The sequence below is a fragment of the Corvus cornix genome, chromosome 5, assembly GCF_000738735.6.
Source record: "Corvus cornix cornix isolate S_Up_H32 chromosome 5, ASM73873v5, whole genome shotgun sequence".
NCBI lineage: Eukaryota > Metazoa > Chordata > Aves > Passeriformes > Corvidae > Corvus > Corvus cornix.
Window position 1 is genome coordinate 44535692 of NC_046335.1, and position 72089 is coordinate 44607780.

Here is a 72089-nt window from a genome sequence, read left to right on the forward strand (position 1 = left end):
TGAATAGTGTGCTGAATGCACATTACATAGACAATGCAAAAATAATGAAACTGCAGGAGAGATCTGCTGCTCTAACAAGTCACTACATTCTTCAGACAACAGTGAGCAGAAATAAAAACGTTCACAGCTGCCCTTTCTTCCTATCTAGGTCTAAGCCACAAGAGAAACTTACAAAGTATAAAAAGGAATATTCTCTTGTTCTCTTATCTTTTAAGGAGATAAATAGTGGTATTCATTAACGTAGCATGAATCATTTTCCTTAGTACAGGTACCGAACAAACAGAAATGTCTGTAATTTTCCAGCTAGTTATTTTCTCATAATGACACAAATGTTTAACTTGACAGGTAGGGCCATTATTATGGAGAAAGGGAAGAACAGTATGGTTATTGTATCTGAATAATTAGGTACCATGATACCTATGTGTTAAAACAAAATTGACGTAAAAGTGAAGGAGCGCAAACTGAGTTCAAGCAAACAATGATGTTTTTTCACTGATACAGATGAAAGATGCAGATTTTGTAAAGTAAACATGCAAAGTAGCCTGTCAAGTTTCCAGTAAATGATTTTCACCGCAGTTTAATCAACACGTGATTTCACCCAAATCCTAAGTTTCTATATTTCTTGGAACATGTTTCTACACATCTCTAGCAGGCTACTGTTAACATCTTCCTACTTCACTCAAGCATGACTACAGACAAAGAAATCCCAAGAGGTTGCAAGTTTAAAACTTATTCTTAACTAAGAACATGCTGAAAGACACTTTCACCTTATAAGATTTTTTCCTGTTTAATCAATTATGGATGTAACTGCTACACTGGCTTAGAGGAATCTGCTGTCTATGCCTTCAACATTTTAGGGACAAACAGAATAGAACATCATTGCATATGAGTCAGCAGTGTGCCCTGGCAGCCAAAAGGGCCAACTGTATTTTGAGGTGCAGAACACAGCATCAAGCAGGAAGATAAATTAAAGAAATTTTATTTCATAAGGAGTCGATTGCAGGGGAAAAAAAAAAAGAAAACAACCTAAAAGTCAAATATTCTGACATTGCAATTAGGGATTAAAGCATGACACACAGTTCAAGATTTGCCAACAAAGTCCCAAATAGCTACCCTTTATTTTTTTCCTAATCATGCTTCCTGCAATGGGAAATGATACAAAGATAGTAAGTATCCTAAAGGCACACATTTCCAGCACATATTAGTATACTCCTTCATTTTTATGGTTTTTTAAATTACTCAAGAAAGTAGATGTCTTCATTGCATTTCTTGCTTTGGTATGTAAAGAATAGGCCGACAGAAGACATTTGAAAGAATAAAACACAAAAAGCTAAATTTTTCAACTGTGAAAATTTTACTTTGAGACAAATTTGCTTCAAAAGTAAGCATTACAAATGATTCACTTTCTGGCCATTTTACCCATTATCCCTATCCCAAATCATCAAGAAGATACTAAATGTTAAATTTGAATCTGTATGGGCAGGTATTTGTTGTCTCACTTCTGCTTAAGTGGTAGTTGTTGCCAAAGGGTACATTTCCTCTGAATTAAGGAGATCTGACTGCTATCACTTGTCTGAATTCCACACATTTCCTTCACAGGCTGATGACTGACAAATCATATCCACCTCAAATTACAATGCTGGCAAGCAGGCAGGTGTAAAGAAATTGGAATTCAAGCCTGTATTAGCCTTGCCCAGTTCCAAAGCTACAAAAGTTTATTTAACCTGGAGAAGCTGCCTTGCCTGCTGGGACAGCACAAGGGACGCGAGCACCCGCAAGGGTGAGACGGGACACACATGCCATACTTACGTGCAACAGCGCCTTGCAGTGGCTCCGGGAGCGCAGGGAAAGCAGCGGCTCGAAGCACGAAGGGAACGCGCTCCACGCGGAACGGGAGCAGCGCAGAGCAGCCACGCAGCCCTCACCCCCGGGAGCGCGGCCGAGGGCTGCCGGGGAACACACAGCACCACGGCAGCGACGCGTGCACAAGTGAAAAGCAGGAAATCACACCGTGAATCGCCCTGCAGAATCTCTTGGGCAGCGCAGATTCAGCAAATAATGAGAGCTTCTTGCACATTAAGGACAACCCAGAAATTGGTCTTTTCACAGTAATATGAGGTTGACAAACAGCTTTGGAAAAACTGAAAGTTAACCATTTCAAATTGCAAATTAATCCTCAGGACCCAATCTTTAATATGGTTTATCAGGAAGAAACTCTTGGAAATAGAGAACAGCTATGTCCACTCCTGCACAGTAAACTAGATCTTCTAATCAAAATCTCTCCCTACAGTCAGATTAATACTTCATGAAATTTATGATATCAGAAGAAGGAAAAGAAGCAAACTCATTTAGCAAAAATTCTCAACTCAGTGTTAAGTAAAGGTTGTCTTGCAATTAGCTGTTTTACTTGTTGAGCTGCAGCCATAATTAATTCCTACAAATCATTAGGAAAAAGCACTTGCACAAACCAGAATAAGACAAACTCCCATAATTCTACTGACAATTTATATTCTCATAAGGTCCTGTAAACACAGTTATTTCCTAACATTTACATGCAATATGTGGTTCCATATTTATAGGTAAGAAAGATACCAATCTAATTCTGTTAATTTAAACTTCAGGCCACTGCACTTGAGCCTCACAGTTACATTTCAATATACACTGATGATGAAACACTTTCTACTTACATCTACATTCCATCCATGCAAAGAACACCATTAATCAGCAAAATTTGACCATTTATATTGGGACCTCTATGAGAACACTGCTTGCACAATTAACTTGTGTTTTTTTCAATACTTAAAGGAGGCTTCTAAGAAAGATTGGAACAAACTTTTTAGCAGGGCCTGTTGCAGTAGGAGAAGAGGTGATGGTTTTAAACTGAAAGTGGGTAGATTCAAACTAGATATAAGGAAGAAGATTTTTACAATGAGGGTGGTGAAAAACAGGAATAGGTTCCCCAGAGAGGCAGAAGATCACCCATCCCTGGAAACATTCAAGGTCAGGGTGGATGGGGCTCAGAAGATGTCCCTGCTCACTGCAGGAGGAGCTTGACAAAATGACCTTTAAAGGTCCCTTCCAACCCAAATTATTCTATTATTCCCTTTTATATTTCATAAAGTTTTATTGAGTTTATTTTACAGATGAGATTGACTTTCCTATGCAAACACGGGCCATTGGTACTGTGTGTTTAAAGAATTGTGGTATGTTAACTTTACAGTCTTTTAGCTTTACAGTATAAAACTTGGTTATTACAGAAGACTAAAAGCATGAGTGCTTCACATTAATTCATAAATTAAATATTTTTAACTGTCCATCTCCAGCTATTTACTCCTCTTTACGGAAAAACAACCCTAAGTATATAATAGTTATCTATGTAGTCAAAACAGGAAGCAATCTTCACCAAGTTTAATTTAAGGCCAGTCGTATTGGATTCTCTATATTGGCTTTCAAGGTCTCCAGAAACTTTGAAGCCAGTTCATCATCCACCACTCGACCATCGCTTGAAAGAGTCACTGTCATGAGTTGATGCTGTTCAAGTTTCTCATTCCCTTCTTCATCTTCCACAATCTTGAGCTCTGGTCTTGCTCGGCCCACAGCGAGGATGCAGGCCTGAGGAGGGTTTATGACTGCTGTGAAATCACTGATGCCAAACATGCCCAGATTGGAGATACTGAATAGAACAGAAAAGAGTTTCAGTAACATCAGAAATTACGTATTCCCTACAAGAAATTATCTATATTCAACGACTACTATGACTTAAATCCCCTCCAAGGCAAAACCCATTAAGTTAAAAATAGATATGAACTGTTTTTAGTTGAGTACATTCACACTCTCAAGGGTTTGGAATTTTTGCAATTAAAAATAACGCACCTTTTTAGAAGTCCCATTTCTTTACAGCAATATATTCTTGCACTGCACACACTGAAGCCAGAAAGTAGGCAAGTAAAGCAATATCTTTAAATATATTTTGCCTGTCCCTGTTCCGAGTCAAATGTCTTTTAGACTGAACTTCACAACTGCAAGTTACAATGGCTGCTGGTATCCAGTAAGTGATAAAATTTGGGCATCCAAGTATCACTCAGGCACATGAAAGCCTCATTGTGCCTTTCTCCCTCAAACACTTCCGTCCGTGTCACCACCTGTGAAGTGGTGTATTAGGAAAGGCTTGGACTCTTTTGTGACAAGTTGTCTACGGAGAAAGCTGGCCTACCATCTCCTCCTTTCTGGTTATAGTTACGGCAAAGAGTAGAAAAATGATTAAACAGCACAGAATCATGGAAGAGCTTGGGTTGGAAGGGACTTTTAAAGGTCATCTAGTCCAGCTTCCACTGCAACAAGCTTCTTCAACTAGATCAGGCCATTCAGAGCCCTGTCCAACCTGACTTTGAATGTTTCTGGGATGGGGCATCCACCACCTCTCTGGGAAACCTATTGATGGACATTTGTACCAAGTTGTGTCCCTCACGGGGCCCTATTGGGACAGTGCTGTTTCATGTCTTCAGCAGTGACACTGACAAAGGGTTCAAGTATACCCTCAACAAATCTGCACCAAGCTGAGTGGTGCTGCTGACAAACCTGAGGGATGGGATGCCATCCAGAGGGACCCAGACAGGCTCAAGAATTGGGCTCCTGAGATTCAACAAGGCCAATTGGAAGGTGCTGCACCAGGGCCAGAGCAACCCCCAATATCAACACAGGCTGGGGGATGAACCAATCAAGAGCAGCCCTTCTGAGATGGACTTGGGGGTGCTGGTGGATGAAAAGCAGGTCCTGAGGCAGCAGTGCACACTTGCAGCTCAGGAAGCAAACCATATCCTGGGCTGCATCAAAAGTGGTGTGGCCAGCAGGTCAAGGGCAGTAATTCTGCCCCTCTACTCTGCTACTCTGAGACTCCACCTGGAGTGCTGCATCCAGTGCTGGCATCAGAGAATCACAGAACCATTAAGGGTGGAAAAGACTTCTAAGATCAATTCCAACCATCAGACAGCACTACCACCATGTTCACCACTACACCATGTCCTTAAGTGTCACATCCACCTGCTTTTTGAACACTTCCAGGGATGGTGACTCAACCACTTCCCTGGACAGCCTGTTCCAATGCTTGTCAATCCATTTCATGTTTTTTTTCCTAATATCCAATCTAAACTTCCCCTGGTGCAATTTGAGGCCATTTCCTTTCCTCCTCTTATTATCTAGGAGAATAAACCAACCCACATCTCGCTATAACTACACTCCTTTCAGGCAGAAAGAGAACAGTGATAAGGTCCCCCTGAGCCTCCTTTTCTCCAGACTAAACAATCCCAGTTTCCTCAGCTATTCCTCACAAGACTTGTGCTCCAGACCCTTCTCCAGCATCATTGCCCTTCTCTGGACACGCTCCAGCACCTCAATGCCTTTCTTGTGGGGATTGGCCAAAACTGAACACTGGAGTCAAGGTGTGGTATCCCCAGTGCCAAGTACAGATGAAATGAACTTGGTTCATTTCACCTGGTTCACCAAGGTAATTGTTTCCCCCTGATACAAAACAGTCTAGTTTTGGCCCTCAGAATCATCACATGGAGTTTCATCCTAAACAGAGCAAGATTTTAAAAGCAATGCATTAAAAGACAGTGGAATAGCTGAGGATAAAACAGTTCTGAACCCATGCTGTATTTACCTGAAAGATCCTCCCTGGTACTCTTCTGGTAACAGTTTTCCATCTCTAGCCTTCTTTGCTAGAGCCTGAAGAAAATGAAAGAAGAAAACAGGCAGAGAAAAGAAAGAAATTAGTGTGTTGTAATAGACTAATTCTTTTTTTTTTTTCAGTAAGACATTTTAAGTACCATACAGACATTAAGTCAGCAAAAGTCACCTGCTTTTGAATTTAGGGAAGCACTTCAGCAACACTTTTGTTGTATCTGCAGTGATTTGGCAGAGAGACTAGGGCACAAAACTTCATTTTCCTACCAATATTGGCTGTTCAATAAAAGCTGTTCTCTCACCTTACAAATATTGTTCCAGGTTTTACAATGGAACCACCATTCTCCCTGGTGTTTTTAGATTGTCTAGCAAAATAGTGGTAAGTTCACAGTTTTCCTGTTTAAAGAAATATTTGTTTAAAGAAACTGACATGTACCATTTCAGAACTTTCTACCAGATAGAATGTATTTCTTCCAGCTAAACATTCAACTACCTTTTGAAGGGTGCCTTTAAGGCCACTCCTTCTGTGATCTCCATTTCATTTGTGAGACTTTTCTTTAAAATTCAACAGAAGAAATGTTCAAATACAGCCCAAGAAGTTCATGCTATGTTCCAAGATAAGATCACAGAGTTGTACAAAACTTTAACATTTATAATAAGCATGTCAAAGTTACAAGGATACACTGAGCTTTAATTTAGGCTTTTATTCATCTCTGAGTAATTGGTGAACCAGAAGACAATAGCCATGGGAACAGCATTCACACAACAGGGTCAATATAAGCGTGATGCATTTGTGCAATTGCATTATTTGAATGAAAATATGGTGCCTGGATGCACATGACCTGGAAAGAAGTTAAAATTATCCTACAGCAGAAGGGGATATATCAGCAATTACACAAAGAAAGCGCCTGCCAAACTACAGGAAGACTGATAGAGGAGCAGCTGCAGTTACAGTGTGTATGTGCATGTCAGGTATGTATTTATTTCAGTAATTCAGTGAGGAAGCTGAAAAGCAAAATGATGTTGGTGTGGACACCTGCAATCTACGTAACCCAGTGTCTTTTAGAGGGAGCAGTGTGACCTGTGTCACACACATTCCGTTGGAAAGGCAAGGGGAATGCTCACTATCATCACCCCACCGAATGTAACACAAGCCTGCATTTCCATCACGGGAACTGCAGGACATTGATTTGTGGTAGCAGAGGTTTGCAATACTGCACAGTATTGGGGACGATAATGAAAGTCCAACATTAAACAATGCTTTTATTCTTGGCATTCTATCACTAACCCCAGAACCATCTCAGCTGGCCTTCCTCCTCAACTAGTGAGAGGAATTGTTTTCACAACACATCCAGCATAAAGTAAGCAATATGGACTGGAAAAACCTTGAAAACACCCATTTATGAATGTTTTGTGGCATGACCCATCTTTCTCTGCTACAACTTTGTTGGCTGTTCCCCTCTGTTAGCACAGACCATTATGATTTCTGTAGTTTTTTGCAAAAGGCAAGGATTTACAAAGTGTAGTGGTGTCTAGTTTGGGGACAGTTTTATGCCCTAGGAGCTGCTTCCATTGCATTCTTCAGATGCTGCAGGCTTTTGATTAGCACTTGTTAAATGACAAAAAAAAGGCCTGTGTTGGGACATTTCACCATTCCTTGTACTTTTACCTGCCAAAAACCACTCCTTTATCTGGCAACAACTGCCACATATCACTCTGACTGGCACCTGGTCTATGCAAAATACTGCTCATTAGTCTGAGGAGTTTAATGTTACATCCTTAATTGAACTGCATATTGAAAAAAATGCAGACAGAAATATGTTTGATAATATAACTGCAAAGAGAGTAAAAAAAGCGGACACAAGAAATTTTCTGGGAAAGGGAAAAAACACCAAAAAACCAAAATCTCAAAGCCCAAGACTGGAAATACTAAAGATATAGCATTAAGTAGCTTTCTCTTGAGGATTAAAGAAATACTATTATATTGAATTGCAAAAGTCTGTACAGGTTTATTTTTCAAGCAGTCTAGCCACTATTCAACTAAATAACATGATATTATTGTTAACTAAAAATGAAGAGAGTTGCAAAATTAATACGAATTTTGAAGTATAAGTAATGCTGAAACTGCTTTAGATCCACTGCCTTTGTTATTAGTGATGTGTATCTGGGTCACGCTACATTTTCTGCTACAGAAAGCGATACAGCTGCTGTATTCCTCAGCCTGCTGCACTTTTCAGACCTACCTTTGCAGAGGCAGCAATTTCCTTTATTCCCTTGGCAGCAACATCTTTTATAATTGGCGTAATGAGCCCTCGGTCCGTTGCCACGGCAATGGAGATGTCAATGGACTGCAGCCGCCTGCAGGCTTCCCCATCCCACGTTACATTCACATCTGGCATTTGCTGAAACACAGACAGACAATAAAAAAAGACAGCTGTTAGAAGAATAACAGTGCAATGAGTTATTAAGAAAAAGGAAATGCCTTTAAGACACATAGCTACATACAGGCATTCACCAAGTTAATTAGGTTGTACTGATTTTATTTATATTTACTTTGTCAAAAACCATGAATGTATGCACCAGAAACTGAAAATGCCAGGAGAGACAGAAGTTTTTTTGGTGTTGCTAGGAAAAGAAAACCAAACTAATTACTACAAATTCCTTCACTGATACCACCTTATGATGGCCCAGCATGTAAAGCTTCAAAGCAGTGCAATTTCTCCCACAAAATAAATCACAGGATGTTGAATTTAAAAGCGTGGAAATGGACATCCTACTACACCCATGTGTTGTTTTCCACTGGTGTCTCAAGCATGACTCTCAACAAATAAAAGATGCTGCAGGTACACTCACTGTTATTCAGAAGTTCTCCTAAATGCATCAGATTTTTTTTTTTTTTGGATAGACTAAGTTAAAATTGAGATGTTTACTGTCATTTCATTTAGTTTTTTGAGTTTATTGAAATGAAGAAGGTATTCCAGAAAAAAGTATGGGAGGGACACACTATCAAAAGTGACTCTAATATCTATCTAAAGTAACTGCACTCCTAGGAAGAAGTGGTGTGACAGTACTCTCAGTTCCTATTCTTCAACACCAGAATGTATAGTGTAAAAAAAGAAAAAGAAAAAGAAGAAAAGAGAGAGAAGAAGAAAAAGGTATGTAGTATCCTACTTTGCAAGCTAAATAAAGTTCTAGAAGTCCGACAGTTTACACAGCAGTAAGATGCCCTCAAGTGGGTGCTGTGCAACTACAACTCTTTATATAAGGTTGTTCAAAAGAGATGGTAGGGAAAGAATTTGTCACTTCAACAATTAAAGATTCATTTTTAAAGGACAGCTGCTATAGGAGCTGTTGTTACAAAGCCCAACCACTTGAGAATAATCCTGGAAGTTTTCGTTCCTTCCTCCATCCTTCTCCCTCCTTGTTCCAGAAAGAAAGAATTGCTCTACTGGGCTATTATCTAGTGAGCCCACTAGCCATTCACAAAATTCTGGCTGTCAAATGGCCAAGACCAAGCTGAAACACAGAACCCATAGCTGGACTTGTGATATCCTAAGTGAAGGAGAAATTTAGCATGTTTAAGAACTGATACAAGCAGTTTCTTGAGGTGTGTGCCAAACAATTATAAACTTCCAAACCAGCTGCAGTCAGCTCACTAAAGCTAAAAGAACACATTTTCATTGTTCAGAAATAAAATAGTAATGAAACACTCTTTGAAGAGTGCCCAGAAAAGAGTCAGTGAAACTGCATTGAATTTAAACTTGAGGATGTATTCACACCACCCAATTTCAGGGGTGGAAGGTGCAAGTGGAAGTGGGTTTTATTTTTTTAAAGCAGTTGCTCATGTCTTTTCTGAAATGCTGACAGAATGCTGAGATGTGAGCTTGATCATGAACTTGTTTCCTGATATACTGAGTTAAATCTGTTGTTTTGATTTTTTTTAATGTATTATTTTAAAAGTCAAACAAATGCCAGCATAGATTTCTAACAAAGCAATAGGATAGAGAATTTTATTGATTACTTCCATATCAACACAACATTATTATCATTTCAAAAACTAACAACCCCTCAGAAGACAGAACACAAAACCTCTTGCTCTCTGTCTCCTGTTCCTTTCACCGGCTCTCTGGTGCAGAGATCTGTTATCCAACACTCACAGCAGTTCATGGTAAATTTTGGGGGTCACCATTTCCTCACAAAAGTTTCTTTAGGCCACCAGAAGAAGCTTCTTGTTATGTACATGTCTAACATGTACTAACATGTACATGTACTAACTAAAAACTAATGTTTTTAGTATTAACTTGCAGAGTTTTTTCCAGTCTAAATAAGGCCTCACATTTCTCTCAGGCACTTCCTTATGAAACTGTCTAGAATCCTGTCTATTTTCTGTCCAAATTGCAATTATACATTAAACTATACCTCTTAAAATTATACATTAATATTTAGTACATGTTCAGCTAGAAATCATTTAAATGTTTTCCAGTCCAGTGTTCTCTCAATTCCATACATCCATAGGAATAGCAATAGTCCGGTACCTTAAACATAACTTCCTCTCTCAACTTTTAAATAGTTAAAATTATCCTCACAAATGAGAAAAACAGCTCTCACATCCTTTCCAACGTTTTTATATTACTGTGAGGTAATCCAGGCAACAAGAATTCCTAGCAATGAGCAAAGACTGGTTGCCAGAAGAATTTTTACTTCAATGCAGGTATCACTGAATGTGCCATCAGAATACATCTGAGGTAATAACAAGGTTGGTATAAAGATAAATGTTTGTTTATAACTAAGAGAAATAAGATGCAACTAATATTAGATGAATGATCTTGACAATTACTTTAGTCTGCTGACAAAGTAACTACTGCGATTTGCAGATGTTAACTGCAGTAGGTGGATCTTCACTAAGAAGTTCTCATTTTTACAGTTCACAGCATAGACAGTGAAGAGAATTTTACCTGGAAACCTAAAATACCTGGCAATAAGCAATACAGAATTACCAGCTTTACTATGATCACATTCGTGTCTCCACATAGGCTCACAAAATACTTTTCTTGTCTCCTTGGCAGTTTACTATTAAAATATATTTTTAAAGTCAATTATTTGCTTACCTTCAGAGTAACTGCTGTTGCCTTGATAATAAAATCATTTACAGATACTTTAATGTCATCTGCAAAAAGAAACAGAAAAATTTAAAAAAAGGACAACAGTCATTGTTCATATGATTTATCAGCATTTGTGTGATGACAAGATTCCAGTGATTCAGCAGATTTACTCCTTTGAAGCATTGCCAGAAAGTCACTCATCTTCAAACTCCAATAATAAAAGCAAGAAAACTACTTTTTTCCCCCTTGGGACAAAAGGCATATCCATCAAGAAAAATGTCATGCAGAGACACTCAGGAGAGTTTCAGGAGACTGAAACTGATAACTAAAATCAGGAGTGGCAGCAGAAGCAGGGGCAATAGATACAATGCAGATTATGCCATAAGATTACCCTGAAATGCATGATATTTACATAGTGTTAAACTTACAATTTTTGCAATTAAAAAAAAAAAACTACATTACCCTTCCACCACGATCACTGCTGTTAGCAAAACTGATCAAGCAGCAAAACTGCTCAATTTTCAAATCCGGTTTACGGCATATAACACACATATCTTTACAAATACTTTTGCAAGGGAAAATTATTTATAGAAAATTGTATCAAGTGAAACATTCTTAAGTCATCACAAATTTAGAGGAGCAAACCAAGTATCCACTTACCACATAACTGGCCTGCAACATTTGCCATGATTAGTAATCTATGTATAAGAAGAGAGACAGCATTCCAACAGAACATTATGGAATTTGCAATTACTATGCTGCACTGACAGAATTTCACATCAGAAAAACCTGTATCTTGGTCATCAAATATACACTGGTTTCTATTGACATACTACATTCCTAACCCTTGGCAAAAATGTCACTGTCCAGTAGTAGAGCAGGAATACAGTTAAATAATCCATGTCTGATATTTTGCCCTGTGTCACTGAAGTTTATAGTAGTAGAAAACACCATAATTTCCATCAGAGAAAACATAAACATCTACCAGGACAATCTCTGCAATTCAATTTCATGCAAAGACATATGGCATTTCCACCTCTACATTTAAAGGAAATATTCATTAAGAATCAACAACAGCAGGAGAGGTGTGAAAAATTTCAAGTGAGTATTCCTAAGATCCTTTTTTGGTTCATTCCTTATGAACTGCTGCTGTTTAAAGAAAATATCAGTATCATAAAATGTCTTTGACATTAACTTGTGAATAAAATACCATTAGGAAAAAAAAACAGGTAGAAAAATGACCTGGATACTGTTGCATTAAAAATTAGTCACTCAAAACTCCAGTGGAAGGAGAAGCAGTTCCTGTATCTTCATCTTGAAAATCTGAATATACCGGTCAAATTTCATTTTAGACCACACAAACAGATAAACAAGCACGGGCTAGTCACTAGAACAGAACAGTTGGCCTCAGTTTCTCAGTCGGTACAGCAACAAAAATGTAAATTAACACTATCCTGCTACGTTATTCTGAATGCAGAGCTCACATGGCTTTGGAAAGCTACCATTTGAACCTACATGCTTTCAAACCATGACAGCAATTGTGAAGCTTTAGATCAAAACTTGAAGTGTCTTAGACCTACAGTTACTCATTTTTCATTCTTGTGATAATGAGGTGATGAGAAACATCTCAAAGCTGAACTATTGAGAACAAACTACGCAAATGGTACCAGAAAAAAGGACTAATAGAACAACACTAAGAAGAATCCAAGTGAAATTGTTTATGCCCTTTTCTCTTGTGCAGACAGCTATATTCTCCCATGAATGTCTTCAGTCTTTAGAACTAATCTTTGGTCTTTAAAAAAACAGAGTGTAGTAGGAGAAAAACCAGCCTGCTGTTTCTTCCCTTTATAAAATAACAGGCCCTCAGATTTTTTACCCAAGTCACAGACTTAGTACTGGTCTATGAGGTGCATGCCTGCGTGTCTCCATCACCAAACAGAGTGTCACTACTTGCTTATGCAGCCTGAACATTGTGGAAAATTAGTTGGCAAAGTAATGCCTCTGTCTTCCTGTATCCTGACAAGCTGTCCAATTCAATAATTGCCAGGAACTACAGCTTGAGTCCAACATACAGAATACTGAAAAAAAATTATTTGACTGCATAGTGGTCTGCCTATACAAAATCGATACCTCCTGGGGAAGTTTATGTAAACAAGACAAATTATGTATTACTATAACCACATTAGTATTACCACACCTTCAAGTAAATCGCACTACTAACCTTTGGCCAATTCTTTCCTCAATTTCAAAACAGCATCAATGGCACAGTCAGCAGCAGCATATGCATGAGGTATGGTAGTTTTAGACTCCGTTAATCTCTTGGCAATAACTCTTCGGATGTTGCTAGCTGGGATTTCTGTGAATGTGCCCTGAAAGAAATCAGATGCTGCATATTAAATATCAGGAGAGCAAACAAACCTCCCCTTTGCTGAAACAGTACTCCAGCATTTATGCATTATCATCAGTGACTCCTGCCCACTTCAGCTATCCCCTAGGTATCCAAAAGTGATACATTCCAACTACTGAAATTAATATGACTAAGACCATTGAGTGTTCTAGTCTATTCCTGTAAACTGGGATCAACACAACAGGTTTTACAGAATAATTCCATTTTGCAGTATAGAATTAACCCTGTTTAAAAAAAAAAAATCCAAATATTGAGGCATTAATTTTCAGCCAGAGTCTATAAGCATTATTCCATCTTCCTGATTTGGCATATTGCTCAGATCATGCTTTGTTCCATTTAAATTGTAACAGAGCATTTCCTCAGTAAGCTACTGCTTTTTCAGTTCCCTGAGTAGTTCATTAAGACAGGTTTTACTGCATCTTTTCTGTTATTCTTCTCCCTCCTTCCACATATATCGAATAATGTTTCACTGGCCAACTTTCTCCTAGAAGGAGGTCAACTTGCCAGAAATCTCTCAAAATATTAGTGACTACAGAAAGCAAGCAAAATAAATGGTTCTGTAAAACATTATTTTGCATACCTAATCTTTAGCACATATCCCTTGAACATACAAGGATTCACATACTCAATAGTACTCAATACACAGTAAATTGCAATATGTATGTTCTGGTGCAATTGTAGAAACATTTTATTCTGTAATGGATCTGGGTCTGAGCTTGTGTGTTCTTTAGTTCTTTGTACAGTGCAAAAAAAAAAAAAAAAAAGACAGCATTTTCTGAATATTATGAATTGTAGCTACATTGCAAACTTCAGCCTAAAAAGATACATCAAATTTAGATCTAGAGCCAGAAAATGTTTTTCACGAAAGCTTTTCAACTTCTACTAATGTACATTTCAGCAAGGGCATTTATTCTTTAAAAAAATAATTTCTGGTATTCTAACACTTCAATTTAACATAGAAATTTATTTAGGTTCTAGAGTTTGCAAAATTACTCTCCAAGGCAACCACCAAGAAGCCTTTTCCTTCCTCACTTCTTGACAACTCATTAATGGACACTTACACTTGCAGGAAAGCAAACAAATCAAGTACAGTAAAAATAAATCATCATTCCAGTTTCTCCAAGGCCTGCAATATAAATTTTTTCATCGCTTCAATTTGCAAGCTACACAAAATAGTATGCAGACCATAATTTCGAGGATTTCAGTTTTAATTACATTGCCTTAGAATCACTGAAACACACTAAAAACTGCACATCACTGAGCTTGACATCTAGGTGGCCTTAGTTTCCTTCCTCTCTCCAGATCTAGAAATCTCAGAGCTACTGAAGTAGCTATTGCACTATTCAGCTGTAGCAATGCTGAAATCTTAGCAGAGTGTTACCAGGGCAGCAGGTTGTCCTGGAGTGGAAACTGCTGGAATTGCTGGCCTTGGATATGGAGAAGTCACGGCTGTTGCTAGTGAAGGAGAAGGCACCGCAGCAGGAGGTGGAGAAACCACAGGTTTCAATTCACTGGGTTTACCTTTCTGCTTCTGTTGCAGAAGTTTGAGAGCATCCCTGGTGATTAAACAGAGTGAAATATTGACAACAAAGAAACTATTTAACAATTCCCTAAGCATTATTATTCCATCACTTATTCTATTTAATTAGCCACTTCTGTACATTTAAATTTCTGTTGTCAAACCAAATATTAAGAAGGTAATTATTATTAAACGATATTAATTTTGTGTTGCCTTTGTGGTATCTTTTTAGTAAATTCTCATTAATTTCCATGAATAAAAGGGCCTGAATATGCAGTAACAGAAAGCATTTGTGTTAGAGAAGCGTAACAATCATCATCATTACTTGTGAGTGTGCAAAGCGATTTTTGATTTGCATTAACAATTCTTCTGAATAAAAGAGTATATTTATTCAGGCTATAAAGCCTCAAATAAAAGCTGTTTCATCTATTTGAAATAAACTGAATTTAATGTAATTACTTAGTGCTAAGTGAAAACTGAGTAATAGATTTATAACTCATTTCTCTGTACCTTTCCAACATAAATTTGGAGAGTTGGGCACTAATGTTATACAGGCCCATACTTCCTAACACCACATTAGAGAAACAAAGCTGAAGCATTCTCCTAGGATTTTATACTGATACAGCTACCACCACAAAATCTTCCTGTTCTGGGCACAGCATGACAGACATGAGAGACTCCCATCTCTAAGCCATGATAGGGTGCTCTAGGTGCACTGCATTCATAAAGCAACAAGCTAAAGATCAGCACCTACAAGGCTGAACAGAAATAACTGCATTTCCACCACCACTGCCAGCTGCAAGGCAAGACAGTTGTAGATTTCCTGTAGGTCTCTCTTTATGCTCCAGATCTGCTAACAAAAGCCTCTATCATATACCCTAGATAAATCTCTATCATTTCATGAAGACACAGCATGTACACAAAAGTTTAATTACACAAATTGGCAGAGGAAATTAAAATAAATTAAAAATCAGACTACTTACAACCCTACCACGGTTTTGAAACACAATTCATAAATACTAAACAAAGCTATCTAATTTCAGTAGATTACTGTTTGAGAGACTACTCTTGAGTGGCAGCCAAGAGTTATTAAATTTTTATAGGAGGAACAAAATCTCAGAACATTATGCATTCTTAGTTCTTCCTAAAAAGTAGCACTCCAGCACTGAGTGAGAAAATTAAAAAATTTTCAATTTTCAAAGAACTGAAAATTGAAAAGCTCTACATAATGCCTTTTCCCATTGCTGACTTGCTTCAATTTATTCTTACCTTCAACACATAGTTCAACAAAATATTGAAAACAAACAAGTGAATGAGCTCAAGATAAAATTTTTCCTAATTAAAAGTTGTTACTTGTTTTCCCAAATTAACATGCTAGCCAAAATTTGTTTTAAAATTAAGTGTTTAGTATTTAACACACCTACTATATCAGGGGAAAAAAAATAGATTTCATAGAATGAAAATCATTCCCTACCATGACAATTTGAGACACAAAAAGTAACTGCATGACATAATACAAGTTTTTTGTTAACATATTAGAAGGTACCAAAAATTAGTTGAGGGTTTTCACTTGGCAGTCATTAGAGAGACCATCTGGTTTTGGTGTTTTTTAGAGTGTTAACTGAAAAACGTATTGCCAAAATTGAGCTTATTTTTAGATTAAAAGATTTGCTCAAAACTTTCTGAAACTCATTTGTATTGTACAAAAGACACATACATACAAATGAAAATTTAGATGCATGTTATACATACATATGAATAGAGCTTCCCCCCACTAATTCCACATAATTTAACTGATTAAGAAAAACAGGTACAGCAGTGTTATGACTCTCATAGTTGCAACACTGAAAGCCTGAATATGAGTAGAGTTAGAAGAGGAATCAAAGCAGATAAAATAAAACAGGTTTAAGTACAAGTCAGGTAAATAGATGCTTTATTAGAACTGGAAAAAGAAGGGTTGGTCACATCTTTCCAACAACTCTATAAATTTCTATCAACACAAGACAGTACCAGAGAAAGATAGGAGGTAACATGAAAGAGCAGCCTGCTTCGCAGAAAAGGTATGAGAGTTTGGTAAACATTTAATAAACAAAAATATGCCATACCAAACTGTTGTTAGGAATATAGAGATTCTGGCAACTCTGTTACACTTCAGCTTACCACTACTACAGAAGTGTGTAGTCATTTCACTTCATGTTAGCCAAAATCCAAAGAATGGTGAAAGCAAACTGAGCACTTTGTGTTCAAAACATACTTTTCCTGATATGAGCAAGTTAGTTACACAGACACCTAAGAATCACTGAGGATCCAACGGTGCCAACAGAGATGCATGGATTGACACAAGCTTCCTGTGGTGGCAGTTACTGCTCTTTACTGTACCCAACCCCTTTCACAGGTTTCATATTCCCCTTTCACACGTTTACACCTGTTTACTCAATTCAGAGACGATTTCCTGGAAAAAGGAAAATGGTTAGCAGAGATTCAGAACACAATAGAACTTCAGAGCACATCAGAAACTTCCAGGTATCAGACCTATTGCACTAGCAACATTATAGAAGGAACCCAGGAACCCATTCCTCCCACATGGCAGCTGACAAACTGCACACAGCAGAGATCCCACGCTCAGTCCGTACTCAATACATGCATTTACATGAATACAATACATGAATTTAATCTCCAGAAAAACAGCACTGCATGCGTGTGCTGGCCTTTCTCTGCAAGTCCAAAATGCCTGAGCAGCTCAGAGATTCCAAGACACACTAACTTAACAACAGCTGGGAGGAACATGCCTCAGAAAAACACAGTTCTCAGTAACCAGCCTTTTCATGGCTCCATTTATAAATCCCTAGATCACTATTAAATAGAATGGGAAAGGGCAATAGTAGCTGAAACAATCAATTTTAATATAGCCCTCCCAAACAGCATCTGAGCTGATGAGTAGAAAAATGGTACAATCTTTGACAGAATTTGTGAGTCACTTTGTACTGGCACACCAATTCTCTAGGACGTTTTTGATGGAAGTGATATTAAGTGATATAAGAAGATACTACTTAGAAATAACAAATAAAAAAACTCTGCAACTCGATTAAAAAAAAAAATCACACACAAAATCAACAATAACAAAACAGGCAGGAAAAAGACAACAGTAATTCAACACTGAACAGACCCATATGAGCAATATAAATAAATAAAAGTATGCAGATAAATAAAATATTGGCCTACTAAGGGAGTCGATCATGACAGAGAACACCAGTAGAGTGGAAGTTCCAGCTGCTGTTACAAGTTTTACAGTGAATTGAATTTAAAGATTGAAAGTTGGGGGAAAGAATCTTGCTTGCTTACACAACTCACTATCTTCGTTTCTCGTAATCTGGTGAGTGCAGCAAAGGAAATATTTCCCTGAATATCTGCAGCAGCTCTCTATAAAAATCTGCACATTTTATTTCAAACTGAATATAATAGCAGAGTCTGTAGGCATCTGAAAGATTAGCTCCATTTCAAAAGAATGGTTAGAAAACCCCAGACATTCTTCATCTTAAATTGACATTTCAAAGTCAAATCTTTTGTATGAAAAAAGCAGTTTTTAAAAGAAATTATTTTGCTAGATAATTCTCATAACTACAGAAAAATCTTTGCTAGATCTCCATGACAACTAGGAAAAGTTAATTCATTAGCTCAAAGTCCCAGAGGGTTTCCACCTGCCATAGCCTCGTTCCACACCATAAATTACCATTACACTTACATAATTAACAAAGAACTCTCTCTGATGATTTGCTGTTACATAGGATAGTCTATCTATTCAATTCCTTATTACATTTCAACTCTGCCAAAGATCATAAGAAAAAAAAAAAAAGCTTTGAAAAACTGTCTGCTGCTTTTCTGGCTCCAGTTCCAAGTTACACTGACCTGATCCTGGTTGTCTTTGAATGGAACTAAACTAACAGCAGCCAGGAAAGTCTGTGTGAGTGAATGATGGTATTTGTCAAAAGGAATAATTTTACTGAGAACACAAATATTTTTTTCTGCCAACATTCTCACCTCCAACAACATACATGCATCATTTCAAGGCTAAATGCACTACCACGTTTTTGCACACAACCTCCTCACTCAAAGGCTGGAGTCCCAATCATTACACTGGAATACTTAAAAGGTATAATAAACTGCTAGAAGCCTGATCATAACAAACCACAGCTTTGTAAACAAATATCCTTTAAATCATAGAGAGGAAAAAAAGGAAACGTGGGAGAAAAACAGAATTCTGGAATTTCTTATGATTACACTTCATTGCTTCCCCCAGCCTAATAAAAATGGGAAAAAATGAAATCCTGACAGATTTCAGAACAGAACTGCAGCAAAAAAAGCAAAAGATCTGAACTCCCTAAAGAAAAGGGGTTGAAGAAAACAGGCCACTGGTATTCTATTATGGCTCTGCATGCATCTTGGGTAGTACAATTCTTGAGATCCATAGCGGCAGCTAACAGTGATGCTTAGGAGGCAATAGCCACCATTAGGCTGAGCTGCAGGAAATGTGACAGCAGTACCACACAGCTAAGATGGGACTTAAAAAATGCAAATATATTTTTTGGTTTTTTACTAATTAAGGGCTTCTTCAAATATTTCCTAACCCATTCTCCCTATCTTTTCAACAGGTTTTTCAAATTTAACTAAGCCCATCCATAGCAAAAAATGGAACAAAGACACAGATTTTTTAATAAATAAACTTCAAACTAATGGAGATTGCTCTAGTATCAGAAGTTGTAAGTTTACCAAATTATCTACATACTCTTTAGTGAAGATTCCTCGAGGCCCAGTAGGTGTAACATTGCTTGGATCTAGTCCATGTGTCTCCAGAATGTTGCGAGCTGCAGGGCTTAAGCGAACCCTGAAGAAATGAGGGGAAAAAATACATTTTTTAAATACTAAGATTAACTTATTTCCTTAATGTACACCATGAGAAACTACATTTCTCTCTGGTGAACTACAAAGCAGAGTACATTGGTACAGAGTACCCAGTGCATCTTAACACGATTTGCCTTTTGAAATTAGGAGAAAAGCCAACATCTAGAGAAAATGTTTTAGAATTCTTAGATACAAAGCAACAACACACTCAGAAAAGAATAAATACTTGGTTTCAAGTCTTTCCACAAAATCTCCTACTTATTATTTCCTAAAGGAGACTACATTTGCACCTCATTGAATTTTAAGAATGGTCCATTAAGCCCTTGCCAAAAAAACCCCATATCATAAATGATCATTTGGTTCTAAACATGCTGATACATCTCCAACAGTTGCAGTGAAAAAGCACTTCTGATTATCTTTGGTACTAAAAGGAAAAACATAACCCTTTCAAGGATCCCTTTGTGGATCATCCTCCTACTACAGGTAATGCCTGGGCAATGACTTCAGTTAGTTGTCTTCCACTTGCACGAGAAAAGCCTAAATGCTGGCAGCATTTAGAACACAGCAAGCCAGAGAGAAAAGGTAACGAGGTTGGGGGGAAAAAAAAGCCCCACAACACAAGTAAGATATATCCTCCAAACAGGATATATCCTGGGATATGAAGCACTGATTTATGGATTATTGCTACCTGACTAACACTGGGCCTGACTCCCCATCCAAGGTGTTTGCAATGCTTAGAATACCAACGGATCCAAACCGAACTAACAAAGAGCACATAAACCTACTGTTTTAAGTTTTTCACATTCCACTGTTATGAAAATATTTGAATAATTTTTTTCTAATATCAAAAATGCAACAGCTTGGAAGGGTTTTGGAATGTGCCATTTCTTTGTTTATTTTTTCTCCTCAAACAAATAGAAAACAAGTCATAGGTACACTTAGCGTCTGATGCATAAGCACTGGTGTCCATCCTATATCAGCACAACTTCATAAATCAATTGCATGACCGAATAAAAGCATGTTTAATTAAATTAATAAAAAAATAATTAATACAATTATGTTGTTTGAATTGACTTACTGGGCTTTAGAGCAAAGACATATTCTAGGCCTGCAAGGTTTATCACCTCATTCATACTTAATCACTCTTAAACTAACAGCGTACTACTAGATAAAAAAGGACAGAAGACTGTGCTTGGTTCAGTTCTACTGATCTACGAAAGAGTTCCATTTCATAACAAACATAGAAACTTACTGCAATTTCCCAGGCTGATGTTGCAGTTTAGGAGGGGCTGAAACTGCAGGACCTGCAGGAGGTGAGGCACCTGCAGGTGCCGGTGGAGCCACAGAAGATGGATCACCAGCATCAGCTGGCATTTCAACCTGTTTCCAGTCCTGTCCTTCCTCTACCAGCAGACCAATTATTGAGCCCAATCGAACATTTTTGCTTCCTTCTTCCACCTAAATTAAGAACATTAAGTTACATATTACTCTGTCTGCTCTAATATGACTAGAACAAGTAGATGTCAAAGTTTCAGGCATATTAATGACAATTCATCAGTAAGATTGATCCCATTTTATTGCTACTATTAATTAGACATTTCAAGACTAAAATTAATTATAATTGCTATTATAAGGAGAGGAACATTAAGTTATGCCCCAAATCCAATACACCTAAAGTTAGCATTCAGAAATCAAAGTAACCTTTTATAGACACAGACTTTGCAGCTCAGAACTAGAATAGAAAAAGAAAACTTGTTATAATTTTGCTTAACTTTTCATCTCCTGGATTTTTGAGTCACTGCTAGGTTTTCATTACTCACAATAAAAAAACCCCTGCATAAACGTCAATGAACCCCAGAAACTCAGATGTAGAAAGAGCTGAAGTAAGTAGAAGGATTTGAAGGTTCTGGGATGAGAGGATGGCCACAAGCCAACAGTGTAGATTTGCAGCCCAGAAAGGCAAATGCAGGAGTGCGGCCAGCAGGGAGAGGGAGATGATTCTGCCCCTCTACTCCACTTTTGTGAGACCCCACCTGGAGAGCTGTGTCCAGGTCTGGGATCCTCAACAAGACATGGACCTGCTAAGAGTGGGTCCAGAGGAGGGCCACAAAGATGACCAGAGGGCTGAAGCACCTCTCCTACAAAGGCTGAGAGCTGGGGTTGTTCAGCATGGAGAAGAGGCTTTGGAGAGACATTATACCAGCCTTTCAGTACCTAAAAGGTGGGGAGAGGGCCTTTTTATACAGGCAGGACAAGGGGTAATGGTTTTACAATCAAAGAGGGCAAGTTTCTCTTAGAAAAAAATTCTTTACTCAAAGGTGGAGAAGCACTGGAACAGGTTGCCCATAAGGGTTGTGGATGCCCTATTCCTGGAAGCATTCAGGGCCAGGTTGGATGGGCAACCTGATCTAGTGAACAGCATCCCTGCCAGGGGGGTTGGAATGAGATGATCTTTAAGGCACCTTACAACCCAAACCAGTCAATGATTCTATGTAGCCAAGAAGAGTCAAAAAAATCCTAACTTTGCTGACAAGCCAACAAAGCACAGGTGACCATGACAGGGAGAAAAAATTAGAGATTAAGTGTACAGAGAAATAAAATTCCCTTGGAGCTTTTGCCACTGCAGCATAATCCTTTAGTCACTAACAAATATATACTAAAGTAAATGTTTATTTCCTCCACTGGGAAGAAAAATGGACAGAGCTTATGCTGGCTCATTCTGCAATGGAATTTTTACACAAAGTGGCTTCCATACCAATCCTCATTTAGGTCATGAATGAGAAAATGGTAATGGAGACTAATGTTAGGGAAACTTTCCTGTCTGACCATCCAGGAGCCACTCTGGCAGTCACAGTCCCACCACGTGAGCTGGGACCGAAGCCCCTTTACAGTGGGTGGCTCCAGTGACCCCATGGGTGTCCCCCTTGGCTCCCTGCACACTCCACACTCACACAGTCAGACAGGGTTTCCTTACAGCTCAGCCCTGGGTTTCCCCATAGCAGAATCTCAGACACCTGGATCCCTAAAGCAATTTTAATTGTGGCCCAGTAACACAAAACCAGCTTGAGCTCATGCCTCTGGGGAAGGACCATGAACAAAGGAATCCCTGTGCTTTTATACCCTCAGTCTGTGTTGTTGATAGCCTGGGGTCTCCCTGCTGAGTCCTCGGCTCCTGCTGTGTCCAAGTCCCCGGTCACCTGGACGGTGCCACAGGTCCCTCTGCCCTCTGTGGTGCAAAGGGTCAGCACCAGGTCAGGGCCCCTTGCCTGGGGCTCCCACCATGCTCCCCAGCCAGGGCACAACCTGCAGCTCCCACTGCAGCTGCACACCCAGCTACCTGCTCTAGGTCTATCCCTCAACAATTAATTACAGTTCTTAAACAATCATTCATCATCTGTTTGGTTCCTAATTGAACTGTAAAGTATTTTAGGAAAAAAAAAAATCAGTGTTAATTTAAGAAGCAACTCTACTGAAAGAATAATCATCATTCTGAAATTACCCTTCTAATATTTCATTCAGTTATTTAATCTTTTATGGCATTTTACACTGAATCAGACATGATCATTAAAAGACCTATTCAGATAGAGAAGAAATATATATGCATGAGTTTCTATTTTACCGTTAGCCTGCTCTTTCTTAAACCATACACAGATTATACAGTCAAGAAAAGCCAAGAAGGGTTACAGAACATGAATTAATTCAACCTAATGAACCTTCTATGTTTAAATGCAAAACCCAAAGCATTAAGCAGACTGTGCTTATTTGGCTCAAGTTTTTCATACCGAACTCCGTGAAGATGGTTCAGAATTTTAGCTGGTATCAAAAGGCACAACATTTTTGTCTAATTTCTTTTAGAAAGTGAGTAAAATTTGGCCAGATGATAGCTCAGAGGCACAAAACATTCCTAAATTCCCACCAACTACATCACATCTTAAACTTCTGAGTGGCCCTTGGAAGGATAATCTTTTCAATAAGTAATCATCAGTCCATCCACAAACCTGACACAGCTTTTTTTATAAGCCTTACACAAACATCTATTGAACACCCAATACAGAGCAGAAATATCCACCAGGTACTGCAGAAAGACAACCAAGGATCACACCTGAGCTAGAGAAAAAAGAAAAGAAAATCTGAAAATTTCTGATCTTATTGCTCACTTGTTATTTCAGTTTCTAAAACATTAGGTTTCTTCTGTACTTTTTAGGAGACTGGAATAAAAGCCTCTCTATTCTGTACTCTAATTCTTTGGCCCACCATTTCTAGAGTCCAAGGATTAAAAGAATCCATTGAAGACTGGGTTTGCATAATGATCTGTTCATGTTACTCCAATAAAGCTGCCTCTCTTCCCTTATCCTGAAACACGTTATAGTTATTTTCTACCTCCTGGAATCTCCTTCTCAGGTTCAGCTCTTGGCATAGGATTGTTACCGGATGATATGGATATAACTAAGGCTGAATGTCACTGCTCCATGACAGTGATATAGCTACATGGAAGCTATGCAGCTGCTGGAAAGTCTGCCTTTGATCTATCAAAAAACGTGCCACAGGAGCAATACACACAAAGAAATTTTGAAATTTGCAAGGCATTTGCATACAAGAGAGGAAACAAAAACCCCACAGCTTCTGAAATACTAATGTTACTTGTAGCCATCATGAATTACTATTAAAGAAACTTAGCAAAGTTCAATTTTTTTTTTTAATATCTCCCTAGGATTAATTCTTTAATACTTTGACAGACAGAATCCCCATATCTCCTCCTCACATAACCTAACAAAGCAGTGTCTGCAAATGCAGAATAGATTGCACAAGATTTTGTCACGGCTATTAGGGGCAAACTAATTTTCAGAACCATTCAAAACTGAAGAAGAGAATTAAAAATAGTGAAAGCACTGCCCAGCAATTCTTTAAATAACTACATGGAGACTAAAATCACATTAAAAAATACATCTAATGTGAGACTTCATCCAGGGATAGCAGAATAGATCCTCTGAAACTTATTAAGTGTGTTATTCCACAGTTGTACACAAAAACTCAGAAGTTTCAAGGTGGTACAAAAAGACTGAACATCTGTGAAAAAAATACTATTTAGCAACGCAATTAAAAGAAGGAAAAAGATGTTAAAAACTCTTACTTGTCTATATACACTAGTGCTCAAATGCAAGTTATCCTGTAGAAATTAAACACTAATGACAGTTTTTGTAAGCCTGATAGAGTTCACTTACAGCTGAGTTCCATCTTACATCCCCTCTCCTTCCTACCCAGCCCCACACCTATCTTGACACTTTCACTTTTGCAAAGGATGTTGCCTTTGCTTATTCAAAAAAGGAAGATACTAAACAGGACATCACTTCTCAAATGCTGCCACGCAGGAAAATACTCTCCCTTTTCTGTTTTTCCAAAAGACACCTGTGCAAATACATGCTGATGTAAGAAAATGCAACTGTAGAAGAGATAGGAAGTGTAATACACCAATCTAAAAAGCTTTTGTAATAGCAGCAGAAATATGTGTCTCACTGTGTGCAGGGTAGACTTTTCTCATGGCTCCAGGAACTAGTTTGTACCCATGCCCATTCTGCTGTTTCCTAAGTAGCTGGATTGCAATTAATACTAGTATGCCTAATTTGTATAATTATGTGATCCACACTTCATGGGTAGATATTCCCTAGATGAGACCACCCTGACCAAATGACATATTTACTGTAAGTACACATCTCTCATATTTTTATTTTATTCCAAATTCTTCCAGTTCAGCCTATTGTTTAAATAATTGAGGAGGGAGAGAAGAAACAGCTGCAATACACCACCAGCTGAGACTGCTCAGAAAATTTGCAACTCATCCCAGTTCTTCTTCTTTATATTAAGCTTAATCAATCTAATTTTGATAGAGGATATTATTAACTCAACTGTTCTCTGGGTCAGCCCATCTTGTATACCATTCCACCTTGACTGATAGCACAAGATAATCTAGCACAAAGACAATACGTCCTGGGTAAAGTACCACCCAAAATTCCATATTCCAACTGATTGTTACTTGTTTTCCTATAACTCAGTGTAAGAGGAGTCATAAACTACAATATTTCATCGCCATAATTCACAAGGTGTAAAACATACAAAACAACCTAATTCAATCAGGTTAAGTGAAAATCCATTAAATATATATAGAATCATGTACCACGTACCAATAGTCTGGTACTTACGTGGAACAAACAGAACAATTATTTCTCCCTAGGAATGCAAGCAAGTGCATTTTTCTGAATGCTGAGGAGAAATTTAGCTATCTAAACTAGTTTTTGAGGCAATATGCAAACAGTCTGAAGAGAAGTTACATCACCCTACTCAGAAATGCAGGATCCCTACCAGTATTTTAGCCAATATGCCATCATCACTTGATTCCATGGTAACCACTGCTTTGTCCGTTTCAATTTCACACAACGCATCTCCAACATTCACTGTGTCACCTGCAAAACACAACAGAACTTAAGAATACTTACCCCTAAGCTTCTTTTTAGATTTATTTAACCATGGAAGATAAATATTCACCATCTAATATAGTCATTTTGTATTCTTTAATCTATTTTATACCTACTTGATCCCCCATGATTACTTATCATATTGTATCTTTCCTTTCCAAAGAAAATCACCAAGATTCAAGAAACACAAACTGCTGTGGCAGAACACTGACATGTTCCAAGTACTGATGTTTACAGTAGGCTTTCCAAGAGGCAGTACACACACAATGAAATTTATTTCCAGAACCCCATACTCAATAGCACTGCCAAGAATAAAATACTGAGCCTTCCACATTCACTGGTAGCCACCAGTCAGAGCAAGCTATCTAAAACTGCTTATGACAATGGTATCATAGTTCTGTAACTGCTATCTATACTATTAAAGACATTCAAATAAAAACCTCAGGAATTTTAATGTCTTCGGGAAAGCACAGCTGCAAGCTTGCTTAATCTCCTACATAGTTCAGAAAGGTCTTTTTAAGCATTCATTCATTCATACTTACTTTGTGAAATAAGAATATGCACAAATGCTACAAATTGCTTTTGCTACATTACACAAATCCAAGATTAATTCTGAAGCATACTCTTCCTCTGCTTTTGAAGAGTAACTGTATCTGCTAGCAGATGATAAAGATATTATGTGTCTGGATTATTTCAACAAATCAATACTGACTAGATGGCCAACATTAAAACTGAAATTACATTAAAAACTGTAAGGTAGTTGAATGTTTTGGCTTCCAACAAAATACAGCTTTTTTTCCTTATGGAGACAACGCATACCAGCCTAAAACATGCTTACAATTTTATATGAAGTAAAATTTTAATATTTCCCCATTACCAGAAATGTTGCAATAGCATTACCTGTCTAAGCATTTAGCTTAACTACTGATACTACTCTCTTGTGCTTAAGGAGCAGAATTAAAACCTAGTGCAGGTTACCACCTATATTTAGGTAAGAGACAAACACTATAAAAAAAAGGTTTCCTGTTTCACAACTACATGAATTAGAAAGGGAAAATGAGGTGTTGTACCTCATTTGTGTTAAATGAAAACATCAAAAACTCAGCCACCTACATAATTCTAGAAGTCATAAACGTTCCTATTACAGAAATTGGTAGAGAAATATACTTCATCTTTTTAAAGTAATAATCTAACAGCCACATTACACTTTGCAATAACTAGAGCATGAACAGTTTTATTATAAGAGGAAGTCAAAACTCCAGGCTCTATACCAGTGTTTTAATTTTACTGGATCATTAATTCAAGTAGCCTATATATCAGATCATTAGGCAAGTACTTCTCAGCTGTTAAGAAATCAAATTGTTGGGCAAATTCTGTAATTTACAGAGCTAAGATTGGCAAGCAGAAAGGATCTTAACTCTGTATCTTCATCTGCCATCAGACTGTAAGTGTTCTGCACCATTAAAAAGAAATCTCAGTGCTCAGAGACCAGCAGCAGTACCTCCAGCAGGCTTGGCCAGCCAAGCCAAACACCTTCATCCATGCGTTTGTCACACATCACATCCCAACTTGGGTACCTGAGGCGGCTGTTCACAGAAAACTGTTACCTTGCACAGGGAAGGCAAGAGGAAAAGTCTTCAGAGAACTGGATAAACCACTTTTCCACTACTTTTTTTTTGTTTTCCTTTCATTGCTGCAGCCATAAAGTCGACATAAATTTGAAAGGCAATTGACTAAAAGCAGTCTAAGAATACTTCACCACAGCATTCAAGTCCTATGTGTATTTCAGTACCCAAGTACAACAGAAAGGACAATACTTATTTTCATTAGAGATTGAAAAACTTTTGATTGCTCCTAATTGATGCACACTTTGATGTCAATTACAAATCAGCTTTTCCAATAATTAGGATTAGGAAAGAACATTTTTGCAAAGTGTATCTTTGCTCTTACACTTTAAACTGAGAGCAGTATTTGCAACAGAAGCTGCCTGAATGGGAGCTCTCTAAGATAATGAGCAATGCCCTTGAAAAAACTTGGGCAGGGTTTGGGCTTTTTTGTTTGTTTTTTGGGTTTTTTTCTTCCTTTGTTTTTGGTTTGGTTTGCTTTTAGTGATTAAATTCTTACAGCTAGGCTGAATGGTTAGGATCTCTAGTGAAGCAGAGTATCTTTCTAGCAGATCCAGTGGGCATCCAATAGCCTTGGTGCTCTGTTCAACTACTGACAGACAAGTATCCAAATCACAAGATACAAACTGCCTTTCTTAATGTACTCTTTGCAAATAAAAACAGAGTTGACTGAACATAGATACTGAAGTCCCTGGAGCTGATGTGTCACAAGGTAGCAGAGTTACACAGCGCGTGGATGCTGCCAGCACTGTTGTATATTCTGTTTTCTGCCCACATTAACAAGAGGATTTTGGTCTCCTGGGCTGTCAGTCTACCATCTTTCATCAACATTAAATTCATACATAATAAATACAAGATTTTCGAAACATAATTTTATCTTTGTGAGAATGACTTTATTACCCACAGGAATCAACATGAAACTGCATTAACAATGAGAAGGAAAAGTAAAGCTGTCAATTAAATTCAGCTCTTTCCTTTCTGCAGTAGTGAAATTATCTGTCCATCCTTGTGAAACCGTAAAATGAAAACACTTGATATTTACACAAAGAACAGAAAAATTATCAAAATAGTATTACACTGACCCCTTCTGGTCATACAGTGGGAAAAACATTTCACATGCAAGCAACTTGCTTCTGTCAGCTGCTTAAAAATATTTTCTTGGATATTAGATTGTCAAACATTTATATTCAGCAATAACACTACTTTTACATGGCAAATGCTCTAGAGAATTAAGTAGTTAAGAGCATTCCTTACAGAGAGGAGTGTAAGCAATAAATCACTTCACTATTTTCTTCAAAATTTATCTTCATTTCTTTTTTTTAATATTGTCTTTATGTTTATTGTCCAGACTCTTAGAGGAAACAAAAGTATTGACAGGAGCTAATTATGGTCACAGATGTGGCCAATAAGAGAAAATACTATATTCAGGTTTGATCTTCTTTCTAAATAGAAAACAGAACAATAAAAATACTAAAATACTTTTCTTTCAAAGTCCAATCATTAATTAAGCTTTGATTTTAATTTAATTAAAGCAGGTGTGGAGATTTTTTTTTCTTTTGTGTTAGGGTGGAAGGCTAGTGGAAAGAATGAGAAAAACCACTGTATAGCTTCTACATTCTAACACTTTTTTATGAGGAAAGCTGATTCATTCCTGTTGGGGAGCAAACTGGAATGTACTTCAACTCCTACTAAGCTCTCTTTGCTTTCTCTTGCAATTTTGAATGCTATAATTACTGTAAGACAGGCTATTGTTGATTTTTAATGTTTTACAATTGTTGACAACTAACAAATATAAAAAGGACTTTGGATCATTCTTTCCTCTCTGCATAACCTTGGACTTGATTAACTGAAGCTTCAAGTTTCAAGAACACTGGTGCTTTTTTTTAATAGACATAAACTTCTGTATTGCTCCTAGTAAATTCTGCAAAAATTCTTACTAAAAGTTTCATGAGTAAAAGGTCAAGTCCACTACTGGAGCAAGAAGCTGCCATTCAGTCACCTCTCAAAATGCAGGAAAGCAAAGTTCTCCAGCAACACATTAATGGAAGCTGTATCAACACTTAAAAGGGTAAGCCAAAGGAAAAGGCTTATCTAGGCACAATAGCCAAAACATGTTTAGCTATCCAAATTGTGTCTGTCGAAGATAATAAGCTTCGACATATTTTCTTTTCTCCAGATGTATCCATCTCTTTAATTCTCTAAAAATGCCTGTGAACAAGATATATTCCTACTGCCATCCAAAACCCTGCAAGACATCCTATACCAATGGACAGCTGCTACCTGGAAACCAAAACTACAGTCAAAATTCAGGTTTAATATAAAATTGAAGAAGGGACAGGGAAGAGTAAATGGGAAAAAGGTGTCCTGACAGAACAGGAACTGCTCACTTTTCTACAGATCATTTTTCATTTACATGCAACCTACGTGAAGATGAAACTTGACAGACTTTTTATCCAGTTGCTCCAAAATATTTTAACAGAAGCACATAGTTGTCAGAGTGCAGAGTTCAGGCTTTTTTTGGATGAGTAGGTTGGGTTTCAGTTGGGGTTCTTTATGGGAAAAATTTCCCCATTTGGTATTAGGTTTATGAAAATAATCTAAACTTCTTTCAGCTTTAACTGTAGACTATAATCAAGATATTAAAAAATATATTCAAAAATACCGTGTCTTTCATGGTATTCCCTAACACAGCAGAATAATGAAAGAGAGACCCTCCCCAAACTCAATGGCTCCCAGACTTCCAAAGTTACTGCTCAGCACGACAACACTGGGAATTAAAAACAGCAACACACTCACACCCTGGAACAGCCGAATGGAAATTTTTCAAAAATATGATCAATGCAACCTTTTGGAAGACAATTAAGCCAAAAAACATTTCAAGAACCAACAATTTCAAAGCAGGTATAGTTCATGATGACAGCGTCCATATACCAAACATTTTGCTACAAAATACTAATCTATAACCCAGAAGAATAATCTTATTCTTACAGAATAGATTTACATAGCTGAAAAATTACAGAAAATGTGACCACAGAAAATGCTACCTTACCTTCCTTTTTTAACCATTTCACAATGTTTCCTTCTTCCATTGTTGGAGAAAGTGCAGGCATAAGAACTTTAATACCAGGTGTACCTGCAAAACAAGCATATGGTTATCTCAATGTAGTATTTTTTCAGTATAAATTTTTTCTCAGATAACTGCTTAACACAAATGAAACTAAAAGTGCATGAATCTGAAAGATAATTGAACAAAAGATTCACTATGATGCTCCCTTTTTTAAGCCTACATACAAGCATGCCCACCACAGAGCACAAAGGAAAACAAGGCATATTACAATAGAAATGGAAATTCAAGAGCCCTGAATTCCTAGACCTGAAGTTCTGTTGATCATCTCGAAATCCACCAAAAGCATTACATCCTCCTTTCTTCTGTCCTCTTTCTCCTCCTTGACCCAGGATGTGGAATTTTTTCCAGATCAAAGCGTATCCTTTAAATTAATAAAGCCCTTGTGATCCTAGTATTTCAGACACTGATGATCTACCTCTTTCACTGATAAACTTTTCTAATGTTTATTCTTTTTACTAGAAAACTGTGTCTACTTTGCAGGAAACTATTGATTTCAAGTGTCAGTGATTTTGTCTTGGCTCAGTAAATCCATATGCAGAAGCAGCACTGCATAACAGCAACTGTGTGCCATGTTAGTGGGATTCTTCTGAGGGTAGAGCTCAGGATACAGCACAGTCCTTGGCTTCACAGCAAATTACACCTCTTGTCATCTGATCCTCTATACCAAAGGAGTATTCTGACATTAATATGAGCAATACTACCCTTCTGAACTTTTAAGAATAGTTATGAGGCCAAGAAAAAGTATCTTTTTAGATACAATTTTGTAAAAGCAGCTCTCCAGTACCTGATTTTTGAGGCTCTTTCTTGAACTATTGCATCTGAATTTGTGTTCAGTTACAGAACAGACATAGACACATAGAAGGTACATTGTATACAACAGCAAGGTTCAGTTCTGCTTCATAGTCCCTTTTCTCTAATATTCAGCATTAAGGATTGTTATCATTCAGTAGGAAACAACACCACATTTCTCCCAGCTGCTATATACTGCTTGGAGTAGTCGGGAACAGCTGAAAAAAAAAAAAATCTTAGAAATTAATCCTTTTTCAATTTTTTTTCCTTTATTATCTGCTTTTCAGCTCAAAATTCTTCTAGTTTTTCTTTTTTGCCCCTTATTTTTCCCAGAAGCTGCACTAAGGCACATGGAGAGCAGGGAGGTGATTTAGGACAGCCCAGCTTCACCAAGGGCAAGTCCTGCCTGACCAGCCTAGTGGCTTTCTATGACAGAATGACTACACCAGTGGACAAAGAAGGGCTATGGATGTCACCTCTCTGGACTTCTGTAAGGCCTCTGACATTGTTCCCCCCAACACTGTTCTCTGTAAATTGAAGAAATAAGGATCTGATGGGTGGACCATTTTGTGGGTGAGGAATGGGTTGGATGGTCGCATCCAGAGGGTAGTGGTCCTCATCTCAGTGCCCCATGGACATTGGTGACAAGTCTCTTAGAGGTACTAGTGGCTGAAAAGCTGTCTTGTGGCAGGTTGTGGCTCACAGCCCAGAAGGTAAACATAGCCTAGGACACATAAAAATCAGTGTGGCCAGCAGATGGAGGGAGGTGATTCTGCCTCTCTGCTCTGCTCTGGTGAGATCCTGCCTGGAGTACTGCACCCAGCTCTTGAATCCTCAGCACAGGAAAGACATGGATATGTTGGAGGGGGTTCAGAGGACAGCCACAAAAATGAGGAGGGATGGAGCACTATTAAAAAAAATGCCCTAGGGTATTTTACCGTGTCCTGCAGCTGTAGGGAGGAGGAGAGAAGATCCAGCAGGCAGGAACTGTGCAGCAAGATTGCTTTTATTTAATTATTTTACAAACTTTTATAGACTTTTTTCTTCATAGTCTAATTGGACAAAGGATCAGCCACCCCTTGGGGGTGATTGGCTAGAATCCTAAAACATCCATTGTCAAAATATTTTTCTACTATACCATAAACAAGACTTTTCAAGGCTGCAGGTGTTTGGTTGTTTACAGAACTCTGCTACCTCTTCTGTGTGAGAGAAAAGTCTCTCACAGACTTAGAAAATAGCAAGAAAATCCTTGCTAGCAGCATTTTTGTATCCACAGAGCACTTCTTGTACGAAGAAACGACAACAGACTTGGGGCTGTTCAGTCTGGGGAAGACAAGGTTCCAGGAAGACCTTATTGCCACCTTTCAATACTTACTAAAGGGAGCTTTTAAGAGAGATGGGGACAGACCTTTTAATAGGGCCAACAGCAATAGAACAAGGGGTAATGGTTTGAATTGAAAGAGGGAGGATTTAGACTAGGTGTAAGGACGATTTTTAAAATGACAGAGGTGCCCAGAATGGTGGTGGATGCCCCATCACTGGGAACATTCAAGGTCAGGTTGGATGGGGTTCTGAGCAACCTGGTCTATTTGAAGATGTCCCCGCTTGTTGCAGGGGGGATGGACTGGATGACCTTTAAAGGACCCTTCCAACCCAAACCACTCTACAATTATTTAAAAATGTGAAATGGAAAGTGTAGCAAACCTCTAATGACCTATGTAGCCATCAATTACGTCGACATTTTAAAATGCACCAAGAGCCAAAAGTGAGTTATTTATTCCCTAAAGCCCCCAAGACAGCAACACCATCAGGATCGTGCTACCCAAAACACTTGAGTTTTGTGGAAATGAGCTCAACTGCATGGCTGATGTTCCCAGAAGACTGCATCAGTCTTTCCATGGGAGTTTCAGTTTAATATTACTCATGACTGTAATGTTTAGAAATGTATCCAGACAATGTTCCTTGTAACACTCACAATTCCCATCTGAATTACCTCCAAGCACTTTCTTTAAAAAGTTTCTTCTTGCAACCTCTCATTTTGGACTAATATAAGAAAAATGAACTATGTTATGCATGTGAATGCTTATCTGTGTTTATTTACCAAATAAAGTTTTGTAGTATTTGAAGTATGATTGACAAATTAAAGTATGAGTTAACAATTGTCTTAGGCTATACATATTTATTCAAAAATAGTATGTATCAATAACAGCAAGTAGAAAACAATACATTATAGAATGCAAAGAACTGTTCACAGTTTCATTAGTCTAACTTGACAAGTCTGGCTTTGACAATCAAAACATTATTTTGAAGTCATATCCCACAAATACCTAGGATTATTGAGAACTAGTGGACAGACCTCACTAAAAAAAAGTAAAAATAACATACATTTTTAATGAGGAAAAAATTAATTTTTAAACATGGTGGTTCACATTTCTCTTCCATAAAGAGCTATTTGATCCATTTCCCAGAATATGCTTCATACTCTGGCACAAATACAAAAGTGAGCAACAAATTTGTGCCACTGCAACATTTTCCCTTCAACGTTATCAGTAACGATCACAAAACATACAATCCATTCTGGTCCTTTCATCAAGTTAGAAGAGGAACTCCAGCAGCAAGTATCCATGAAATGAACAAATAAACAAATAAAACTGGATACAAAGTACAAGGAAGGACCGTGTGTATCCATTTAATGCTTATGCACAGAGGCCCAGGTTTGGAGAAGTTCAGTGCTCCTGCAGCTAAGAGCCTTGTTGAGCACGAGATATGCCACAACATTAGCTACAACAAAGCTTTCAAAGCTATTTTAATTGCTTTCTAGTTAATGACCATACACATACAAAAGCCAGGCTTAAATGTGCCTCTACAAAGAAAAGCAAGCTTACAGTGAAGAATTGCCTTCACCAAATATTATTTGCCCTCATTAAATGAAAAAGGGGGATAATAAAAAGAATCACTGTGTTCATGTAAGTTAGCTGCACTATACAGGCAGCCCTTACAAGCACTTTGAGAAGTAAATATTGTTGCTTTGTAATTATGGGTCAGGAAAAAGTTCTGGCAATTGGCACAGAATCTCAAAGACTGAGTTCATGGGCATATTAGAATTTAGAACCATAAGCATGCGAAACCTCTGAACTCCCAGTCACCATCCACTGATTTTTACTTCTACCAACAGTAACTGTGTTAATACACATCAATTATCCGAATAAAAATGGAGGAAGACTTAAAAAGAACCCAAACTTCACGTGACAAAAAGGCTGCTGTCTCAAAGGCAGCTCGCTGTGTATCCAAGAGAATTTGTTCCTGTTCACACGTTTCAAGAATCAAGTTGAATCTGGGAACATTTCTGCTGCCTTCCCTCTCCCTGAAGGGATTCAATGCATATTTAGGCTGCATAGCAAAAACACTGGAGAGCAGGGCTTTAAGAGAGCAGACCAGTACACCTCTATCATTTCCTATAAACTACAACCTAAGAACCTCAGTGAGAGGCAATTTTGTACTTACTCAGCATAACACTTCCAATGCCTCTTTTTGACCTCCTTTAACGTGGAACAACTACAGCATTTTCAAACCAAAAAACCTGCAATGAACTAAAGACAAATGCTTTAAATGCTCTGTGTCCCACCAGAGAGATATTTCATAACTTCCTACACACACTCTGTAGTCAGTAGAGAACTGAAAAATTTACTGCAACTTAACACCAATGATAAGATTATGAAACATTAAAAACAAAGAAAAGTTGACACACCTCTAACATAAAGAGGTCATTCTACTTTTTCTATTTTCAGTTTTTCCTCTTTCTCTGTGACCAACAAACTAGGAATTCCATTCCGAATTAATTATGCAAAATAAATTTTCCCCTACCAGCACCACAGACAAGGACAGAAACACGCAGAGAAACAAAAACTCATGTCACATGAAAGCCTAGATCCACATGAACCAATACTTCAAATAGTGGCTTTTTCAGAAACAGAAAAACAGAGAAATAAAACTAATGCTAAAATGAAATTGACTTAACTTGATATTGTCTAACTAGGAGCCAAGAGTTTTATGTCCAAAGGAGCTCTATTTTACCAGAGAACTTATGACTCTTCCTCTTTGTTTTCATTTTAGAGGCAACAATAAACTCTAAAATGGTGTCACCAAAATACACACCACCTTGAAAAGCTGTAAGTACACTAGAATAAGGAAAGCCTGAATGAGTTAAAGGTGTGACCTATCCACACAAACACTTAAAAGCTTACTGTAAGGAATTACAGAAGATTTTAGTCATTTGCATATCCAAATTTAGAAATTTAAGTCCAGCTATATATTAAGTACTCTCAACATAAAGTACACAATAGATTGCCTGGGAGGACTGTAGACAGAAGTTCTTTAAGGAGCTAATTTAGAAGAAAAGACCAATTTAGAAGTAGCTTACCCTGCATTATATTATATATGTACACTATAATATGAAGAAAGAAGCAAGTTTTTTCTAATAAAATTTGAAAATAAATATTTATTTCAAGAAAGGGATAGACTTCCCTGTATCACACACAGCAGGTTTTATAAAGGAAAAGATTTTCACACTTTGCGAAACAGCAAAAGCAACCAGTGCTGGAAAGAAGGGAATGATGAAGTCTAAACCACAATGATTAAATTGTCTCTGAAATACTACTGAGTTTTATTACACGAGGTTAATGAAAGGCCATTTTTTTATAAGTACACTTAAACCCCACAGAGTTCACGTACTTCATGCTCAGCATCACACCAGGACCTCATAACAATGCACCTGATCATTGTTTCAATGTTTTACCAGTTGTAACTTTCAGATCAAGTAGGGAAAGATCACATTTCATTGCAGGATCATTCATGATCCATCCACACATTCATTTCCTCTTAGAGACAGAGGAAAACATGGAAGAGTAGATGATCTGACTGATAACTGTGTAACAACAAACTCCTGAAAAATGCATCTTGAAAGGAGGTTGTCATAACCTCACACCTTCACTTCTGTGTAGGAAAGGATCCTAGACATGCAATTAATAAACTCAAACTCTATCTCTCCATTAAAAAAAACCCAAATAGAATTACACAAAATATACATTACACGCTCTTCTCCTGTTACTTGAAACATTATGTGGAGAGTGAGATGGCAGAAACGTGGTGGAAAACATGGACCAAAAACACCAAATAAGAAGCTTTCTTTTTCAGTGCTTAGCTATACTTACACTTAGAAAACACACTCCTGTTTTCAATGGTGGGAACTTTTTCATTATCCACAAAAAAAGTTCATATTTGACGACTTAATTTATTTTCCTCTAGGTTGCAATTCCTTCAGTGATCTTGCTTTCTAGATCGTTAATAATTCTCACATTTCTCTCCGAGTTTTCTCCTATGAGCCCACACACATCCTGATGCACTTCCAGTACCTCCAGAGACCAAACCAAACACACCCTGCGAAACGATCCCACGTCCACAGCCACTCACCCACCTCCCCACGGGTCACTATCCAGTTTCTGCCGTCTCCCTGCCCAGCTGGAAGGGAGAAGGTAGAGCCTGGGAAGCAGGCAGGGGTGGAGGAATGGTGTTTTTAATGGGTTTTTCCCCCCTTCTTATTATCCTGCTCTGATTGTGATTGGCAATAAACTCAATTAATATCCCCAAATCGAGTGTGCTCTGCCCATGACAGTAATCGACGAGTGGTCTCTCCCTGCCCTTATCTCAACACATGAGTCTTCTGATATATTTTCTCTCCCCTGCCCAGTTTCGGAGGAGAACTGTAGAGGGGCTTCGGCGAGTGCCTGACATCCAGCCAGGGTCAACCCAGCGCAGCCACCCGCTCTCAACCCTCTCTCCGCAGCAGGTCCCCGCAGACGCACCTACAGAAGGGCAGCCATCGCACCAGCCCGCCACTCACCGAGCAGCTCCCGGGTGCCGTGCAAGTGCCTCCATCCTGCCCGGGCGGGGAGGGAGAGCCCCGCGCCCAGCGCCGAGCGCCCGACCCGCAGCAGCCTCAGCACCCGCTCCCCGCCGCCGCTCAGCCACAGGGACGCCGCCATCTTGCCCTCCCCGCCCCCACCGCGCCGGGCTGCCCCACGGACTGCCTGAGCAGAAATAACCCGGCACACCCCAGCGCCGGGGGGCGGCTTCACCGAGCCCCGTGTCCCGCCAGCCCCTCCCGCAGCACCGGCCGTGGGTTTGGCCGCCTCGATCGTCCCAGGCACGGCCGAATGTAACCGCATGGACACCCGTGTCCAGCCTGGCTGTTCGTCGCCGGGGCGTACCCGCATCTCCTTCTAGTCACTGCCGGCTCCCGGCCCGGGGGAGGGCATCGCCCTCTCCATCCCGCCCGCCGGCGTCCGGCTCGGGTCGGTGCCTGCGGCCGGGGGATGCCCAGCGCTGCTCCGCAGGCACTCGGGCGGCTCCCCGAAGAAGGCCCCGAGCAAGGACCCCGCGCTGGCCGCGCCATGGCGGCCGCCGGCGGGGATGCGGCGCAGGTAACGAGGGGCCGGGGGGGCGGCGAGGCTCCGCCAGCGCTCCGGAGAGCTCCCCGCAATCGCGGGTGCTGAGGCTGTTCTTGAACCTTGCTAATTAGCCAGTAGCTTCGCAGTAGCTAATTAGTAGGGAGGTCCTGGGAGTACTGGTGGATGGTAAGCTGCGTGTGAGCCGGCAGTGTGCCCTGGCGGCCAGGAGGAAATTCAGCCAGCAAGACCAAGGCGTACTGAGTGTCCAGCATTCAAGGAGCAATGGCCATAAGCTAAAACACAAGTTCCACCTCAACACGGCGATGAACTTCTTTACGTTGAGGCTGGCAGAGCACTGGAATAGGCTCTGGGGCTATGCCCAAGAGAGTCGTGGAGTTTGCCTCTCTGGAAACATTCAAAACTCAACTAGAGACTTTCTTGTGTCACATGCTCTAGGTGACCCTCCCTTGGCAGGGGGGCTGGACTAGGTTATGGCCAAAGGTCTTTTCCAGCCCTAACTATGCTATGATCCTATATAAACATGTTACAAATTTTAGTACAGTTTCCAAATGTTGCCAGCTTTTGTCTGGCTGCATCTACAGGACTCATGCCTCTTTTTATGTTAACTGGGGTTTTTTAGGTTTGTTTTGTGATTTGGTTTCCTTTAATTGGTCTTTGATTGGGGTTTTATATATCATCACAACCAGAACATGAGTTGGCAGTGCTGGGCTTCATCAAACAAAGTAAACATTGAGCATATGGAAGCACTGCCTGGACAAGGCTTGGAACACCTCTCCAGTGTGACACTGGTCGAGAGATCAGCCCAAGCTTCAAAACCAGCAAGAACTGACAGCAGGGAGATGAGAGGTATCAGCAGACTAGGTAATATGGCCTTTCAGGAAAGAGGGAAAAAATATACTTCATCATAAACAAACAAAAAACAACAAGAAAAAAAGAGCAGCAAATTGAGTTGTCATAATAGGTAAAACATTGCCACAGAGGTGAAAGGGAAGACCATCTTCTGCACATTCATGATTTTTGGTAAGAGAAAACAAGCTACAACAAACAAGGTTTAAGCTAGGCATTAGGAAAATATTTCCAGCCTGGGACAGTTAACAGAATGCCTAAGGATCTTGTGTCTCACTGTCATTGGAGGTTGCGAAGGTGAGGTTAAAGTAGGAGATTCCAAACGTCGAACGTGCCCCAGGCTGCCATCTCCAGTAATTCACCTTCCCAGTCTCCTGCCTCAGAACCACTGCTTTGTGGTCCTGTTCCATGCTGCCTCCTCACCCCTAGTTCTGCGAGTCCAACACCAGCTGGAAGCACTTCTAAGTATTTCAGGAAAGATGTTGGCACCAAGTAACCATGTGCCTACCGTTCTTGCTGTGCACTGCTTTTGCTTTGGTTCTCCCTGCTCTGCGGGTGTTGACAAAATATTCCCCCCCAATGTGGATTCTTGCTGCTAAACAAAACATTTTTCTTGGAAATATTATTTCATGGGCCTTAATGACTGAGGTGAGCAGTAGAGCAGCGAATCATTTGACATTTTAGAAAAACTTTTAAAGCTTCTAGTTGCTGCAATTAAAAAAAAAAAAAGAAACCTAAAAAAAAGGCACACATAAAAGCAGCTGTATTACTGTGGTAATGTAGGTAGACTCTTACCTCTGACACTAGAGATACCTTTGGTTAGTATATAGATACAGATATTAATGTAATAAACAATGGAATGTGGAAAAAATACAGGAACCTTTTTTTCCTTCTAAAGAAATATTAAAATAATGCAATTTGCCTTCTGGCTGAACTGCATGTAAAGTAACCTTGTGTTGTAAAAATGTAGGAATGTAAAGTTCATAAAATAATTTGCATATATTTTCTGTGTGGTACTTTTGAGTGCTATTGACTAATAATGTCTGTTCTAGTGAAACTTGTAAATCAAGTAAAATAAACCTATAAAAGAACTGATTTAATAGGAAAACTACTAGTTGAGCTTGTAAAAATGGGTAATGTTAGATGCATTTATTTTCCTTTTTTTTGTGTAATAGTCCATAACATAATCCTGCTGGTGTAATGTCTATGGGCCACTGCACTCAAATAAATTTTAGATGAGCCCTTTCCTGTGAAGGATAGTCAGACATGCACCTTATTTGGGGGTTTTGTTTGTTGGTTTCAAGGTGTGAATGTGCCTGGCAGAGCTTAAAGGGCATTGTGTAAACATGCGATTATTTTGTAATTGAAGTTCATTAGCATAAATTAGACTTCTGCTGCAGTATAAAAGTACTAATCCTTTAAACTCTGTTTGAGAACTTAAATTCTTAGGTTTGAGGTGTTTCTGATGGTTTTTCATTTATTTGTTTAATTTCTTTTTAGGATGGGTTACATCCAAGGAATCTTATCCCAGAGCTTTGTAGACTGTTTTATGGCTTAGGCTGGGTAACGGGAACTGGTGGAGGAATCAGCTTGAAACATGGGTAAGTAATGATGAAAGAGAAATAATGTGGTAGTTACAGAGAGAGACTGGCTGTGTTTAGGAGCTGAGGAGGGCATTTCAGTTCCATGAGAAATGTTTGCAAGTCAAGAGTGAGCAAGAAGTTAGAGGGGGAAATGAAGTGTGCCAAATTTAACCTTATAGAAGGGAGGTGAATAATCTGAATTAATCATTGCAGACCCTTCAATGGAGAGAGACAGCTGGAGAGAGTGACCTTATCCTGTCCTTTTCATACCTTTGTTTAAGGTAGATGAATTGTCTTTAAAGAACAATGCATTCCCCCTTTTCATTTCATTCAGTATGGAATTTAGAGTGGGTTACATCAGGCACATGGCTTTCAAATGCCTGTGGTTAAGTAAGATCAATCTCACCCTGGACGTTTTGCAGGCCTGATATTTCCTCTAAGAAAGAAATTACTATTCTACTGAGGTAATTTCTAAGGAGACAAATACTTAACATATAATTAAAGCAGGACAGGTAACAGCAATAATTTTTGGTCTGTATCTCCTATGAAGAAGCACCACTTTGTGTTTTAATTTGCTTGTCTCCCACCTATTCATAATTCCCAAACTTTTAGTGGAAACAGAGCTCCTCTCAGTGGCCACTGAAAAAAAAGGTAAGTCCTCATTCTGCAAAGAGCCTTGTACAGTGCCTGCAATTCTGTACTCAGTCACAAGGTTGTGACACGAACTTTAGAGTATCTGACCTCTCATTGTTCTGGTATACACTTGCATGCATGCACAAACAGCTATTGCTATTCAAATATATATTTTATATATACATGAATAAAAGACCCTAAATGCTCATGCTTGTGCTGTTTGTATTTTGTGCAGGTCATTCAACTTCCCTGCTTGATTTTTCAAGCAAAGCAACAATAGTAATAATAATGAGATGAATGAAAAGAGGGTAAATTCTTGTTTTTAAAGTAGTCTATGGGAAGAACTTTCTAGCACTAATTTGTCATCAGTAGCTAAATGTAGCCTATTTTCTTTGTCATTCCAGTGCAACTCCTGTTGGTTGTGGCAAGACAAATGGCATTATCAGAGGATGCACTAATATAGTGATGCAGTTTTCCTTAGTAGTTCTATAGCTTGTTTACTTAAAATTGTTGTATAGGAAAATGTGAAAGAACAATTGAAATTTGATTCATATATATCAACTGCTTTTACCAGCTAATCTTAATCAGCCTTACTCACTGTGCAGTTCATATCAACTATCAGGAAGAAAAAAAAGTCAATTTGGTTGTGGGATAGCTTATTAAAAATGGATATAGAATTCTTTGTAAGGTATCTTGTATTTGAAGACTTTATTTTGTCATCAGATTTTCCCTTTCTGGTTAAGTTCTAAAAATAAAAAACTGGTTTAAGAAAAATTGTGTGTCTGTCACGAGTTAACAGAATTACCACTTGATTTCTCATCTTGCTCATGCAAATGAATTAAGACTAAATTAATGCAATGCCAGCAGTGTTAATTCATGAATGCTAAAAATTACAAATATGATAAAGCCACATTTTTCTGTCCTTCACAGACATTTTACCACTATAAATAGTACATCATCTTAAGAGTTTTATTTTTGGAAGAATTAAAATCACAGAATTGTTTAGGTTGGTAAAGATCCTTAAGATGCTCAAGTGTCCAACCATAAACCTACCATTGCCAAGTTGACCACTAAAACACATTCCTAAGCACCATGCCTAAATGTTTTTTAAATACTTCCAGAGATGGCGAGCCAACTGCTTTCCTGGGCAGCCCATTCCAATGCTTGATAACCCTTCCAGTGAAGAAATGTTTCCTAATATCCAATATAATAAACCTGTCCTGATGCAAATTGAGGTAATTTCCTCTTGTCCTGTCACTGGTTTCCTGGGAGAAGAGACCAACCTCACCTTGCTGCACCCTCCTTTCAGGCATTATAGAGAACAATGAGGTCTCCCCTGAGCCTCCTTTTCTCCAGACTAAACACCCCCAGCTCCCTCTGACATTCCTCACAAGACTTGTGCTCCAGACCCTTCCCCAGCTCCATTACTCTTGTCCAGAAATAGAAACATCCCGTGGTCCATAGGAAATGTATCTGTAACTTGACTACTTATTCACTAGATGTCTCTGTGCTCCTGAATTTAGTATGTGACTGCTGAAGCTGAATAGTGATTGCAATTGAGAGAGAGAATCTAGTTGGGGTTTTTGTGCTAATAACAAAAATAATGCAGATACCATCTTGAAATCATTTTAGTTTTGATCAGTTTTTACAGTTTTTGTTCATGTAGTCCTTGCAAGAAGTGATGCACTTCTACTTAAATTTCAGCCATTTAATTGCACTGAATTAGTGCTATCTCTTTATCAACACAAATAAATGCATAACTGCACTAGAAACCTAACCTGCACAGTTAAAAAAGAAAGTATTTACAGTGTTGAATCTTACAGATAGTTATTACTGTTTATAGATAGTTTACAGATTTTTATGTAATGGCTTTGTCACCTGTCTTGTCACAGAGCAGTATCTGCTTGCAATTTCTCATTTAATTTTTATTCTGAATTGTAGTTTGAGTTATTGCAGGGAGAGGCTGTTTTACTGTGTTGGAAATGTAAGGCTGCACTTCTTACATGTTTTTCAGGTATCTGTCAAGTTGAAAGCAGGGATTTATACCCCGGCAAGTTACAGATTTTATTTGCCCTTGTACAATTTGGTTCTATTTTGAAAATAATCTACCTATCAGTGTATGGAAAGAGCAAGAAAGTTTTTAAATTGTGAGGGTCTAGATTTGCTATTTCCGTTTCAGTGGCTCAAGAGCTCTAAGGCCTGTGCAGTTGAACAGTCATTGCTCAACTGTGTTTACTGACTTTTCCCATCTGCAACTTTTCCTAGGGATGAAATCTACATCGCTCCTTCAGGAGTCCAGAAGGAAAGAATACAGGTATGTTAAGCTGTACTTTTACCTCAGAGCTCATCTTGAGATGGATAAAAGTGCCTTTGTTTAGAGTTTCATTTTTCCTTATGTGAAGTAACAAACTTGTTATACTGTTGACTACATTACTGAAACAACTGATGATTTCCCCAGTACTCCACTATCATAGCAAGCCAGTATGTGTTTCAGAGGCCAGTCTTGATGATCTCTTTGCTTGAAATAAACACAAAGGAGTGTGAGAGTGGGGCATTACTCCAGTCCAACCTTATTCTTTGTCAAGCTTGATTGGCTAAAGCTGTCTGGCTACAGTTTCAAGTCACCAACGTGCTCACGTGAATAGGCATTAACACCTCACCGCCGTCTATTTTCGTTTGAGTGATTGCAAATATTTATCTTGATACTCTCCCCATCAAAAGGTGACCTTGTCTGTCTGTCTGTTTTCCAAAAACCCCAAAATGTAAGAGGAGGGGAGAATGGTAAATGATAACTATTTTATGACAGCAGGTACTCTCCCGGAGTAGAGTAATACATGGAAAGGATTTGTCATCTCATAAATCTGAGGATAAATAAAGTGAGGAGTGAAAGGAATTTCTTCACTGATAGAAACTTGGGGTCTCACAGCAGTGTTTGCTGGGGATGTGGAGAGGTAAGGTAGGCAAAGGTATGTAAGATAACCAGGATGGTCTGCTCTGTGCTTGCAGTAGCAGAGGATTAAGCAAAGTGAGGAAGGAAATCTCTTGCGATTGTATTTTCTGCTGATTTTTAAAATAACATTAAAATTTTATTACTGCCCTGAACAATTCTTCGTACTATTATGAGTAGCCAATTGATGCAAAGGTAATATTCATGTAAAGCTACTAAAAGTAAGGTTTAAAAAGAGGTAGTTCTACAAGTTAAATGTATTAACTTGTGTCATTTGTTGGTTCTTTTAAGTAGAGAAGGAAAAGTACATCTACATTTCTTATTTTGAATCAGTTACTACTTTTCCTTTTGATCTATTGTTATTACTGAGCTACAGACTATCTCCTTTCTGAGAAAATTGTAGTTTTACAAATATCTGCATGGCTTCAGTCTAGGTAAAAAGAGTACCTAATATTAATTTCCATTACACAATGTCAGTAAGTAGTATTAGAAGCTGGAATAAATGTGGTGCATTACAGCACTTTTACAAAGTAAAAATCACATTCTATATTAAATATGTGGTTTGTATATATTTGTTTCCCTAGAGGGAAAACAAAACTATTTGAGTTATCACAGGTCAAAATAATTTCTTCTTTCTTACAGCCAGAAGATATGTTTGTTTGTGACATGGATGAACAGGACATCAGCAGTCCTCCACTGCACAAGAAACTAAAGAAAAGCCAGTGCACACCTCTTTTTATGAATGCCTACACTATGAGAGGTATCTAGCAGTGTTGTAGTTCAGCAGTCACTGAAACACTGTATTTGTACATCCACAAAATTGATATTCAGTACCATATTCTTTATACATAGAAGTTACAGTGAAATAAACATGAAACTATAAAATAAACTGATTTGCAAAGGTATGTATAGAGTGGGATATAACATCCTGTCAGTGTCACTTGCAATTTAATCTTCTCTTGTAGCTATGCCTGTGATCATGTTTTCAGCACTGATTTTTTGTGCAGAATATTGGTAGGTTGCAGGGGAAGCCCAGGATTTGCAGCAGTTTTATATCAGTAGTTTCACCAATTCAGCTATTATGGTTTAAATCCTTTTGCATCCATTGGCTGAGATTAACAAATTATGAATAGCTGAAAACAGTATGAAACTTTTCTTTTGCAGGTGGACAAAGTAATAAAGCTTTTGATGTTGTGTAAAATTTATATGTTATTTTAGAGGGGATTTAGGGAGTCTCTTCTGATCTTCCTGCAAAAGCAGCTTACATGTGTAATCAAGGAAAAGCAATATTGCATCTTCATAAGTAGATTATAATTATTGTCTACCTATCTTTCCATCATGACACAATAAGATAATGATGAGTGTTTTTTCAGAGAATCAGCAGATAATTGAAGAAGACATAAAAAGAAAGTAAAGGGCGTTAAACTTTCATGTCACAAATAAGTTTGGGAATTCTTCATAACCTCAGAACTCTGATAAAATTAAGAGTGTTTCAGTTACTGCAGTATGTAAAGAAATGTACAAGTAGTGTTTCTGCTTGAATTTGTACAAGTAGTGTCTCTCCTTGACGTTGTCACGAACTTAAAGTTAACGCAAGTGTCCTAAGACAATCCATAATTATCCCTTACAGGTGAGTAATTACCTCATTCTTTCATTTAGGTTGCTGTATATTTTTTCATCTCATACAGCAGATCACCATTTGCTAAGATGACTAATCAAAGGAAATTAATCAAGAATATGCATTAAATTTTCTCATTAGACATATTTTAAAATTAATTCTAATTTTTTTTTCTTTTTCTGCTCTTAGGGGCAGGTGCAGTGATCCATACACATTCCAAGGCTGCCGTTATGGCTACCCTTCTTTACCCAGGGAGTGAGTTCTCTATTACCCATCAGGAGATGATAAAAGGAATCCAGAAGTGTACTTCAGGAGGCTATTACAGGTACTCCTCTATATTTAGGAAAAGAGGTGTGATATTTGATCATTTGTTTTCAACAATATAAATACAAGTAATTTGAGTTATGTACTTGAAAGTGTGTAATATAAAATATTAGGAATAAGAAGTAAAAAAGACCTCTGGAATGAATGAGTCACTGGTTCTCTGTAAGGTCTGAAGCCTGTGGAAGAGATCTGAGATAAAATCTTGTAATGCCAAGGCTGCTGTGGTCTGTTGAGCTACAGGAACAAGCCAAATAAAGAGCTACGTCCTGAGATGTTACCACATCTCTACAACATTCAGCCGAAACTGGAGCCAGCCAGCACTAGGTTGGATTGATAGCATGTACAAACTACATTTGGGTGGACTTCACATATCACTGCCTGTGCTAGTTTAGGGCATGTTAAGAGAGTAGAGGATTTCAGATTTACTTGACAGAGTTTGAAAGAAAATTCAGAATAAACAGCTCATTAAAGATAATGTTATTACTTTTCAAGGATGAGCTCTGAGGTAAGTGCTGAGTTATTCCAAATTATGTGTGATGGCTTGTTTTGAGGTCTCCACCCACAGAGTGTTGAATTGGGATCTGCAAACAACATTTATATAACATGTGACAAGGAGATGAGAAATTGAAATGCTGAATTCTTTCCACTTTTTGATGTTAATTTTTGTATCTAACTATTGCCCTTTGGCAAGGGAACAAGCCATATGTGATTTTTACGCCCAGGCATATTTTATTCCATTTTGGTTGACTTGCCAACTTTACTTTCTTGTCACCATTAGCATGTGCATTTTTAATGTGGTAAAAAAACAAGCCCTTTTATTGAATTGTCTAACAACACTGGTTTTAAAAAAATCCACAACAATTTTTTTAATATGCATTTTGAACTCCTACACACTCCTATATGTTAGACAGGAAACATTGTATTTATTGGGTTCCGTGCCTCCAAGTTGACCTGTGTCATTATATTAATTTACCAGAAAAACTAAAGAAATCAAAGCTCCAGGTTATATGGCTCATAGCACATATTCATCCATACTAAACTGATTCCACTGGCTTGCTTCACACAGGTCTCCCCATTGAATTCAAAAGAAAAGTGGGACCTTGGATTCAAAGTACAAAATGGGACCTTCTGAAAAAAGGGATTGTATGTTGTTTCTAGTTACATAAAGCTTTTCTGGAAAAGCTGTCCAGGAAAATGCTACAGATAGAATAATCAGAAGTATATGTTGGCCTAAATATGACTCCAGTGACCCCAGACTAGTTTTACCTTTGACTTCCATAGAAGGAGAATTAGATCAGTAGTGAACAGCTTTCAAAGTCAGACTGTCACAAGGTATTTTACATGAAGGTTTGACTTAATGTAGGCTGCTTATATTTCAATTTTAAAAAGAGATACCAAGTATTTAGCTCATTCAGAGTCTTGTTGGCATTTTTTAGGTATTAGTTCTTGACAGAAAGCTTATGGTCCTGATTAGGAATTAGTTATGGTGTTTATAGCAGCTTCCAAGCTCATGTGCAAGTAGAAAGCAGAACCTATGAAGCCGATCCATTAACTCATTTGGCCCAATTAGTAACAAACACTCCAAGTGTAATTTTAGTGATCACAATTTATAAGAGTCAGAGTAAAGCTTCAAATGCCACCTCACTTTCTTCATTCACTATTTTTATAGCCTTCCTTGAGAAAGCATCAGCATTGAGAATCATAAGGGATGAGACTTTATCTTCTGAATATTTGATTTAAAATACAAGCTGTTGCTGTTTGGGTGTTTTACCATTGCTTTCTTTCTGTGGTTTACAAAAGAAAGTACAACTAGCATCCACTCATGAAATACCTATGTGATCTCAATGATAAATCTGAACCTGAACTGGGGACTTATTAAAACTATTTAAACAAGTTTCTGCTAGTGCTAATTAAGGTTCAAACAATGCCAAATATCCCAGTCCTCCTTCAGAAGAAACTCTCAGGCAAGTTCCACTGAGTAACGTGCATCATCTTGTCTTTGGAACTGGGGTTCTCAGGCTCTCTTAAGATCACATGTAGCCCACCAATGACTCCATCACAGAGAATTTATTTTTCATGTGTTGACTCTACCTTCTATTTATATGCCTTAGCAGGACAATCTTCCAGGGGCTTTTTGGACTACCTAAATTAATTTTTTTCTGCTCTTCAGCAAACAACTTAATTTCCTTCTTCATGATATGATTCTTTTAAATAATTTAATCTGAGGTAGAGCTTGTAGATGATGCCAATACAGGATGAAAAGTTTGAAAAAGTTGTAAAGGGACCCAACTACAAAGTGATATGGGAATAAACAGCTACACCTAATAGATCAAAGTGTTATTTTCTTTTTGTGCCTCAAGTGTAGCTCAGGTATTGCCAGCATAGTATGTGTTTTGTGAGTGAGAGATGTTCCTGAGAATTCTTATGCTACAGCATGACTCACAAGAGAAGAGCGTAAAATCTAGTGCTGAGAACTTAACATTTTACACAGTCAGAGGATAATCTCTTTCTTAGGGAAAGGTTTCATACATCCAAGCAGAGGGCTTTTTAAATACATGACCATGGGGTTGTTTTATAGGTATGATGATACACTAGTGGTTCCTATTATTGAGAATACACCAGAAGAGAAGGATCTCAAGGAGAGAATGGCACGTGCAATGGAAAAATACCCAGACTCTTGTGCTGTCTTGGTCAGACGTCACGGTGTTTATGTATGGGGAGAGACATGGGAAAAAGCCAAAACCATGTGAGTACAATTCAGGAATATGCTATCTCTTGCCTCAAGATCTTAATGAACTTAATGCTATGTATATTTCCAGCCCATGGACAATGATTCAGAATATTAAGGCCTCACTGCATGTATAGGGAGCTTTTGGGAATGGATTCATCCATGATTCCATTGCTTGTTTTTCCTTTCATATCATTGCTGGCTCATAGGGTTGCCAACATTTTCCTTTCAGACAAGTCAACAAGTCCCTCCTCATATGAAACATGCAGGCAGTCCCTGCTGTTATATGATACCCTGCCAATACTGTTTGTGTGGCCCTCTCTAGTCCCATTTTTGGAATTTACTTCATTTGCTGATCGAATGCAGCAAATCAATATTATGTAGCAAAAATGCTGGGCACTTTCCATTCCGCAGCATTGGAAGTAAACAATGATAGAGCTGTCCAGTCAGACAGTCAGACTGGTGATAAAAAGCTTAAGGAAGGAAAATACTAATTTTCATAAAACATGGTAAGACTTGAGCCTTACTTACATTGCATTTTTTCCCTATTTATTTTAGGTGTGAATGTTATGACTACTTGTTTGATATTGCAGTGCAGATGAAGCAGCACGGGCTAGATCCTTCAAAACATCCAGCTGGAGAAAATGGGATCTTGTAAATGTCAACAACATTTATATTCAGGTGTGAATTTATCTGGCAGGATGATCTGTTTGGAGGGAGAGTCTACAGATGACACCATCACTTCAGTCTGCTTTTCCCACTCAGGAAACTTCAGTATTGCTCATCTTCCCCCAGTCTGCAATTTTATGTATGCCTGAAATAATGATCCTTTTCCACACAGTACAACAAAAAGTGTATGTATTAATAGCTAGGTATGTCCAGTGCATATTTAGTATCAAGGTACAGCATGGACTGTGATTTCTTTTTAAAACAAAATAGTATCAAAAGCATTACCGAGAAAAGCCAATGCACTAAAAAGGCCAGAGCCTAGTGAGCTGATCTGTACAGAGATGTCTGAACACCCACATTTGTTCTTCGGCTGGCAGGATCAGATTTGATTTCAGACCATCTCAGTGGTATTACTTACATGGTGGGTTGGTTGGGGTTTTAGGGGGTTTTGTTTTTTCCTTCAGCAGACTTGGCTGGTTTGAGTTTCACTGATTAGTGTCACCCATTTATCTCATGCAGAAAATCACCTTGACTTTACTATAGCAATGATCAGTTTTGGAAGTTTTCATAAGAACTTTTTGAAGTAAAACCCCATTGGTAACATGATCAGGATGTACTTTGCATGAAGGATACCTGAAACAATTCTCACATAAATAATGTACAGCTTGATATGGCAAAATGCAGTGGTAGCTTAACACTGCAGAGTTGGAAAATGCAAGCGAGTTTAAAGGTACCAGTACTGAAATTATAAAGGAATTTCTTGAGCAAAGCAGTGGTGTAATTAAACAGGATGGCTAACGTTGCAGTTAATCCACTGTACCCACATTTTCCTCAGAAGAAATAACAAATGCTTGCTCAGGCAGCATGAGCCCAGAAGAGACAGGGACTTGGCTCTTCAGCCTTTATGCCCACCCCAGAGGAGGAGGCAGTGGGACAGGAGGTTTGCTGTCAGTGAGCCTCTGCCTCAGCAGGTATTCAGGGTGCTGCCACTGCCTGCAGTGATGAAGACACGCTGGCTGCCACACCTGTGCAGAGCTACCTCATGGCCCATGAGAACCATTCTAAAATGGCTCCTCAGCCCCTGCAACTGGATAATTTGGGCTACTGTAGTGGTATTAATATTCCTTTGCCTGTTTATTATGAGTCGTTTTAGAGTATTTTTGCTTTTACTTTGTTTCTCCTGTACAGGTTTCTTACTGATGATGGGAGTTCCAGCTTTCACCCCACACTATTGAAGCCAGAAGGGGGTGCTGGTCCTCTGCTGATTGACAAATCTCAGGCACTTTTAACTGTTAAACGCATCGAAGAAGATAAGGAGAGTTAAAAAAAACCAAGTACTGAACAATCATTGTAATTTACAAATCCTGTCAAATGCCACAGTCGGAGGAATGAAAATTCAGATGCAAAAATACTTCGAAAAACTTTGGAGAACCAATGTCACATTTTGGTTTTGTGCCTTAAAAATTCATATTTTAGCAACCTGCATTTGTTGATCCTGCTCTAATGCTACACCACTTAACTCGAAATAAGTCTCCATTTCTGAAATTTATTGTAGCTTTTATTCTTCGGGGGAAAAAAGTGAGGACAACCCCTTAATTAGAAGTTAATAAAGTTTAAAGCATTGTTTGAAGTGTTGATTCCTTCATACCATGATCGTGTTTATGGGTTTTGTTTTTTCTTTTAAAATTAAGCCTGTAGCATATGTATTTTTAAATTCTCCTAATTGTCATTATAATGAGAAGGAAACACATAATTTTATAGCATGTATTTTGTAGTTTTTACTGAGGGACTGCTCAGTCTTACCTCTTTAAATTCCTTCACTTTGAATAACAGCTTTTTCTGACCTCTGATTAGCACCCCCCCCCAAGGTAGATTTAATCAAACTGCTCATTAAAATACAATCTCACATATTTGTGACACTTAGTGTCTTCTTTCAAAATCTTCTGCCATGGCCCCCAGTGGCATCAGTGTAAGCTTCAGCTGACCAACTTTCTACTTGAGTATTGAGACCTCACTCCTGAGGGTGAATTGAGACAGGCTAAGTGCTGGCTGACCCTGTTTTCTGCTAGGGGCCATACATTCCCACCACTTCCCTTTCCATCATCTCTGGCACTTTTTTTTGAGCTTCCATGAAGTGAATTAACTCTTCAACCTAAAATAAAACTACTGTGGGAGTGGGAGAAAAAAAATTTTTCTGTTATTTCCTAATAAGCCGCTGGTAAAACACTGAACCAAGTCAAAGGTGGGTCTAAAGAGAACCAGAGGCAGGGCAAGAGAGGAGATGGCTGATGCCAGAGATGGCAGCACCACTTCCCCCTTTTCCTGGGGGATCACAATTAAGGTCAGTGTTTTGTGTATGTTAGGCATGTTTGTCCTTCCCTCTTGTGCATAGCTCTGTACCTGCAGTGTGCAGCCTTTAACCCTTAGGGGACCTTGGTTATTGTGAAATAGTGGTTATCACTAGGTAACTGCATGTTGTTGGCTATATGTTTATTGTATGTTTTTTCATTATTTGACACTTGTTTGTCAGTGGCAAATATTTTGCAACGATTCCACATCTTCTGAGTGTATGTGGATTGCAGTAAAACTTGTGTGAAAATGCTGTTTTTTAGACCAGAGGGTGACTTTTACAGGCTGCTTCACTTAAGCACAAAGTATCTCTGAAGTGGGTTCAAGACTTCAGAGGTGCAACTGACCTGAAGGGAAAGCAGACTGCAATTCTCTCAGCTTTTCTTCCTTGTGGATGTACTAATAAAAATACTTCTTAATGTGACAATCCAATGAGTCTCGAAATCAAGTTGCCATCTATTTATTGTGGCCTTTTAATTTTTTTATTAAAACTGCCTGATTTTTTCAAAAAGTAATTTTGTGTGGTATTCTGATGATGATTTCAAAATAGGTAATGATTGTATCATTCCATAATACTGATGTTTTGTAAGGATAAAGAACATTTTCTATTTGGTGTCTTTTTGTTTTGCATATATAATGACAAACCATAGAAGAACACTCATGAGGAAAGATATTTTTGGCCAAATATGTTCCTCTGGGGTTGTGTTAATTACAATATTCACTTTTCTCAGGCAGCTACAATTTGCCACTCTGTATCCTTTGTAAAATCTGTAAATCATCACATTTCTACAGTAGGAGTTAAGTTCTTTCCTACAGGATTTCTAGATGTTCAGAGTGCCATTTAGTGATTTGAAAATGAGTTAAATGCACTCTTCTCATGTCTTCTCATGTGAACCCTCATCAAAGAAATGAATGCCTTCGCAACTCTGGTGGCTTCATAACCCTGTGAAATGATTACTGTTTCCTGAAGTGCTCACAAAGCTCTTGCAGTTCAGCTCTGATTATGTAGAACAAAAATAGGAAAATGTCTCATATGATTCAAAGCTTCTTAACTCACATAATTTTAAATCTGTTTTTCTGATGTGAATGGTAGGCTTATAAGCCAGCTAGGTATTTTTCTCTATTTGCAGCAAAGACTTGATCCCCATCGAAGCCGATTATCTAGGTTTAGTATCACCAGATAGGCTTATGGCAAAATGACATAATTCCCATTTCAAATGGCTCATCCAAAAAGCCAAGTAAGTTCCAACATTTCTCAATAAAAGTAACTTCCTAGCAAACATCCTGCTTGCTTTCCAAGAAGGAAATAAAACTGCAGAATACGGGATCTTGAAATGTGAATAGATAGAACTCTTAACTCACCGTAAGCAGTTACGATGCCAGTGTGTGTTCTGTCGTGAATGCTGTAATGCCTGAACAATTGGCATCCTCTTTAGCTCTGAAATTGTCATTTAAAAACTAACATGAAAAAAGCCCACTGACCAATGGAACATTACAAATAAACCAGTAGCCTTCCTCTAAACTTTTTTTGACGTGCTTTTTGGCAAACCGGTTTGTAACAGTTTTTTGCTATTTTACAGAAGATGTCAAATTGGAAAAAAGATCCCTGGAACACTCTAGATTACTCTTAAATTGAGGAGTAGAAGAAAAAAATACAGTTTGATATTAATCCTTCCTTATTTCAAAGTAGTTAACTTCTGAGCTGATACAAGTTTAGGTGTTTCTACTGAAGGGAGTTATCTCTACAGATTCATAAGCAATAAAAAAATTAGGAAAATGCTTCATTTTTCAAGCCACTTTGTGTTTAACTTTTGTTCTAAGGGGGGGGTGAACCTTCACAGGCTTTTTTATTTTGTTTTCTTACCTGTTAGGTGAAATAGAAGTTGTGTCTTACAGAGCCAGGTTGTGTCCAAGGGCAGCCCTCAGAGCTGAGACTTTTGTAACAGCATGTGGAGGTGCCTGAGACTGCACTTTGCTACCAACTGATCTAAGCCTTCATGGATCTGGACATTTACTTAAATTCCAAGTCAGCTTAATGTTAAAAGCTTAATGTTACTCAGGAGGAATGCTACCTGACCTGATTTATAAAAGAGTGAAAAGAGTGAAAAAAATCTCAGGCATTTATCCTGGTACTGCTGCATAAAACGGATGGTAAATAAAATCTATTTTTTTGTTGACTTGATTAGCATAGGGTGGTATTTCTGCTAAATAAGCATGCTAGGGTTTCAGCATAATGAGTGCAAAATTATTTTGTAGGTGAAACGTCTAGTGGAACCACAGCCATTGCCTATTTCTTAGGATTTTAATCTATTGAAATCAAAAGCAATTCCAAATATTAAATTTTAAAATTTTTCTGTAGTCTTCAGACTTAATCTTGCATCTGCTAGTTTTTGCTAGAGCAGTCAAAGAAAGCCAGTGACTGCCTAATGCTCAGTACAAAAAATGGAATGAGCATGTTTGTCCAGATGGGGAATCATGGAAGTTCATATACTCTGAGTAGCGTTTACAAACACTCTCTCTGTACTTACATATGTGTGTTGGGTTTTTTACTCTAAGATACTGTGCTGTTGTACTAGCAAGTTTCTCCCATCTATGACAGATAAAATTACAGGTTAATCTCCAGAAACCAGATCAACAAGAATTTATTTGAGTAGTTAAGCATAAATTCTTGCTCCTTAATGAGCCTCCGATTAGCTTCAGTTTCTCTAATGGTAATTTCTGGTTATTACAAACAGAATACACTGGATATAGAAGAAAGAATAGGTCTTATATTTAAAACAAAGAGCTGGAAGTCTAGATTTTGTGGCTGATTCAACCATTACCTTAAGGACATGCCTTGAACAGTTCACTTTGATGGGAGTTTCAAAAGACCTTGAATGAATCAGATACTACCCTAAATCCCATTGGAAAGTTAGGGGATTCATTTCATTAGGCTTCCCTCTTAACTCCAAGGATGTAGCTGTCTTTATTTCAAGCATGAGTTAGAAAAGAACAGAGGGGTCACATTGAGTACAAGCTGCCAATTTATCCCTGCTGTATCCCAATTTGATATCAAATATCTAACTGGTATTTTTTTTTACTGTACTACAAACCTGTGGTTAAGAGAAAGGTTACATAATTTGATTTCACCTGGAAGGAATTTACAAACCCGAGAAATCAGGAACTGAGCTGTCCTGCTTGCTCACATGTACATTAAGACTACCACAAGTAACACCGCACAGTTTTTGTGGCTTCAGTTTCTCCCCTCTTGAAGGATACCAGCTCTCTGTCTTTCCAGATGAAGCCTCTGTTTTATGATGTCATTTTTAAGTGCCTGTTCTCCAGACAAAGCAGGTTACCCTGACAGTCCCCATTCCTGTGCAGCTCCTGAGAACACTGCAAGAAGGAATATGTGCAAATGATGACGGTGCATTACCCGGGCTCAGCAGGTTGCTGGGCACTTAACACTAAAGATTCCATTTCTTTTGTCTTTATGCTTTGTCTTATTTCCGTGTTTTATTCAGTTTTAATCCTGCTTTTCTGTAAGATTTTCTTCCTTCTGGTGTTTTCCTTACAATCTTTGAAACCAAATGTAAACTTAGTACCATTTGCATTCTGGTTGAACTTTCAAACCCAGGAATACTTTTGTGTTAGCAAACATCTCTTTCCTCATTCATCTGCTACATCCCTGACATATCTGGGCATGTCCTGTTATTGTCTGTTTGCAAAATTTTGGTACTTAAAACAGTTAACATGCCTTTTGTATCTCAGACACACTAGGATTTTGCAAGCAAGTGTCTGTTGATTGCAAGAGCATATGAGCAAGTATGAGACTAATTTCCTGTTAAGGAGTCGCTACATTAAAAGGATATTTGCATAATCATAGACTAAGATAATGTAGGGAAAACCCCTGAGATCATTCTGCTGCCAGGATTAAGCCAAGCCCAACATGTAATTTATTTGAATGCATGAAAGCTGCTTCTTATCGTTCACTTCTATCTCAAGTCTCCAAGCACTTTAGTTGGCAGCAGCAGGCTCTAACTCCTCCTGGGTAATTCATTATCCTCAACAACTTTTAAAAGGGTTATTTTAAGTTTAACTTAACAGTCCCTACAACTTAATTAATACAATAAAAAAATTATTCATTTTATGACTTCTGTCACATGTTCAAAATCAAGCTACAGCATCTTCTTGGGTCATCATTTTATTTGATGCCCTCGCCTTCAGGTTATGATAACTTCAGAAATCTTGCATGCACCACAAAAACAGGGGTTCAGGACTACACCTATGAAAAACATAGCCAAAACCAATGAGATTTCATAATTCAGGAACTTTTTTCTACTTGCATATAAATAAAGAAGTGTCCACATAGGAGTTTAGCAGAAGGGCTTCAAGAGATAGTACATTAGCAATGAAAAATCAAGGCACCTACCAGGGCTGTTTCTGAATGGATTCATACTCAGGGCTGGACGTTCATGATTTCCATTTTAAATTCAGGTGCATGCTTGAAGTTTTTATTTGGAGAATCTCATTGTCAAAGTAAAGAATTTGTCACACTTACCACCTGGTACTTCCTCCAGTTAAACATGCTTAGAGGCTTATGGCTAGGGTGCTGTAGTGGTATCTGAAAGGTTATTTATTTTTTCCTCATCTTGGATGGGTAAGTTATTTGAATCCGGAAGTCCAGTTGACAGGAAAAAAAAAAAGAGCCAAAAAAATCCCAAGGCTGCTGTCATGCTTGCTTGCCATGGTTAAAACAAATGGGGATACAAAGAGATGTGCAGGTGTAGCAAGAGGGCAGCTGCTGTTTCTGAAAAGCAGCCGAGGGAGGAGAACCTATCCAGGAGCATGTCAGGGACAGCTCAGGCTATCAAGCCTCCAGCCATAGCATAAGAAGGGAGTAACGTTTCAAGTGAGGAAAGAGCAAACATTATGATAACAAATTATTTAATTGTAGGAAAGGCAAGAAGAGAGAATATAATTAAGATCTCAGACACCTAAATAAGAAAGCATCTAGTAGCAGTGGTAGCAACATTAGCAGATAAGCACAGTTGAACCAATAGCATGATGATCACTGTCCATTTCAGTTTAAACACTAATAAAACACTTCTGCTCTACTAGAAATTGTACCGTGTTTTACTGTAACTATGATTAAAACAGCACAGCTCTAGTAGCCTGAATATTTCAATATTATTAATGAAAGTGTTGTATACTAACCTACATTAAGATGTATTGTCCTGTTTGAGACTTCTAGTCCTCAGTGAGGAAGACTGCTATGTATGAAAAAGAAGGTCTGGACATTTTAAGTAGTTCATACGGCACAGATCGCCACTAAATTTTTGAAATGTTAAAAGCAAGACTATTCTTAATTAGGAACTAATTCCATTCAAACCAGAAGAGAACAAAGGCTGATGGAGTAGACCATAGTGTAGCCCTCAGTGTAAGTCGAAACTCACATTGCACAAAACGAATTACTAAAGGAAACTGACAATACATTGCAACCCGTTCCCATAGGGAGACAATGGACTGAGGACAGTTATCCCAGCTATATTTAATGTCTCTCCATAGAAAAAAGCCTATGTTTAACTCTAACTTGATAAAGGCTCCCAAGCTGAAACACTGAGACCAAAATTGTGGCATTATGCCATACAGCAGCATTATGCAAGACATGAGCTTTCCCTTATCATCTTTCTGTGCATTTGGAAATCTGTGCAGAAATCTATATGAAGAAATTTATCAGAAGGCTTAATCTGCAGGGGTAAAAAAAAAAAATCCCGGAACTATTTTGCTTATTTCCTTTATTATTAATGATAGGCCATTCACAGCTTCACTTCCAGAAATCCTCCAAATCTCTGCAGGGTTCCAATCTGCCTTACCTATTTTTACAGGTCTCTGATTTTTTTTTCCCTCATACCACATCCAGAATTGATCCAAACAACACAGGGGACAGTTCTACAAAGATTTCTTAATACAAGAAGTGTCCACATGTGAGAACTGCTTCAGGATGAAAGAAGGAATACAGACTATTCATATGTAGAAAAAAAAATCCATCATGAGTGCAAGGAATGAGCACAAGATTCCTGAACAGAGAAATAGGGTGCAGATGAACAGGAAGGGGCATGCTAAAATCCATAAGTAATAAGTGTTAAAACCCCAGAAAATCAAAGTAATACAGCAGGGATCACTAAATGCTGTTAGCCCAGAGAGGTTAAAGTCAGAATAGTTTCATGAGTTGTATTTTTATACCTTGCCACCTCCACACTGAAAATGTACCTTTTGATACAACAAATTAATTAGATGGACTAATTCCATCTATAAAGGAAATTATCACCATTTTCTATGCCTTTTACTTTGACTAGAAAGACTAAAACATTAAAAAGGCTAAGAACAGGCCAGAGATAATTTCACCAGGATAAAGAATAATGTAAGCAACTGAAGCCTTCCTTGCAGAACTCTTGCACGCCTTCCTTGAGGGGCTGAGCATAGACAGTTATTTCAGGAGCAGGAGATACAGCACTTCCTCAGGATTTGCAGATGTCTTTGGGAATTAGCTTCTATAACCCAAACAGGCTCTTGGGATTACCTAAAATATTTGGTCATTTCAGCTTCAAGAGCACAAGAGCAGTATAAAGTCACAACATCCTTCTCCAAACCATATCTTCAACACTTCAGTTCTTAGAGGAAGTCTTAAGTTCCTGTTGTGGTTTAAATCCCAGACTAAGCCTCACACAGCCACTTGCTCACTCTTCCCTGGTGAGATGAGGAAGAGAATTGGGAGGGGAAAAAGAGAAACTTCAAGCATTCAGATAAAGACAGTCCAAAAGTAAAGCAAAAGCCATGCACACAAGCAAACCAAACCAAGGAATTCATTCACCACTTCCCATGGGCAGTGTTGAGCTATACCCAGGAAAGCAGGGCTCTGTCATGCCTAACAGTGACTTGAGAAGGAAAATGCCACCTCTCTGAATGTGCCCCTGTTCTTCCTTCTTTCCCCAGCTTTATGTGCTGAACATGATGCCATACAGTGTGGGATGTGTCTTCAGTCAGCTGTGGTCAGCTGTCCTGGCTGTGACCCCTCCCAGCTCCTTGTGCACCCCCAGCCTCCTCACTGGTGGGGTGGGGTGAGGACGCCTTAGTTCTGTGTAACACTGCTGAGCAATAACAAAAAACATCCCTCTATTATCAACAATGTTTCCAGCACAAATCCAAAACCCAGACCCATACCAAGGACTATGAAGAAACTTAATTCTATCCCAGCCAAAACCAGCACAAAGGTGTGATCTTCAAGTCAGGTACAAATCAATTCCTGCTCAAAGAAGTAATATCAGGTGTTTGACTCTCCTGTGATTCACCTAAGCTCTGTAAATGTTTTGTTCTTCCTTACACATCTTTCAAGCATTTATAGCTTGAAAGTGCTATCCAAAAAAAGAAGGTAAGTTTCTGATACCTGTGATGAACTGCCTTGTAAAAATTTTGTATTCAAAGGTAGAAGAGGATTTACATTTTTCAAATGCAAGCTGTATGTGAAGTAAAATAAGGAACCAGTAGCACACAACACGAGCAACAGTAGGTCTTTAATCTTGAGCCATATCTGGGTGCTAGACTGAACAGAGCAGAATAGCAGCCTCCTCCTATTTGAGAAATCTCAACCTAGAATCCATTCCTAAAGGTGGATGACTAAGCACTGTCTTTGAATAAAATGCAACCAGGGATTATTATTTTTTTTCCTGAGGAGAAGGAAGTAAGTACCAGTTCCATCAAGTTGTGTTCAAGGCAGTTATTCAGAATTATGAAAACCTGGTACCCTTTTGTAACAAGGAGGCACAACCAAATTTCTCCCATCTCAAGATGAGAGCTAAAACTTCATTTATTCTAAATTTGGAGGGAGCACTCTCATTCCTTTTGGGTGAAAATGCTGTGAAAGTATTCACTGGCTCACAAAGAGATAGCACTGGGTACCTATGAAACCTTGAGCAACCAATAGACCATTTAGATGGGACAGGGGAGTCTTGAATTCTACTCTGTGTTTATAGATAGATTCTTGAATCAGTGTCCTCCTTTTTTTTTTTTTTAGCTTGAGCTAGAGGAAGATGAGTAAGCAGAAGGAAGCTAAAGCACTGTCACTCAGCAAAGCTTTTGTCATGGGAGATGCAGATATACAGGAAGACCCTCCAGCAGAAGAGGGAATCACAGTGTACTGTGTACAGAAGTGTCTCGGTTTTGGAAGACAGGTGTCTGCTAAGGAAGGCAGAGGTCCCCCTTGAAGTGGCAGATATAACCCCTTTTCCCTCCAAGTTATTATATTTTGAAATCAAGGGCCTTTAGGCAAAGATGTGGGAAATAGGAATAACAGTTCTTTACTATATATATATATATATGTATATAACCAGTCAAACAAAACAACAACAACTATGGCAGTAACAGCAATCACAAACCCAGTGCCAGCCTTCTCGGCTGTCAGGCTATTTCCCCTCGGGTGCAGTTCCGCTCGCAGCCGGCAGGGGCGCTGGCGGCTCCCGGTGAGCAGGGCAGGTGCGATGGTTCCCCCGCGGCTGCAGGGGGCGCTCCGGAGCGAGCTCGGGGAGCACGCGGCACCGGTGCCCTGGGATCCCGGGAAGGGATGGAACAAAGGCTTCACAAACCCCTGGGCAGCCGATCCCGGACTCTCAGGAACAGCAGGCTGGAACGGCAGGCTGGAACGGCAGGGACTAACGCAAATCCCGGGTGGCAGGCGAGATGTATCCAGATGGGAGAGCCCCACGGAGGCCCAGGCAGGCAGGGAGAGCACGGCTACAACGCAGCGAAAGCTCGAAGCAGCAGCGGGGCAGGGCAGCCACAGCTCGGCCTCCAGCAGGGCAGGGAAAGCGGCTTTTGGGGGTCCCGGCGTTGTTTCCAGCAGGAAGAAAGAACGGCCAAAAAGAAAGAAGCAAGCAGCTCCTTTCTCTGCAGCTTCTCTCTCCGGACGCTCAGAGCGAACTGACCCCACACCCAGGTGTAGACAAAGGAGTAGCCAGGCCCGCCCCACTCCCCTTTTTGTCTTTCTGAAGTACAGCTATTTGTCCCCTAGCAACATGCATATGGGAGAAAATTCCTTTAACAGGAAAAAAACTAAGACTAAACTAAAACCCCAACAAGAAGATTTTTGAATGAGTGTCATTTTTATAAAATTGAATTTTAAAAGCTTAGTTTTCTGGTCAGTTATGAAAAACATTTCATTCAGAGCCTGACCTAGATGTGCCCACACCCTCCAAAGACATATAAAGATTTTGGTTCCTGAAAGGGTTTAGTTTTGATGTATGTTCTTGGTTATTCAAGGCTTTTGATTATTGTACACAATTCTAGAAGAAATTTAGATTACAAGGGAAAGAACCTATGGATTAAATATCTCTAATAGAAATACTTAAGAAGCTTGAGAAAAGTCCTTGATCTTGAAATGGAGGTTTAAATAGGCACTTCAGAATAAATCTAAAGAAATTAGCAATTACAGATTCCAAGTCACCCTTTTAACAAAAATCTCTTTTGCTTTCCATGTTTCTTATAATCTTCTTTTGGTCCAATCATTCATCTCAGCAAATTTTTCATTTTTCAAATTAGTAACCTTTAATAAACACACCCCTGTAATTTGCATTGATAATCCTTTTCCCTAGAAGAGTGGGTGTTGCTGCAGGAACATGTCCAGAAGTTGCTCTCCAACCAGTTACTACTCAAAAAAACACCATGCCAGTAGCTATTATGACTCAATAATAGATTGAAATCTCTTGTTATGTGTTAATATGGGATAACAGCTCCCTTAGAACTTCCATTAATAATGAAGCATCTTAACAAAATACAGACAGAAAAACAGCTGCTGTGAACTTTTGGTAGATACTATTTCTGCAAGATCTCTGTATTACAGTAGCACTCAAGACACTGAATCCCAATCTTCCAGACACCCAGGAAAAATGGTAACAGGCCCAATTCAATGGCTGACACGTGTAAAAATGAGAAAATGCACTTTCAAGATAATGCAGTGACACAGACATATGGTGCTTTTGTGCATGTGGTAATTGTTACAGTGCTAAATGCTACAGTGTTCTGACTAGAAAGGGGTTACGTTCACCTGAAATAAAAGCAGAAAAAGCCCCCTTGTGTGGTATGAGAGGAAGGGAGCTTGTTGTACCCATGTAACAGCATCATTGTAACTGGTAGAGTTTTCTATTCTAAAAGAACTGGTTTAATATAGGTAAGTTTTCATCTTGGAATACGAGCATACATTCAGGATTTGAATAAACAACCTCTTATTCATACCCTACTTTATTTTGATGGTGACCCTTATGTAGACTGAACATGATTCTTTCTGTTGACATGCAACCATAAATGCTAAAATCCATTGAGAAAACCTATTCATTCTAAACTTCTTTTGAGAGAATCGACAAAAAATGGTTCTTTCTTTAATTTTTAGAAAGCCTAAAGATCAAATTTTCTCTCTTATCACCAAATATTCATTTCCATGTTAGAAACTTTGAATCTAATTATTAGATCTATTGGATATTTAATTTCCACTCCCATTAAATGAATCTGATTCTATCTTGCTCTCAGAACTAGAAGTTTAGGTTTGGAGAGTTAATGCCACCCAGAGTAAGAGGACAGTAGTCCTTTTGATTTTTAAATGAGATAGAGCATATATTTCACCATGTAACTCAAAAAACCTGTCCTCAACCAAATCATTTGCCACACAGGACAACAAAACCAAAAAGACTGTTTGATCTTCATTTATACATGTCAATCAAGTACCTCTTTTCTTCTTCCTTCTCCCCCAGTTGTGCACCTTTCCCCACTGCCCTGCAGCAGTACATGGGTACTCACGCTATTTTTTTCCATTTATTTTTTAATAAGTTATGATAAGAGCTGTCAGTAATGCTTAGAGAGGTAGCAGGAGTAACATTTTCTTGCTGTGTTAGCTTGGGATTTTTTGTGCAAGCATTCTTCCAAAATGTCATTTTAAAATATTTAAATACCAGTCAATTACATGATTACACGAAAATAGCAAGCACTGAACATGTTATCTTAAGTTAAACATGCAAGTTACTACCATTGCTGATAGAGTCACAGACTAGTTACCAGCAAATAGTTAATTTTAGTGGAGGTTTTTTTCCACAGCAACTACACAATTAACTTGTGTGTCTAGTGTTATTTCAAGATGGGTGTACTGTTCAACTTGCTTGAGTTATGCAATACAGGTGTTCTGTATTTGATGAAACATCCTGTAACCTGAGATCATTGCTACTGAATGGGTGGAAAGGTACCCACTCAGCAAAGTGGCCAGGGGTTAGTACTGCTTGCTCTGGAAAAGTACAAAGGGAAAAGAAAGAGTACATAGAGGGTGTGGTTTAAAAAAAAAAAAAAAAAAAAAAAGGACAGATAGCCCTTGTACCAGTGGGACTCATGAAAAATCTGGGTTTTCTGGGTTTTCCTAAGGCTTTTGATACTGTCCCTCACAGTATCCTTCCGGACAAGTTGTCCAGCTGTGAGGTGAGCAGGTACACAGTGTGCTGGGACAAGATCTGGCTGAAGGGCAGGGCCCACAGGGTTGTAGTGAATGGGGCTTCATCTGCCTGGCAACCATTCACCAGCAGAGCTCCTCAGGGTTCAGCTGTGGGATCAGTCATGTTCCGTATCTGTATCAATGGTCTGGATGCAGGAGCTGAATGCATCAATAGCAGGTTTGCTAACAGCACCAAACTGGGAGATGCTGTTGACTGGCTTGAAGGACAAGCAGCCTTGCAGAGGGATCTGGATAGGTTGGAGCATTAGACTGCCATTAATGGGATGAGATTTATTGAGTCCAAATGCTGGATTCTGCATGTGGGATGGAGGAACACCGAGCACAAGTATAAATTGGGAGAGGAGCGGCTGCAGAGCAGGAAGGGATTTTGGGGGGTACTGGTTGGCAAGCAGCTCAGCAGAAGTCAGCAGTGTGCCCTGACAGCCCAGAAGGCAAATTCCATCCTGGGGTGCATCAAAAAGCATCCCTAGCCAGTTAAAAGAGATGATCAACCCACTGTATTCAGCTTTGGTGCAGCCTCACTTTGCTCACTGTGGGCAGTTCTGGGGCCCACAATTTAAGAAGGATGTGAAAGTACTCTTATGTATCCAGAGAAGGGCAAAAAAGCTCGTGAAAGGGCTGGAAGGAATGTCCTATAGGAAGGGGGCTAAGGCTTTGGCTTTGTCTAGTAGGGAGAAAAGGAAGCTGAGCTGTGGCCTCCTCGGTCTTTACAGCTTCTTAAGAAGGGGAAGTGAGAGGCACGTGCTGATCTGTTCTCTTTGGTATTGAGTGATAGGACAGATGGGACTGGTTCAAAGCTGTGTCAGGGGAGATAAACCCTTACTTGACATTGCAAAGCATTTCTTTACTGAGAGGGTGGTCAAATACTGGAACAGGCTTTCTAAAGAGGTGGTCAATGCCCCAAACCAGTATTTCAGAGGCATTTGGGACTTTCCCTAATAACATAGGCACTTTCCCTAATAACAGGTCTTAACTTCTGGTCAGCCCTGAAGTGATCAGTTGGACTAGATAATCACTGTAGGTCCTTTCCAACTGAAATATTTCTATTCTATTCTATCCCATCCCATCCTAAATGATCTCAAACCCAAAAGCAATTGGCTTCCTTTCGTGGATTATGTCAAGACACTGACTGGCCAGAGCCATGTTTTCCTTATCTGTGAAAAAGGATAAAATTCCTTTCTGCTATGCTTTGTAGATTGTGACCAGTGTAATATGCTCTCATGGTAGAAGGTCAGCTGTGGTCAACTGAGGCTGCCTAAGTGCAGTTAATAAATAAATATAAGACAGGGGGAAAGGGAGAGGAATATGCAAGAGAGACTAAAGGAAAAAAAAGGAAGGAAAAAGGAAGCCTATTGAAAAAGTCAAATAGGACAAAGACTTTAGATGTCAAGGGGACCTTAAGAAACACTCACATGAAGAAAACATCAAGAAAAATATAGGGTGAAGGATTTAGAACAAGAGTACCTAAAGGGCAGAAAAATAGTAGAGCTTAGAAAAACATTTACTTTCTAAAAGTATTTGATAACAGAAAAAAACAGCGGCTCTGTGATGAAACAATGGTGTACTCTGTGGTACACCATCTGTTTTTCCCACGCTGGAAAAACAAATCTCCTTCCTCTGTAATTGGTTGCATTTCTCTGTTATGTAGCCATGTATCTTGGACCCTTCTGAGATGAGAGCTCCACAGTGCAGAGACTCCCAGAGAGCAGAGTAGGTGAACCCAAAGTACTTGCAGAGGAGGGCTACTAAAGGAAGTTTCCCTGATGGCTAGTAACTTTAGCACTAATTAAGTGTCTGTTAGCAGCTTTGTGGTTCCAGTCTCCCACAGGATGGCCAGAGATGAGTTTTACAGCTTATTTCTGTGTATGTAGCGCAGCTAGCACATCACTCTTGATGCCCTGGAGCAAAGGCAATTACTTTTCCTCCTTTCCCCTTTCTATGGAAACTTCTAAAGCTGAATGGAGTTAAGGCTTTTGTAGGTGTTCTCTAATTCACCTGTACTGGCCCAGCTACTACTAATAAACATCAGCCAGCCATGACTGAAGTGATTGGGTTTGACTTTCATTCTTAACCTTTGTGTTGATATTGACTCGGCTCATTCACCCACCCTTGTGCATGGTAAGCTTCATGCTATGCTAAAAACAAGCTCAGAGAGATGCTACCAGCTTGCCACCAAGGTAGGGAATGGCCAGGGGCTTTAAGCTCAAACTATGGCTGTGAGCTGTAGGAAGAAAACTCAAAAATGGGAGAAAAGGCAGCAGCTTTGAGGAGCAATGTGCTGGAAGAACTCTTTCATGCCTGGCTGAGAATTATTTACAAGTCTGACATTGCATTATCTCAATCTCAGCAGGATCCTGTTGATTTTGGTAGAAACCTGATGGTTATCCAAGGATGTCAGGTTCAGAAGATTTTAGAGGGTTGTCTTTTGGTTTTTATTCTGGGTGGGTGAAGCTTGTTAGTTGGGGGTGGGAAAGCTGGGAGGGGTGGAGGGGAGGGGAAGGGGGGCAGGAGGACAATCAAGTAAAAGGAAGAATCCTGCTTTACAGAGGAATAAACAAAACCCTAGAGTATTTGCTAGCATTTCCCCTTTCTCATGATGCTGCATTATTTTCAAAAAGTCACATTAATGTTTTCCAAAGTGACTTCTGCTTTTACTTGCTTATGTCTCATTCCACATGTCCCAGACCTCTGTTAATTCCCAAAAATTTCTCTGCACAACAGCTACACATGTGGAACACATACAAAAGCTCCACATATGTTTTGGGTCAGAAAAGCGATCCAGGTTTCTTAAGGCAGAAGGCCAGCTTCAGTCCTCTGAGTATATAGGTTCAGTAAAAATTACTTTGTTTTCTCCTTAGGGATGGCTAGTCAATGACCTGGGAGCAAAGTCTGGGCCCTGACTTTTTACCAAGTCCTACAAGACTGTGAGATGGAGTGATCAGGCCAGCTGATTTAGGAATACTGATAAATGGAGCAGGGAAGGATGAAGACTGGGTCTTGAAGGGTTTACCTAGTTTCTGCTGCACTGTGCAAACACATCAGTATCTTGCTCCCTTCTACTCCTCTAAGAAGAAAAGTGACACCCAAGCATTAGGAAAGTGACTGTCCTCAATTTGTGCAAACAATTACTAGAAGCAGTCCTATAAACTGGGCTACTCATGTACAGCATGCATGTATTTTTCATACTGGGAAAATATATAAAAGAATTATTTCTTACTTGACCTAGGGAAACACCACTCCCACTCTGCACACAATTACATCTTTTATGTTCTGCATGAAAGAATATACTGCAAATGGATCTTAGTACAAAGTTTAAATAAAGAATTGCCAAGTAATAATTAACTCAGTCTGTCATTTATTATGATTAGGCACTAAGGTAAGGCCAGTTTCCTTTAATGCTTTTCAAAGAATGTACTCATTTTAGAACAGGTATGACCAGTTACACAGACTTCTCAAAAGACACAGTGTTCTCCTCCTGGCTTAGTGATGCCCTGGGTATTCATTTTCATTGCCAGTTTTGACTTAATTATCAATATCACAGCCATGTTGACATGCTAAAAGCCCAGTCACACAGAAATGACCCAGCACTTTCACCTGTAACCTCTCCTGTAAGGTTTAACTAATGATCTCATTGCTTCTGCAATAAAATACTTTTCACTGCAGGACAAGATATGCTATTATGGTCAAAATGTGAGGAATCTCAGGTTACACCTTATTCCTAAGCTTTGTTAATGTGGGAGGCTCTTTGGGCACAGGTGGCCAACCAGAAAACCAATAAAACAGACCTAAGTAGCTCCAAAACATCTTACAGTGGAAATACTTTTTGTTCTGACTTCCTAGTCTGGATGGTGTTTTGAGAGACAGCTGTACAGACATACACACGCACAGTTGCACAAATCTATTAACATCTCTCCATATTACTGGGCAGGATTTGTCTGGTGCTGAGATTCTGTTGCAGCACCCCAGTGCACTGCACATCACCCACTAATGAAGCCTTATTTTGAGATTTTTGGGTTAGAGATAATGATAATCTCACAAAGTTAGTATTTACTATTTATAATATAGTTGCACCTAGGAACCCCAAATGAAAGGATTCAATTTAATTAGGTGTTTTGCAAACAATAATAAGAAAGAGTTCCTGCATCACAGATCTAACACGGTTCTTATCGGACGGGATAAAAGCAATGGATGAAAGAGATAAACAAGGTGGGAGTGGACTGGAAAGGCTGCTTTACAGTTGTAAAGCAAACAGACTTCACTACAGCTCACTACTTGCCTAACTGATGGGAGTGGTTCACGAGCATCACAGCAGAAAAAGGTTTTGAGGAGGGATTTAGAGGAGGTTAAGGCATAAGGCTTTATAGATTTTGGCAAGGACTGGTTTCCACTGCTAGGCACTGCAGCAGAGAAAATATTTAATACTTTTGCTTATCACTGAAAGAAGCACAACTGCTTAAGAACTTGCAGTAGGTGACCATCCCTCACTTTAAAATTAATTAACTGCTATAACGTATGGTGAAAGATGATTTTTCTAATTGACTCAAGCCCATTTGACATCCATAAACTGGAAAACGGTTTTAATTTTCATCTCCTGTGAGTACATATAATTATACCCTCTCTTTGTTGTTTATCCTGAGGTTGATCGTGTTCCAGTAGGGCTCAAGTCCAGCGAGCATAACTGTATGTTGAAATGTAAATTGCACAATAACCACCGTCACAGAGACTTAAATGGAATATTATGAGATTTGTTATAATCTCATACGGTTTTACAGGATATTTTAAACAAACAAAAACAAAAAAATATTTTGTGAAATAGAAAATATTACCACATTTCACAAAAACCTCAAGCCTTTTCCATTGTGGGTTGAACAAGATAGTTTCTTTTCCACTTACATCTATGCTTTCAGTGTTAAACATTACATCTATGCAACCAGTGTTAAATACAGTTATTTGGGAGTAAGTAATAACATATTGCTCTTAATGCTGATTTACGTTGCATTAAAATAAATATCTAAATTTAAATCAAGTTAAACCCTTCAGAATATAATAATTAAGATCCCCTAAAACTGACGTGTATGCTATTGTCAGCTGCAACTCCTCTCTTGCCCTCTGTGCCCCACTCACTCTCCAGGGTCCCTGGATGCTACTCTAGGTTTGGCTGTTCATCCGTTAGCTCCTCATCCCTGGCAGGAGCCTCCCTCTGCTGCCAGTCAGGAACTTTCACTCAGCCAGTCACCCTTAACCACATACTTAAATCCAGACCAGATTTGTTGCTTCGGTTCCCCATGCTGGTGTAGCACAGTAAGAAATGAAGCATGATGCTGGTCAAGCTTTCAAGCAGGTGAGTCAAAAAATTTGTATGCAAATCTCTTCTCCCTTGCTCTTTAATTACATCTAGTCTGTTTGTTTTAATTTTCTCTCTGTATTCCCTGCTCCTTAGCTTCTGACATCAATCTGCAAGGCATTTTTCAATTGATTAGTGACTTGCTCATACAGTATGTACCCATGCTAACTCTGGTCATTGTCTGCACCATGGGCTCATGCCCTAAGTTTGGTCATTTCCTAGCATTCATGTGCTTATTAAGACAAATAGAGACCCTTTGATGGACTAAAATAACCTGGTAAATCATCTCTAAATCACCCCTTGCTACCCAGTCAACCTCTCAAGCACCCCATTACTTTAGTTGCACAGTTCCAATAATTAAGTCTCCTATTTTTTCTAGGCCCCAATCACATTGTTTTCACTGACACCTATAAAGTCTTATTTCAGGGAACAGGAAAATTAACCACAATCTTTATTTATTTACATCCACACAAAATAAATCCTAGCTAGAATTGTTAAAGCACCTGGCACAGATTTAGAAACATAATTACAATATCATAGAATCAGTCAAAACACCAGCTGCTCTTTCTCTCCTGTATCTCTTCCATCAGCTACATATCATTCATTATTTAGTGAGAAGATTCAGTACAGATTAAAACTCATCCTAAACCATATCTATTATGCAATCACATCTTTACCTTGCTGCTATAGTTAAGCATCTCTTGGATAATCGTTGAAAAGAGGCTATAGGGAATAAGTACACAAATAACTTCTGAAAACAAAGCATGAATGTTGTCTTCTATCATGTAGCTTTTAGATCAGTGCACCCATGGCACACTTCTATTGCTCAGAAACTACTTTAATGTAATTTTGAGACATGCATTGAAGAAGTCTACTCTTCTCACCATATTGAAAAACAGAGAATTAATCATCCATGTAAGATCTAAAGTAATGCCCACTCTATGCTACTATCTGATAGATAGCAAAAAGTATTTTCAAAGGTCAATAGAGAGGTGGAATGCAGAATTAAATACTGATTAGTCAGGGTAGCAGTGGTAGTTGAAACGAGCAAGTTAACCACCTAGTCCTGTAAATAATTACTACTCTTGTAACTATAACAACTGTGAGTACAGCCAGAGAGGCATATGTTCCAAAAAATGGTCCATTTTAATAAATATGGAAGAAAAATAATTCAACAGTGTTCTTCCAGACAGCCTGGCAGGAATCAGTCTCTGCTCATGTAACATTTGGGAGTATAATACAGCAGGTAGCCTTACAGTTTCACCTAGGACACTTCCAGGTTAGCCAAGGTAATCCTGCTGATCCAATCTGGATTTGCACTGGATTACATTTTGTCTGATATATGTTCAGAAATCCAGGAAAGCCACAAGATTTTACCTGTTAGTTAAATACATAGGGAGATTTCCAGGAAGGTGTGTTCTGTACATTCACTTTAGATGCTCTTCAGAGGGTGGGAGGCTGGAAAGGAATGCCCAGGTTAACATTTACACTATCAGGATGGAAAATAGGCATTATGTGTTGTGTCAAAATATATACCTGAAAAATATGAATGTAACCCAGAAACCTTAGTAAATGCCTGTTACACTACATTAGATTAATATAGCCATTGTAGGTGACATTTAAAATCAGGTTTTTGTGAAATATTGGATATATCCTAGTACACATGGTCTTCTTGTTTCTTTTATTAGGAAAAACTTATTCAGCAGCAGGATTAGTTACAGTACTTACCTGTAAAATACTTTCCAAACTGTCTAATCATTCTCTGCATCAGCACAAAATTTTGCTGTATCTTCTTCCCCTTCGCTGGTGGAAAAGTCTATGCAAACATTTGTCAGTAACATTAATAAAACCTTGAAACCCTGATGTGACCAAGGATTGGAGTGTGAAAAGACTCTCCAGGCCTGCAGTAGGAATGTATACTCCAGGTCATCTTGAGGGCCTGAGAAATTTCATTGATTGCGTGGCTGGCTGTTTGATTTTCCCTCTATAGTTTAGCCACATCTCTACAAAATCCAGGATTCCCCTACTCCCTTATTTTTTTAAAGTCATCTAAAAACTAATAAATATCTGTCAACAAGCAGTTCATCAAATAGCAATGAGAAGCTTTGGTATATCAAAGGGCAAGAGATCATAGAACAGGCATTTGTCTAAAATGTAGCCAGATTTTCCAAAGAGCTCAAGGATAATTTTTTTCAAGTGCTCGGGATCCACCTCCATAGGCAAATTTTCAGAAGTGCTCAAAGCCATGTGTGCCAGAAGTCTCTAAAACACGGAGAGTTGATTTGGTTCTTAAGGCAAAGCCAAGTTTTTGAAAAGCCTGTCCCCTTTGAAATATTTTTGCTAAAGGCTGTTCCAGTATCCCTAAGTTAATATTTTGGATTCTGTGCATATCTGTACATCTCCACAAAAGAACCTTACTGTAAACCCGATATTTTGTTGAATGAAAAATAAACGCATTTGCTTTAGAACAGAACTCTTTCATTTTGTTATTTTTGAAACAGTTTCCTAGGCAGCCTTTGTATAAAATATGTCATCCTTGTATGAAGTGTCATAAAGACATATCACTTATTCCCTTGCAATAATTTATAAAGCAGGCATTATATTTTGTTCCCTTTAAAGATATATCTGTTCCTAAACTAATGCCTATTTCCCCCACTACAAATACTGAGGCTTTTGTATCTTAGTCAAATTGTTCTTTTCGGTATATGGAGTACTACAACTATATTTTACTAAACCCTTAACTCTGAATAAAATATGGAGAAGAGCCTCAGAAAACAGTGCTGACTCTTGCAGTTATCAATAACAAAATACAAGAAACTGAAAGATGAACAGATTAGAACTTGAAAACGGGTCAAGTGGAAGGTGCTACACTTACACAGATGTGTTCAACTCAACAAAAAAAGTAAATAGGGAATGACCATTCAAAAATTATTTTGAGTAGTACATGGAGGCAGGGAATCTACCAAAGCCCAGGCTGCACTTGAGTAAAGATTGTGTTGCCACAACCAAAAAATGAGAGACTGACATCACCCTTGGATGAGTGAAGCAGAGCACAGCCTGACAGACATGAAATATCTGTTCTCAGTGTTTGTAAGATTTTAGCTGGAATACTGAGCCTATGGAACTGATAATCCCACTTCAATAAATATGACATCTGGAAGTGACATAGAGGAGAGCAAGAAGAGGCAGGGGTCTTCAAAAACTGCCAGAAGTAGAGGTTGCTAGTTAAAAAAAAATTCAAATAAGCGTGCACTACACTTGCTTTTGCAAAAAGGGTAGGTATTATCTCTATCAGTGACACATCCATCTGGGAGGAGCACAATTCCCAGGTGATAATCAAGTCTGCCAGAACTGTGAGATACAGTGATATATTTCAGGGAAGGGAACCAGTAGGTGACTTAATTATCCAGTGCCAATGGAGATTAAAAAGAGGAGGT

At 38.7% G+C, this 72089-nt stretch overlaps 2 protein-coding genes across 5 annotated transcripts; one reads left to right on the forward strand and one right to left on the reverse strand.

The window, feature by feature from the left end:
- Positions 1-963: 963 nt before the first annotated feature.
- PDHX (pyruvate dehydrogenase complex component X) lies at positions 964-37975 on the reverse strand. Of its 4 annotated transcripts, none has more exons than XM_039552144.1 (11): positions 37887-37975; positions 30754-30837; positions 25967-26067; positions 20862-21067; positions 19494-19592; positions 14573-14747; positions 13006-13153; positions 10791-10849; positions 7926-8084; positions 5660-5724; positions 964-3673 (listed from the first exon to the last, which is right to left on the reverse strand). In XM_039552144.1, exons 2-11 carry the CDS (start codon positions 30812-30814, stop codon positions 3409-3411), a joined length of 1338 nt encoding a protein of 445 aa, XP_039408078.1. In that variant the 5' UTR covers positions 30815-30837; positions 37887-37975; the 3' UTR covers positions 964-3408. The 4 variants fall into 4 exon arrangements, with proteins under 4 accessions (XP_039408078.1, XP_039408077.1, XP_039408079.1 ...); XM_039552143.1 differs by lacking the exon at positions 37887-37975 and adding an exon at positions 37520-37686; XM_039552145.1 differs by lacking the exon at positions 37887-37975 and adding an exon at positions 37482-37500.
- Positions 37976-37991: 16 nt separating this feature from the next.
- On the forward strand, positions 37992-51345 carry LOC104688037 (APAF1 interacting protein). The gene is made up of 8 exons (XM_039552146.1): positions 37992-38099; positions 40434-40534; positions 43415-43463; positions 44739-44856; positions 45904-46039; positions 48617-48784; positions 49325-49447; positions 50624-51345. Exons 1-7 carry the CDS (start codon positions 37992-37994, stop codon positions 49422-49424), a joined length of 780 nt encoding a protein of 259 aa, XP_039408080.1. The 3' UTR covers positions 49425-49447; positions 50624-51345.
- Positions 51346-72089: the final 20744 nt, after the last annotated feature.

What these genes read in the sequence shown, in the direction of transcription:
- LOC104688037 (XM_039552146.1), top strand. Translation starts at nt 37,992, where the DNA reads ATGCCCAGCGCTGCTCCGCAGGCACTCGGGCGGCTCCCCGAAGAAGGC. An exon ending in GGAATCAGCTTGAAACATGG is followed by an intron (nt 40,535 to 43,414) that starts GTAAGTAATGAT and finishes AACTTTTCCTAG; the next exon opens with GGATGAAATCTACATCGCTC. An exon ending in TCCAGAAGGAAAGAATACAG is followed by an intron (nt 43,464 to 44,738) that starts GTATGTTAAGCT and finishes TCTTTCTTACAG; the next exon opens with CCAGAAGATATGTTTGTTTG.
- PDHX (XM_039552143.1), bottom strand. Translation starts at nt 37,661, where the DNA reads ATGGCGGCGTCCCTGTGGCTGAGCGGCGGCGGGGAGCGGGTGCTGAGG. An exon ending in CGAGGAATCTTCACTAAAGA is followed by an intron (nt 14,748 to 19,493) that starts GTATGTAGATAA and finishes TTTAATCACCAG; the next exon opens with GGATGCTCTCAAACTTCTGC. An exon ending in CAACAGCAGTTACTCTGAAG is followed by an intron (nt 8,085 to 10,790) that starts GTAAGCAAATAA and finishes TCTGTGTTTCAG; the next exon opens with CAAATGCCAGATGTGAATGT.